The sequence below is a fragment of the Melospiza melodia genome, chromosome 3 (assembly GCF_035770615.1).
Source record: "Melospiza melodia melodia isolate bMelMel2 chromosome 3, bMelMel2.pri, whole genome shotgun sequence".
NCBI lineage: Eukaryota > Metazoa > Chordata > Aves > Passeriformes > Passerellidae > Melospiza > Melospiza melodia.
In genome coordinates, this window is record NC_086196.1 from 105,188,075 (window position 1) to 105,251,620 (window position 63,546).

Sequence of the window (63,546 nt, forward strand, 5' to 3'; positions counted from 1 at the left end):
CCCTGAATGTCTCCTTTCCTGATCTGAAGCAGTGGCAGAATACTGTCATTGACTGGCTTCTGTGACAAAATCTGCACGGTGGCTGACAGCCACGACACCAAATGCTATTTGCCCTTTTGCTGTTGTCAGCAGTGCTAACTCCTAATGAGCAGAGAATGACAAAGTGTGTGTTCCCTTCCGGCACACACATCCCTCTGCCACTGCTGTGGGGTGAGCTGTGGTACCTATTGCTGTGAGCAATCCTGCCTGTGCTTCAGCTGCTTTTCAGCAGCAAAACCTTTAACAGGATGTCTTCTTTCAGACTTAAGGTGTTTGCTGCACTCCTTTCATCTTGAAGGTGGATTGGGAGCAGTAGTGCCTGTGGTTACTTTAAAAAGTCCATTTATAGGTCAGGTCTGGGGTGGCTTTGGTCACAGGCTGTCCTTTGGCAGCAATCTGGTTTTGTAAAGTGGGATGGGGTCACACAAATATTTTCAAATGATTGTTTACTAAATCTTCTGGTCCAAGGTGTGTGTGTGTGTGTGTGTGTGTGTGTCAGAACTTTATTTCTAATAACCATGTCAGTTTATCTGTGCTTTCTGAACAGCTTGGTATGCTTGGCACAGTTTGACATGGCTTAAGTCTGTCTACAGCTGGCCTGTTGCTCAGTTTTTCCTTACACTAGAAAATATGAGGAAATTCTTTTCCTCTCTGTGGCAGTGTGTGTCCTTAATTATCCAGAAATCATCTGAGAAATCTGAACTCAGAGAAACACAGTTTGATATCTGTGTGCTTGAAGCACTTTTGTTTCAAGTGCTTCTGCAGAGACACTTAGCATTTATGGAAAATCCATTATGGTCAATACATATCCTTCTAATTATATGATCAGGAGCCTGTACAAAGTGCAAGTTCTCCATCTGGTTCAGTCAGAGATGCTTTTTCTATAAAAAAAAAAATTAACCTTTTTGCTATTTAATTTTCTGTTGATTTTCTCCCCACTGGACTCCTGTTTCTCTCTGCTGTTCCATTCCATGTCAGCTTGCTTCCCATCTTTTATTCCTCCCACAGTTACAAGAGGCTCTGTCCAGCAGGTCTTGCACTGGGTTCTGCCATGTGCTCATGTGCTGACACCAATGTCTGCTCCAGGACTCCAGGAGCTCTCCCTTTCCTGACCCTTCCTGTGCTCATGCCCTCAGCTGGCCTGCCTTAAAAATTGCATATTGTTTTCCTGGGTTCTTCATTTTTTCCCCTTTTTTTTGTCTTTTTTTTGTCTTTTTTTGTCTTTTTTTTTTTTTTTTTTTTTTTTTTTTTTTTTTTTTTTTTTGTTGACTCAGTGGTGATGGAGCAATGAACAAAGTTAAAGGATGCAGCTCCAGAAGTTGTTTCTTGATTTCCTAATTCTTGCGGGTTTTAAATGATTTTTTCCCCCATGCTTTGGATTTTATGCCTGACAACAGAATTGAAACAAATGAAGTGTTATAAATTTTGCTAAGCCCTCGCAGCATTTTGAGAGTAGCTCAGGAATCATGAGACTGTTTTTAAGAGATTAGAGCTCTTTTTATTTTGTCTGGGTTTTTGAGAAGTCCTTTGGCTATATTTGGGTCACATTTTCAAGCTTTGTTCCGCAACTGTGAAGGCTAAAACTTCATATTTTATAAAAAAATTGGAATTTAAGGGAGCATCACTTCAAACAACCAAATACTACAAGACATAATTTGAGAGATACCAGTTCTTCTGATCTCCCAAAATGTGTTTTTACAGTGACCCCTTCACTACATTGGAGGTCTCTGGGTTTTTATTTAATCAAGCCACTGTTTTTTTATTTGTTTTCATCCATTGCTTTTGAGCACAGCACATATGTGCAACCTGGGACAACTGTAAATTTCGTGATGGACTGGGAATAAATATTTCCATACTTAGCAAGAGCTGCTTCTTGCATTGGCACTTCACCTCCCTTCCCTGGGGCTACAGGATCATTCCCAAATCCTCTCTGTGTGCAGCTGATCCAAATAGCACCTAATCCTCTTGATGCAGTTGGGTTCACTCTGAATCAGCATTTTCAGTGCTCTTAACCCCCACACTGCAGCCACACCTGTAGGGGGGCTGTTAATCTCATTTTGATCCACAGTGGTGGCCACAAACAGGTCACTCGGGGAGTGAATGTCAGCTGCTCCTCTAATTACCGCAGGAAAGTGATCCCATCATCCCGGATGGAAATGTCTCACTCCAGCCTGCAAAGCACTTTCAGTGTACTAATTCTGTTAATGCTCCATTACTGCATCACTGGAGCTGTGTAGTCCATCTCCCAAAGTGAGGCAGTAAATCCCCAACCAATTCCAGGGAAAATGTACAGACTAAAACATCATTGACATTATTGGGCATTGTTTTCTGTTGGGCTTGCTCGGTTTCTTGAAGTTTATCTGGACAGATCTTCCCTGCTAACTCTTAGCTTTAGAGGTTTTCATCCTCCACGTTGAAGGGAGTGGGATGCCAAAAAATACCCTGTGGATGTGGATCTGATCTCTCTGCTCCTTAGATACTGAAATATAAAATAAGAATATAAAGCTACACAATTGCAATACCTTAAAGATTATCAGGGCCTCAGAAAACTTGACAGTGCCACATTTATATATATATCTATAAACCAGGTTTATACATATATGTATACTAACTCCCTCAAACACAGAAGTCAAGAATGCCTTGAAACATCTGGGTAGGTATCCCTGAGCTTGATATCTTGCTTCTCATGGCATGAAAAGCTCCACAGCAGTCTCAGTCCATGAGAAATAACCTGGGCTCTGTACAACAGCAAATGTTATGGGAATAACAGAGACAGGATTCCACGCTGCCCTTCATCCAAAGTCCCCACTAGCTATGTACAAAGGGGCTTATCTTCCTAAGTTTGGAAGGCTTTAATTTTTATGGGTTTTTTTAAGTAAGCGGGGATCCTCAAACTGGCATCTTTAGAGATTCCTTGGATTTCTTCCAATCATCCTCACTGCCATTCCTCCTGAAGCCCACTTGTATGTCTCCTTTGAGATGCACAAATTGCTTTGGAATTCGTTGTCAGGCGAAGTGCTTTTGAAGAGCAGAAGGAAATGTGTTGTGCTGGGAGCTGCTGGCTGGCTTGGTTTTGAAAGGAGCTCTAAATGAGGTGTGCTCACTGTGACAGATCAATAAATGTGCCCAGATGCCTGAGCTGCCTCTAGGCATCCCCTGTTCACTTCTCAGCTGAACTGCAACGACTCTTGAAGACTTCCTTGGAAGTTGTAAATGGAAGGCAAAGTGAGAGCTGCTGAGCTCCTTGTAGCTCCTGGGATAGCAGGGGCTGGCTGATGGTGGCTCCTGCAGGCTCTGCTTGACTGATTCTCCCTGCATGTCCCGTCCCTGGGATCTCTGTTAGCCAAAATTCCCTTGCACTGAGTCTCATGGAGTTCATGCCTCAACAGTAACTCCAAGCTGCTTTTATATTTCTGCTCCTCTTGTTTTAAATGTATGAGCTGCATAACAGTGTTATAAATTGCGATATCGTGACTTAACTGCATTGCACATCCTGCAGAGAGCAGAACCTAATGCTCAGAGCTCACTAATTCTGGCTATAGAAAAAAATGTTCCTTCAGCCCCTTTCAAGTTAAAAAAAAAAGACCTTTATGGTTCTAAATAGAAGTCTAGTATAAAATCTTGCTGTCTGAGAGGAATTTTTTTTTCAATGCTTAGGAACCAGTGAAGTGAGTGGTTATGGATGAGGTTGGAACGTAGCCTTAATGACAGGATGTGCTGACACTGTGCATTATCCTGCTGTGGAGTGGCTTTATTTGTACAGATACAGTGGAAGCCCCTCATGTGAGAAGGCCAGGGAGTGCCAGAGTAACTCCTGTGATTTTGTCTGAAGGTGTGACTGCATCTGGTTGGGCAGTGCCTGATTGTTTATAACACAAGGTGTTCATGTCTCCTGGGACTTGGACTGTGATAAACGCCCGCATGGAAAACTGCATCTCTGTTTCCATAGGGAAGGACCCCCCTGATATAGGGAAACACCAGCCCAGCAGGTGACACACACCTTCAAGGAGCCAAGGCTGACAAGGAGAGCGTGGCACGAAGCTGTGCCCCCTCCTGCTGAACAAGGGCTCGTGCCTTTATTCCCCAGCGCTTCCCAGGGCTCCTTGGCTGTGCTCTGCTCTGCTGGCTCTGCCTTGGGCAGACGTTGAAAGCGAAGGGAGCCAACCCATCTTGTTGTTGATCAGCATCGACTCCGATTTATTGATCAAATCAGTCATCTTTTATAATAGTGTTAATTAACTTCATGCATATTGCAAAATCCGAGATCACAATAGGTTACAGAGAAAACTCTAACCCCTCCTTTTGTTTTACAATACCTATGATTTGTTTATTGAAAACAGGACCAGCGTTCTCACTGTGATATGAAAAGTTCCCAAAACCTTCATATCTGTTCCCAGAGTAGCTATCTGTTCCCAGAGAGCCCAAGGACAGAATGTTTTGCCTGTTATGGGAAGACTGTCTGAGAATCTTATTGTTTATAAAGTGGTGCTTGAGAGAGCCTAATTATTTATAGAATCAAGCCTGGGAAATGCTGCTACCTTTTACTTTTCCCTCAGCTGTATACCTTCATGGCCTCTTTCTTTAAGCCATGCTTGAACCAGACTCTCCACAGGCAGATGGCTGATTTCCATAAGGAGGGGCTGATTTCCACAAGGAGGAGCTGGCTGTTGTGGCCCCTGTGTGACCACCCTGGAACCAGGCACAGGCAGCCGTAGCAGAGCACGTGAGAGCCGCATTCGTCTTCCCACTGATGCCGGGTCCAACCTTTCCTGAGGAAAACTGGTGGTGTCCCTTGGAGCAGATGGTGAACAGGAGCTTGGTGAAACATCTGTGGTGTCATTTTTAAAGAGTCCTGTCAGGCTGTTCGAGGGCTGGAACCAGGAGATGGCTGCTTCTCCTCATTCCAGAGGTGAGCTGCCGCCGAGGGCGGCGTGCCGCTGATATGGGATGGAAAATGTGACTGTGCCTCCATGCAAGAAATTGCCAGCATTCCTTTGTGATGTCCTGAGCTAGGTGAAATGTAGACTATCATCTTCCACAGTGTTGGACCTGGCCAAATTATCCAGCAAAAAATGTTCAAAGCCCAGTGGTCATGAGGGGTCTGTTGGACACACTCAGGGAAGAGGCTGCATGTGTGGATTGCTCGCTGGCCCTGGGACAGCTGCAGATGGAATTCTGACAAACCCACCCTTGTCAGCCCTGCAGCCATTCTCAGGAGCCTTTAAAATCCACTGTGTTGTATTTAACTGGATATTTAGCAAATTCAGCCTGACTGAAGAATCAATGTTTCATCTCCCAGAGGTAGGAGGTGTCTAAAGAGAAAATGGGCACCACTCTGTGATGGGCTGGGGAATTTGGGAATCCCAGCTGATGGGGTTTTCACAACCATTGCTGTGAAAACTGCTGTGTTAACCACTGTGTCACCCATACCTGTCCAAGGATATTTCTGTGCACATCTGAGGTGAGTCCTGGCTCTATCAAGGCTCACAAAAGTAATGGTGGCAAGGGAAGGGGATGGGAGAGATCATGGACACAGCTTGCCCAGAGGAGCTGATGATGCCCTGTCTCTGGAGGTGTTCAAGGCCAGGTTGGATGGAGCTCTGAGCAACCTGGGCTAGTGAAAGGAGTTCCTGCCCATCACAGGGGGGTTGAAACGAGATGTTCTTTAAGGTTCCTTCCAATCCAAAGCAATCTATGAATCTTTGAGCAGCAGGAGTGACTGAGGGGAGTGTTTAGAAGGGTTATGAGGAAAGGCTGAAAGCAATGGAAAGTTTTCATCAGTGCAGAGTGTTTCACGTTGCTGGGATAACTGGGCAACGAGAGAGAAAACAATCTCTGTGCTCAACATTCCTAGGCACTGTGAATTACCAGGGCAAACATGCACTTAGATTTAGGGTGTTTGTGCTTCTGTTGGTGCTTTCTGAGCCTGCACTGATTTCCCAGCTGTGTGATCTGCTTTGTGTGCTGTCTGCACCTGACATACAGATCCTGATGTGTCAAGCCTCTTTCAGGCAGCTCAGATGCTTTGGGTTATCACTTCTACCAATAATCTTACATCCTCCAGTATTTCCTGGTAACCTGACAGTTTCCTGGAGATCTTGGCTTCCAAAACAAGAGTGCCTCTTCATTTTGTGTGTGGTGAACCTGGCCTGCTGAGGGTACAGGAGATGGGCAGTGCCCCATAGATGTAGGAGGTTTCTGTGCACATCCAGGGGGTGCTGCTTTTTTGTGTGCAGAGTTTAAGAGTTGTGCCATAGATGGGTGCCTGAAAGAGACCCCGTTTCAACTTCAGAGAATACTTTGGAACTGAGGGAAGTGGTGACAGACAGGCTTGTCACCAGCAAGTGTCCTGACAGGGACAGTGTTGGCAAGGGCAGGTGTTCCTCCCAGCAAACCATGTGAACCATGTGAGAGGCTGAGGAGGAGCCAACAAAAAGCATGAGGTAATTGCTATTCCTGTCAGCTGGTTTATTTCTCAGTATAACCACCCAGTGTTTACCTGTGATATCCACACAGCACCTCTGTGTGCTCCATTGTGGCAACAAAAAAATGACACAGGGATGTGCCCATTTTTCCCTTCCCCTGGGCATAAAGGGAAATCAAAGCTGGCAAACAGGTCCCTAAGAGGTATTCCTTCCCTTCAGAGAGTCCCTGGGACTGGCCCAGGTCGAATATACACGTGGCTGTACAAATATGAAAGAAAAGAAGTGAAACACGGTGACAGCAACTCAAACCCTGGATTGTCTCTCTGAGGAGTGGGATAAATGTAGGGGGAAAGAATGTAAGAAAATAAAGATAGTGTAGAAAATAATCTCACCCCTAAGGAGTTGCAGCTGTGCTAATTATCAAAGATTAAGAACAGGCCTGACTTTACCAGGCCACAGCTGTAAGCAAGGAGAAGAGGCTATAAAAGAGTGGGGTGATTGGGTGAGAAGGGAACTGGAGTCAGTGGTTGCTTTGTGAAGAGGAAAGAGTCAGTGCTCTGAGGAGCTGCCCACAAGAAACACCAGGAAGGTCTGGAACTTTTGGGATAAGGGGACAGCAGTATGGAACCCCTGCAATGAGATGACAACAGAAAAAGGATGACTGGCTGGTTTGGGTGCAGTAGCAGCTGTCTGCAGCAGTGGGAACGGGATTGCAATGGAGTTAGTTCACTGAGTGAATCACACATCCCCAGAGACCTGCATGGATCCCCTCAATGGATAGTGTGAGTATCCAGGACTGTTTATTCTCTTTGGGATCTCTGAGCATCACTCTCATAGCAAAAGCTCCTTTCTCACACATTGGTGGTGCTTCTGCTGCCTTCCTCAGTGGGAACTGGTTTGTGTCCCCCAAGAAGCAGCAATATGTGCTGAGGACTTTGCCTGTGCCCGAGTTCACACATCCCCAAGCCTGCACGCAAACTGCTGTGTTCCCTTTGCAGTACCTGTCTGCCCCACATGTGCTTCTCTCTTCTTTGTTTGCTGCCTCTTGGCTCCTCCACACTCAGGGGATGTCTGCCCCTTAAAACACTGAGCCCTAAAAACCTGCTGGAACAGTTGAAATACAGCACTGGAACACCATACTCAGCAGACTCCCTGCTTTTTGCCTGTTTTGTTCCTCATCACCAGTTCTGCTGTGTGCCTTCAGGACAGAGCTGTTTGTGCCTCCAGCATTAACTGTGGCTGTGAAACACCATCCTCATGCTGCTCAAATGACAAATTATTGTCCTCAGGATGAGTTGGCCATAGCAGGGTCTGCCAGAGCCCAAACTCACCAGGCACAGGCACTGCTGGGAGTGCTGCTGCTGCTGCTCCAGGTGCTGCAGGTACTGGACTGGAAGCGATCACTTTTGTTATCCAACACAAGGCATCCAGGCTGACTGTTAGGTTTCATCTGATCACAAGGCAGGCTTTTACTAATCCCTTATCAATGTCGTGCTTTTGATTGAAATCTGTCTCTCTCTTTCAGTCTCCTCCCTCCTTTTCCTTGCAGGACATAAAAGACAATGGAAGGGATAGGGCCAAACTGCTCTTCTGCAGACAAGAAGCCAATTGTCTAAAAACAACACTTCATTCAAGACCACGGGAGACTGAGGACAGTGGCAGGAGCATGAATATACAAAAGTGCCTACTGTTAAGGCCACAGCTTTAAGTGTTTAAATTCAAATCACATTTCCATTTGAGGTTTGAATTTATGGCAAGAACGTACACACAAGGGTTTCAGTGTTCTAAATAAATCTCATCTGACTTCTCAGGGTATTCCTCATGGCAACGCATCAGAGCTGAGTGCAAGGGAGACTCGCTCTCCTTGCTCTATGAAGGAAAAATACTGAAGGAGGTTATTTTGGTTTGGCTTGGGTTTGTGTGCTCTGTGTTAGTAAATAACACAGCCTGTCATATCTAGGCTCTGGTTTTCTGATAGTGAGGTTAGTCCTTTGCTTGGAACACTGTTGTTCTTGGACCTTTGCCTTGAGCTGGAGGGCTTATATGTGTGGAGGAAGAGGAGGAACCGAGCTAAAAATAAAGTGGAACAAAACTCTGCTTATTGCCATGGAGTAGATAATGTTTTCCTGGATGTCTCAGCAGCCCTGCCCTTGCAGGCAGTGGGGACTGGCACAGCCTGCTTTCGTCACATGTGAGCTGCGATTATCTGTGTCCCATATCGCCCTGCTCATATTCTGCCCTGTGCTCTATCTAATATTTTGCTCATGCTGATCACAGCAGCAGCAAGAGAAGCAGGCTCCACTTTCCATTACACATCCAGCAAGGGGCATTTGCATTGCAGATGTAAGAGGCAGGTCAAGTTCCTTTGCTCCTCGGCTCCTTGGTGTCCCTCAGCGTGACCCTGTGGTGTCTGCTCCTGCCACCGCCCTGAACTGATGGCAGATGCTGAGAGCTGCAGGGAATGCAGCACAAAAATACCTGTGTGTTCACAGAACCTGGACCAAAACCACTCACTCAGTCTCTCTGTGGAGAAGCACTGAAGGCAGGGAAGGAGGGACTTCTTGCATAGCACTCTCTGGGACAGGACTTGGCACACACAGGAGCTGAGCAGATGTTAGATTGCTTATGGGGAGCTATGAGAATATCCCAAATTACATCAGATCAGCTGCAAACCCCCAGATGTGAGACTACTGCCCTTAGTCAGGATTTAGAAGAAAGCTTCTGCTGGACTGGACATTCCCTCCTTGCCAGTTTTCATGCTTTCAATGCATGACCCTAAACCCTCACCTTTGAAACCCTGTTGGTGCTGGGTGTTTGGCTAAAAGCACAGCATTGACTCAGTGCACAAATGGCGCTGTTCAGTATAGATGCCAGAGAGGCAGGCAAAATATTCAGATGTTCAAATATTTTCCATGAAAATCTCCCAGCTGAGGTTATCTTTGACCAGCATATCAACATCCACCATCACACAGATAAGCAGTGACCAAGGAAAGATCACAGAGGCCACATCCTCTGCCTGCCCAGCCATGCTCCTCTTGCACTGATAAAACATTCCTGCAGCCTTACAAGTTCAAAGAAATAGGAAAAGGGCTTCTATCAGTAATGTGGTTTTAGTCAGGTTGTTGTGAATGGTTTATGCACAGTATCACAAGGTGCTCAGTTTCTGAAATATTGGTACAAGCAGAATATCATTTAGAGTTTGGGCTCAGTGTCTCAGTACTGAGGCAAGGTGTATTTTTAGATGTTTTAGAAACCAAACCATAATGATATTTCTCTGTGTGAGTAGAGCACAGAGCACTGATGATGCCTCTGGTCTCCTTTCCCAGCATGTATTGCCTGTGTTCCCTGGGCCAGTGGCTATCTCCCAAGGATCAAATCAGGGTATCCTCACAGAAAATTCCCAGGTCTGGCATTTGTTTGGTTATATTATTAGCACACCCTGTTTCTTCTTTTAGGGCAGCTAATTGAGAAGCTGCAGCAGGGCTGTCTTTTCCTGAATCCCCAAAACCACAGAGGTCCCTTTTCCTTTGCAGCACTAATTGAGAACATGCAGTCAGATTGCCTCTGGGAGAGGTGAGTTATTAAAAATCAGCCACTTGAGTACTGGTTTTGTGAGCTGGAATGATGGTAGAGGGCAGACAGGCAAATCCCTTGTGCAGAAAGCTCAGGCAGGCCATGACCTCTTGCCAAATGCAGCTGTGTGGTGCTTCAAGTGTCTCATTCTAAAGTCCTGTTCATGCCTAGGAAAGGGGCTTGTGCACCCAAAGAGGTGGATAATTTTCTTCCTGTATGGGCAGTTGCTTTAGTAAAAGATGTAATCTCTTCTTACAAACCTTGTGTCATTTAGTGGGGAACAGAAATTTGAGTGTCATATGGGTTGTGAAGGGCAGGAATTGTCCACCTGCATCCCAGTCCTGTGTCTGTGCCTTACCTCTCTAGGAAATGGATGGTGAAAAAGAAACCCTGAAGCACCCTCTACCATCATGTTTTTCCACAATAAGGCATTCTCTTTGTCTCTTCTTAGTACATTTGGTGCCTCACAGATTACTAACCCTTAAATCGCTTCCCTCCCCTTGGCTGCTGTGCATTTCATCTGGGCTAGTTGCAGAAGGAGCAGGGTGCCCAGGTGGAGCTCCCACATCAGCTCCATCCCTGCAGCCACTCGAAATTCAGGTTTTGTAGTGTCATCATAGAATTATGGAATGTCCTGAGCTGGAATTGACCCACAAGGACCATTGACTCCAACTCTGGCCCTGCCCAGAGCAAACCCCAAGAGCCACGCCATGTGCCTGTGAGCATTTTCCAAATGCTTCTTGAACTCTGCCAGCCTTGGTGCTGTGACACTGCCCTGGGGAGCCTGATCTAGTGCCCAAACACCCTATGGGTGAAGAAACTTTTCCTGATATCCAAACTAAAGCTCCCCTGACACAGCTTCAGGCCATTCCTGCTCACCAGAGAGAAGAGATCAGAGCCTGCTCCACCTCTTCCCCTCATGAGGAAGCTGTGTTGTTTGCACATGGCCTGGGACAACTCTCCCAAGGCTCCTCTGGATGCAGGACAAGGATGAGGCCTGTGCCCCAGCCTTGCTCCCCACTGCAGTGAGGCTGAAGTGACTCACTCTTCCAACCACCACTGCAACAGAGCTGGGTTTTGGTTAGCCCTCACCTCGTCATTTGAGGGTTTTGGAATAAAAAAAAAAAAATAAAGAAAACAGCAGCAAGGCAGCCTGGCAGTGCCATCTGTGAGGAACACTTGCCACCCCTCGCCAGCTGGGATCTGCACTAAGATCTGCAGCCAGCATCTGCTGGGGAAGCTGGGGAGCCCCAGCTTCAGTATTAATGGGAGCAAATTACTATTGGAAGGGAAAAATCCTTTATCAAAGCAACCTCAAAACCAAAACAGGAAGCAGGGTGTCACCTGGAAGCACATCCTGAGCCTGACTGGGCTGGACATGGATCATCCAAGGTGAATGGGTGGAAGCTGGCAACACTGCCTTTTTTGTGCCAGCTGAAGGTCTTGCCTTGACTCCTGAAAATTCAAATACTCAGCTCAAAGTGTCCAAGGTGTGACTCTTGAAAAAAAAAGACAGCAGGGTTTGTTCCTTCCATGAGGTAGCTCAGTGTCTTCATGGCACCTCTGGAGGTACACCATGGGTGAAGTTGGCTCTTTTCTTTAAAGTCTTCACCACCTTGCCATTAAGATTGTTCTAAATCTCAGTGCTAAATTAAGTGTTGTGCTACTCTAATTCTGATTTGGTCTCCTCCAATGGCTGTTTATTAAAAAAAAAAAATAGAAAAAGAAATGTGTTATAATTCTCCTTGCTCACCATTGTGACATGAAATCAAATCCAGCCCTTTCCTCTGGTTTATTACTGAGCACCACTACAGGAGGTGGTTAAGGGTTTTTTAACTGGCTGCTGCACAAGTATCACTTTAATTGCACAAAATGTGTGCTGGATATTGAGAACACTTTCAACCAGTTGTTTGCCTTGCTTGATTTGTGTGGCACCACTAATGTAATACCATCTTTACAAATTAGTTTAATTATGACTTCCCCTGTGTTATGGAAACAGAATGGAGAGCTTTTTCAAAATTTAACAGCCACACATTCTCATGTCCCATAATTTGCAATATTCAAACCAATTATCACATCAGTAAAAGCATGAAAAACAGTTTCACTGTTACAGTCATTATTGAGAATACATGGCTGTAGTTGTTGAAAATGTGCTATCTACATCTACATACATCTTAGTGAGTGCCAAAAGACTTTACTTAAAAGAATCTTGTATTTTTCAAGCAACCACAGTGCTACAAATAACCACAGTGGTGATAAACAAGTGCATTTTCTTGTGTGGTCATGGCTCAAATTGTGCTTTCAAGATGAATGTCTAATACTATCAGATTGATACAGATTTTAAATCTCTGTTGTCATAAGTGTGAATAAGGTTTGCTTTAGCAGCTGGGAAAACATATTTAAAGCTGGGAATAAATTAATATGAATAAGAGGATATGTGGGGAGCTGTTTAATACTGCTGGGAGCAGAAAGACCAGATTTTTTCAGTTAATACAAACAGAATATTTGCATCCACATCTTAAGATGTGCACCCAGGAGTGACTGAAGGCTGCTGTATAGATGTTTTTGTTGGCAGGATTTTGTCAGCAAAGACTGCACTTGTAATGATAAAACTTACCTTCTTCCTAGACAGATAAAATTCCCCAATTAATGTGATTAATACAGTAAAAAGGCTCTACTGCTGCTGTTGGTTCTGCATGGGCTGGTGGCTTATTTTGCCACTGTTGCTTCCTCAGTGGGAGAGCATTTTTCTTGTCCTTGTGGTTCCACACTTGGTTTCAAAGTGACCATGGATGGAAGCCTTCACCTGAGCAGCCTGGAGGTGGCTGTGTGGAGTTCATGTATGGTCACATAACTTGTAGGAAAATATCCCTTCTCTGAGTCTGCAATATTATTTCAAATGCAATAAAGCATTAAGACTTGATTCAGTTATAAAACTTAATGAAACACTGCTACAGAGGTGTTTCAGGAACCCTGCTGGCTTCCCTTGCTCTTCATAAAGTTGCTGAACAACCTTCTGCTGTGTTTTGGTTTAACTCTCATGGGAAAGGTTTACCCTTTTGTTTCTTTGTAGCTCACTAGATGCTGACAGCCAGCACAACTTTGTGCAAGACATGGGAAAAGGGAAAGGAGGGCAGGGAAAACAACAGAGGATGTACCCACCAAGGTAACCTGAAAGCAGCTCTAAGTAGCAAAACCATGGGACTTGCACCAGCCTGATGTTCTGTGGATAAATGAAGTGAAGCTGATTCACACTGATGACTTCATTGCATTTCTGTGGAGCCCAACTGCAAAGTTCCCATTTGCCATCGAGTTCAGCATCCTGGATTTGCACATGTGGCACCCCCTGAAGAGAGAGACTCTCAGGGATGAGGCACAGCAAGGTAGGTCAGCCCTGTTGTGAGCTGCCAGCCTGCTGTTTCCCTCACTGCCAGTGCTGCTGCTCAGGCTGTGGTGGCTCAGGGAGCTGAAAGCAGACCCGACACACACCAATAGTGGCCATGTTATGCCTGGTTCATCACACACAAGTGACTCTGCATCAAAACAGTCACTTAGAGCGACATCCAGGGCTCTTTTTCAGACCCCTCCATCCATGGAAGGAGCAAGCAAAGGAAGAAGGAGACAGATGTGCGGCTGCTGCAAACACAAATCCTCCTAATGAGCTCAGTGGGGCTGAACCAGTTCCATCAGCAGAAGAAATTCCCCTCTTTTTTCCCAGGTCTAAAATGGTGGCCTGCAGCCAGGCCCAGCCATGCCTAGCCTGAGCACTGTCACTCGCTCCCAGGAACGGTCCCTGTATTTTCAGGAAGGGATGGTGATGGCCCAAAGGAGGAGCTGAAGCCACAGAGCTGGAGCACCAGACAGTGTTGTTGGTTCATCACCTTGGTGGCTGCTGGGTTTCTTCTTGGGTGGCTCAGTTTGGCTCAGCAGAGTGTGGGGCACTGAGCTGGTGTCCATCTGTATGGCAAGGATGTGTTTTATCAGTCAGCTGCAATCCCTCACAGCTCATTCACCCTCTCCTTAACAGACACTTTACTTTTTTGTTATAGGGGGTAATAAATAAATAAATGTATATTTTTACATAATCAGCAACAACAAAGCTCTAGGGACTTCCTCAGAATCTGGCTGCAAAAACAAGCAAAAAGACTTCTCCAGCATTTAAAACTCAGGGTTGTGCTTTGAACTTTCGCCATGTTTTTTAAACAAAGTCATCAGCAGTGATTGCATCCAGTTTGAGATCATTGCCATAATTAATTTTAATTACAGTATACTGAATTTAAACCTTGTGAAGGTTTCTTTTGTGTCCTTGTATAGCACCAATATTCACGTAAGAAAGGACATCACTCACATGCAATTTTGCAGTTTGATGTTGACTCACACAGCACCTGCCAGCTTAGCCACGCTTTGAAAATTCAAAATATGCTCCTGAAAGCAGGTTGTAGTGAATGCCAATACAATGATTACATAAACAGAGGAATCTACTGTCATGTGTAAATGCAATTTTGTAAATACCACATCACACATGTCCTCACACGTGCCCATAGGTTTTTATGGCATTCAGGGGATTGATTTTGCTGTGCCCTCATCAATCTATTCCATGTGATGATCTCAGTTTGAGGTGAGGATGCACTGTGGACAGGGATTTGATCCACACTTCCCAAATCTCTGTTAACTCTGGCTGTTTGACTGACAAATTAATCTCCTGCTCCCCCGAACTGGAGCCAGCCCCAGCTGCTGTGCCATTCAATTTTGGGAAGCTGTGAAAAACAATGAGTGCAGCTACAACTGACTTGGGGGTGAGAAACACTTGGTATGGATATAAAAGTGTTCCTGGCAGAGCAGGAGAGGCCGTCTTAATACCTACTTGGCTTTATTGTCACTATACATTCCTTTGGCAACTCCCTGCAGTGTTAAAGCAAGTGATATTATTCCCTTCAGACCTCATATAAAGAGATTCTGACACAGAAATCAGAAAACCAGCAAGTATATAAAGGTGTGATACTATTCATTTGCTTATGAGAACATAATTTCAATTTAGTAGAAAATTAAGGAGAAGTATTTCTTTCCTGTATTTGAAATAAATGTGTGGAGAAAGTAAATTATTTACCATACAGATCTCCATATAAGCAAGTCCCTGTGTATAGGTAAGGCTGGAAAAAATTAATTGAAAAAATGTTGGTTGAAAAATGCTTGTCTTTCTGAAATTTACTGCCACCTTGAATTAGTATTCCTCATGTTAAGTGCTTGTCAAGCACATGGCCAGTAAATAACGCGGGTGGTGTAAACAGAGCTGTGTGATCAGGAAGTTTAAAAAGGTTTGCTAATGCCTTTTGGGGGGTCTTCCTGTTTCCCAGATGAAGAGTTTTCCTGCCCAGAACACTCTCAGATGTCTGTATGAGCCCGTGTTGGCTCAGCCAACAGTTCACCTCTGTTCTGCAGATTCGAGCCACAGGATTTGTTTCCAGTTCCACTTCCCCATTGCCTCCCGTTCTCAAAGGGGAGCAGGCACAATCAGGAGTGCCCAGTGTCACCATTGTCACAGCTAAACCAAATGAGAATAAAGTTGGAAAAGTTCTTGAATGGCCTCCTGGAAGCAAGTGTTTAACTCCTGGTGTTGGGATGAAAAACACAGGTTTTTGTCTGCCCTGGGAAGCGTCCAACACTAGTCTGCATCAGAATTGCTGAACAGACTGGACTTTGAGATTGAGCCAGGAGATTAATTCCTACTTTCCTGTCACAGCCTCCTTCCTCTTGAAGGTGGAAAACAAGCCAAAAACCCCTAGAGCAGCGTGTCTGGCCTTTGCTGTTGGCTGCCAGGGCCCTGAGTGCAGCCATTGCCTGGCTCTTGGGATCCCCAGGCACCCCATTCCCACCCCTGGCTGCTCCTCACGTGCCTGCTGGATGTCCCCATCTGGTCATGGACCCATTGCTAGGTCACCAAGCTGCTCCTTGACATGGCCACCACCCTTCACCTCTTGGGCAATCCATCCATCTATCCTTGCTCCCCTTTGTTAAAGGGCAAAAATTTGTCCTGGACCAAAATACTTTATTGTCAGTACGCTTGGGGAGCTGGGCTTTACGAAGAGAGGTGTTGGAATTTCCTACAGGGAATTGGGAGACCTCTCCTTGACTGCTACCAAATTACAGGGAGGCAAACAAGTAAACCAGGGCCAAAAGGAGGTGGTGCTCTGTGGGATCTCAGCACAGCAGTCCTGATGTCCAGAGTCACCAAGACAACCCTTGGGGGGCTCGGAAGTCCTGGAACGTTGCCAGAAGTGTTTCATGGCTAGACTTTGATCCTGCACGGGACGCAACACCTGTATGAGGATGGGAGGATCACACGGGGATAAGTGGTGAAGGGATAGATTAATTATAGAGTGAAAACACAGGTTTTAGAATCTCGGTACAGGGGGGTTCTAGGAGACAAGAGGGAGGAATTAGTCCTTCTTCTTCTTCTTCTTCTTCTTGTCATCCATCTTCGATGGTGATGGTGGCACTTTGAGATTGGTTCTTACTGAATGTGCACGTGTCAATAAGAGTGAAAGGTATTGGGAGGAAAAGGTAAATATCTTACAGGTAGTTTTTGGTATAAAAATAAGCAGCCGCCCCGAGGGAGGTCAGTGTGCTCATGGCTGGCTTGCTGTGCGGACCTCTGTCGGGCCGGGAGAAAATATTGTAGATAAGAATTAATAAACAACACTGAAGAACTGAAAAACCTGAAGACTCCTTTCGTCCTTTGGAGCGCGGGCTGCCTCAAGGCCATCCAGAGCCTTACCAGGCCATTTCAACAGCTGAGACGGGACAGTGCTCCATGGAAGCAGTGGTGGAGCTTAGGAGCTCAGGAAGTCTTTTCCAGAGGGTGGTGTTTGGATGGTGTTTCAGGAGTTCAAAGGGAAGGTGGCAAAGGGCCAGGAGGAGAGGCCCTTTTATTGCTGAATGACAAAGTGCAGCAGGCTCTGGGAGCTCCTGAACTGAACATAAGGAGAGGTTGGGAGAATATTGGGACACAAGGATCGTATTACACTTGTGCTGCTCCTGCCCTCCCCTTGCCGTCCACCTCGGGCCATGGCTGGGCACAGAATGATGGGCCTGAAGGGTCCTTGTCTGGAGTGGCCACCTTGTCACCTCATCAGTGGCTTTCAGGAGCAAAACACAGCCTCTCAATGATGGTTCACAGAGATCACATCTTGCTGAGGTCCTGCCTCTGCATAATTAATGATTCAGTCTTCAGAACAGGAGGGTTTGGGACAACACTGCTGCCTTCTTGTGTGGATCCTTGGCAACATGTAGTGCTTTTTTGGTGATCAGTTTGAATGGATTGCCCTATTGGTGTCTCAAACATAGAAACAGTGAATAACACCAAATATAACTTTTAATATTATTTGACTGACTTTTTTTCTCAAACATTAAGTAAATTCATCATCTTATTCAAGCAGATGTGATCTTTCAAAGTTAACAGAGCACAGTTGCTTGTTGCTGGCAGATTCAGTTATAGATCTGTGACCAAAGTTCTACGTGAAAGCTTTGCCCTACATTAATTTTAATTGTACTTGTGCAATGTTTCTCTAGGTTAGAAGCTATAAAATATAAACTTGGTTTGTCTAACTTACCTTTCATGAGCTCCTACAATAACCAAATGAACCCTCGAGTAAGGAGTAGCAGTTTCTATGCTTCATTGTGATCCACTGAAGCTGCAGTAAAGAGGAAAAACAACAGCATGGTTCCATGCCACCTCAGACATGCCAGTGGAATAATTAATTTGGTCTTCTTGATGATCTTCTTCCATGTTTCCAAGTCAAAACTGATTTGAGCAAGACATCAGTTCAGAGAGAATTAAATTCAGTTTTTGTTCATTGTGATAATTAAAAAAACTTTGTTTTTCTCTCAATCCCCTGAGTTTGTCTGATGTTTTCCTCCCAGACAAAGGGGTCAGTGCCAGAACGGATGTCAAACAACGTAACATGAAACGTTAACGGTGATTTGCATTTTATTTTGTTTCTCATCAGGTTCCCATCTCCCCACTGACTCTCTCAGGATGAGTGTGTGCTTTCCACGTGGGTTGGAGGCTTTCCTCCACCCCCAGGTTTTGGCCAAGGCACCTGCAATGTCTGGAGGCCTTGGGCTCTCTCAAGAAAGGCAAACAATGCAATTTTGTTAGCACAAGATCCTTTGTGTGGATTAAACAGAAATAGATGTATCCTCAGCTATGGCAGAGGCTATCCCCACGCAGATGCCAGAATGTATGAGCCCACTGGACAGCTGTAATCAGGTCCAGGCAGTAATCCCTGCCAGCTGTTGCACAGATGTGCAGCTCAGAAGCATTTCTATTTCGGGAATGCTAACAGGCACCATATAAGTCCTCCTCTCTTTGCCCACAGCACAGCCCCTCCAGTGGGATGTAGTGCCAAGGTCTGTTGGTTCCTAAATAACTCTCCAAATCATTTGAATCTAAAGATTTCTGGTGATAAAGTGTAATGGTCTGTGGAAGTGAATAGCTATTGCACACCTCGGAGCCTGATTTTGATCTAAGTTACCCTGTCCAAATCAGGCTTCTGTAAATCAGGAGTGGCTTTCAGAAGAGAGATACAACAAAATGTATGAGATGTGAGGCAGGAAACAATGCTCTGAAGAGGCAGAGTTTGCAGGTTTGCTAGCAGGATTGCCAGGAGGCGCAGGTGCTCTGCAGAGTGGGGTCACAGTGGCAGCTGCCTCTCTGCAGATGAGTTACAATGGGTTTCGCAGCAACTGCTCCAGCCCCAGGGGAGAGAGCCCTCCAAAGGCTCTCCAGTAACCATCCTGGCACCACAGCCTTGGGCTGACGGGGAGAAAAGGTGCTGGAGCCTGAGTTCTGGTCTCTTCTGCCTCCTTGGAAGGGCAGGGAAAGCCCCTCATGTTGCATTGGCAGAGGCAGTGCCCATCAAATATGGGAAACAGGAGTGCAGAAGGTGCTTTTGGCTTTGTGCACCCAACTGGAGAGGTTCTCGCAGACTCCAGAAGGAAAGAAATTGTTCTGAGGCAGATTCTGTCATCCTAAACCAAGCAAGATGCCCAGGAAAATCCCAGGAAATTTACTCAAATGATGATTACTGTGCTAGAGCCCAGCCATTTGTCACTACTTTTCTTCACCTTATTGAAATCCCAGATATTCCAACTTGAACATAGTCCATTCTTTTGCTGAACTCCCATGCACATCTATAACAAAGTGCATTTATATTGAATATTTAGTATAATCTTACAGTTCAATTATACATATACAGTTAAATTATGTATACACAAACTACACATACATTCACTCATATAAAGAAAATAATAATATATATATACATATATATATGTGTGTGTGTATATATATATACACACATATATACAATAATCTCAGCTTCAAAAGACAAGAAAATGCAGAGGTAGAATATAACTAGAGTATAACTCTATAACTCATAGTGTTTCTGAAAGCCTTTTATGAGGGTAACCCTGAATAAGTTAAACAGTCCACTTCAGGAACACCAGCTTGGAAATTTTCTGGGGCATATGGAGAAAATTCCTTGCAATGATTACAGAGCTGTAAACTCCTGCTGAGTGGTAACCAATGCTACATGCAAATGTGGAAATTGCTTGTTAAGTGTAATGTTCAGTGATAAGTGTTTTGATTACAGTCACTTTAGGGAAATCTGATACATGGCAGCAGGGAGATTGAAGGAATATTAATTCCACCTTGGATCATCTCAAGCCTTGGGACTGGCAGAAGACAGAGAAAACTTTTCTCTCCTGGATAGCTTTAAGTTATAGATGGTTGTGAATTATTTGGGTTTTTACAGGTGAAAGAAAGAGCAGGACATTATAGCCTGTCAGAGTGCAGAACCACCCCACGGGCATCCCCAGGTACAGAACACACCCTGCCAGATCTCCAAAGCTCATCAGGCAGCTTCACTGGCCAAAACATAATCTTGCACTGGAAAAAGCAAAGGAAATCCTGGTCATAAAACCACAACTTTTCCCCAAGGATGTAGGAGCAATACTTGTCATGAAACTAATTTTTTTTCTGAAGACATTGAAAATAAGATGTGGAGAAATGCCTTCTGGTGAGGGCTCCATAGCTCAGAGACCAAGCTCACTGGGACGTGGTGTTGGGTCTTCCTCCACAGCACCATCTCTGTGCAAAGTGGCCTCTTAAAACTGGCTCTGCTTACAGACTATGGCCTGGAGGACAGCATATGTATGTTCCCACCCTGTTCCCTCTCTCACCTTGGATTTGGGAGCCCCTCATTAGGCATATCTAGGTTATCAGAAGCATTTGCATCTGAGCTCTGATTTTTTTTATTTGCCTCTGACCTCTGATTCAATCCTCTTATTTTTTCCCCTGATGGATTCATATGAGGGCAAACCACTTCATTTTTGAAAAATACAAATGAAAAGTAACAGAATGTGGGGAATTTACACTGCTGATTCCTGACATTTTAATGAACTCTGTGGTCTCATTCTGGCACCGAGCACGTCTGGTCAAAGCAGCCCCCTTAGGGCAATGACAGGCTCATAAATGAATCTCAGACAGCATTTTTGTGGATTTTCCCCATTGCATATTCAACACAGACTTGTGCTTGGTGAATAAAACAAAGGGTTTAAGGACTATCTTTAACTGGACACCAAAATTTTGTTTTGGTGAGCCAACAACAATAATCTGGGGAAGGAGAGGGAGGATGACTATCCTTTGGTTCCTGACTAAAACCAGCCTCAGATGGGGACCAGGACATTTTCTAGACATACATGTGCAGACACATGATTTTGCTCAGAATTGCTTTTTGTCCTTCCAGCATTCAGCCCATCCTCTATTTTATCTGCTTTTTATCAGTTTGTAAATTCCCATTCACAAACGGAAACATCCCTGGGGAGCTTCCATCCTTGCAGCTGGATGCCATGGTGATATGAGCCTGAGAGGTGCTGTGCTGCACGTTCCTGGGCTGAGAGGGACCTGCCAGCCCTGCTTGGGCTGTGGCAGCTGCCAAAGCCACCCAGCTGAAGGGCTGGAGATGCCACTTGAGCATCTCAAGGGCCATTCCCCAGCAGGATGTGTCAGCTTGTGTAGAGGGCTACACCCCCAGTCATTACTGGCACAGCTACCTCAATACCTGGCAGATCCATGATCCACAGGATTAATGCTGGCAAGCCAGCTGTCGGCACTTTGATAGTGAAGTGGGTTAAAACCTTGATAATCTGTGAGTGATGGGTATTGTGAAGGTGCCTAAAAGGACTGGCTCGCAGAGGAAAGGCTTCCCACACTCAGCCAGGACCATTAGTGGCATATGGTTCGCTGGCTGCATGAATATGTCAACCAAACAAAATGCTGCATGATCATTATGCTGCCCTTAATCAAGTGGAAGGCACCTTCCTGAATGCCACAGAGAAATGCACCAGCTGCTGTTGAATAGGCTTCCTTCCCTCCAAATATGACCATAACCAACAGGACATCTGAGTCCAGATTGTTTTCCAACACCTCATCCATCTCCTGCTCTGACTCATGAGATTACATCCAGCATCAGTGCACTGAACAGGACAAAACTTATTCCATATCCAGTAGTTCCAACACAGTTGATCCTTCTGCCCACCACATCCTGCCCAGGCAATGAGAGAATGAAATAGTATTTTTGTCTCCAGAATAAAGAAGCTATTTCAACCACCCTTCTCTCCTGTGCCTTTTATACTCTGAGTGATGGCAATGTCACAGGTCAATATCCTTATCTACTTGGTATGCCTTCATTCCATTTCTCCAAGGCAGCCCCTCAGAAACAGCCAGCAGGAGCCATACCAGCCCTCAGCAAGTGGGGATAAGGGATTCAGTGCTCATCCCCTGAAAAAGAATGCTTAACAAAAGTGTAGTTTTGACTGTCAGAGACTCTGCAGCAACCAGACTCAAGGTCCTTGACCATTATCTCTCTAACATTTCCAGACAGGGAGCCTGTCTGAAATCATTGACTGGAACAGGCTGTGACTTTTCACTTCATGATGGAATATCATCCATGTGAGAGTGAATTTCTTAGCTTGCTTGAAAAATTCATTGGGAATTGGTTTGTACCAGACCAGCCATTGCTATTTGCCTCACACAAGGACCACATTTCCTGAGTTTCTCTTTCATGGAGAAATTATCAAGCAACTTCAGGAATGGGGGGAGATTCAGACAAAGGGTAAATTCCCTGTTGAACCAGGCTGCAAACCCACAATTTTCAATGTACCTGGAGTCTGAAACCATGTTGGCCACAGACAGGAAAGACCAGAACTCCACACTACTCTTCTTAGGAGCTCATATCATATCCCGAAGTCACTGGAACTGGTAGCTTGTGCTGCCTGAATCAACACTTTGATACCAGTGATGGCATAACTCTACACTCAAGCAATCTCTTGACATAAAAGATTTGGTTGTGGATTAAGCCCAGCTGGACATTAAGCCACTCTCACACAGCTGCTCTCTCAACCCCCTCCCCCCTCCCCACCCCACTGGAATGGGAGGGAGAATCAAAGTAAACCTCATAGGTTAGAGAGATTGAGAACAGTTTAATAGAGAGATAGGAACAGTTTAATAATGGAAAATACAGTAAAATCCAGAAATTACAGTGAATAAGAATGATAATTAAAAGGGAAAAGACAAGTGATGTGCTCAACACAATTACTCCCCACCTGCTGACAGATGCCAGACCCTCCCCTTCCTGAACCCAGATCGTCCCCTCTTCCAGGTAACTCCCCCCAGTTTATGTACTGGGAATAATGTTCCCTGGTGTGGAATATCCCTGTGGTCAGTTCAGGTCACCTGTCCCAGCTATGCTCCCTCTCAGGTTTTTTGGGTACCTCCTCACTGACAGAATGTGAGACAAGGAAAAAAGTCCTTGCCTTTGGACAAAGATGACTTAGCAAAACCCAAAACATCAGTGTGCTATCAACACCATTCTTATTCCAAATCCAAAACACAGCACTGCAACAGCTACTGAGAAGAAATTAACTCTGTCCTGGCTGAAACCACTGCACAAAGTACCCAGGAAGGCACAAGGAGCTGGTAGGCTGATCATTGCCTCGCTTTGTCCCATGCCAGGTGCTCCTCGGTTTGTAAGTGCCATGCGCAAAGGGGACATTCACAGAGCATGTCCCAGACCTGTCCTCCCAGCCCTGGAAAGCTTGTGCATTACTCTAGCTGACCATGAGGATGGCATCACCTGTAACATGAGCCCAAAAACATCCAACAGCACAGTGCTGTCCTAATTCAGCCAAAACACATCCTGATGGCAGGATGAAAGCAAATCTCTCTGGGGATTATTTCAGAGATGTGAACCCCAGCCCACCACTGCACAATGAAGAGATGCTGCTCCCCTCCCAGGCCCCTCCTGTATGAACTCATCTGTATTAGAGGAGATTATAATAACCAGCTGCCTCAGTTGGCGTTTTGAAGCTAAGCGCTTGTAAATGCTTGAAGATATTTGTATTAAAGATAGGCTAAGCAAAAGCTGGTATGAGAAGTAAAGCTTATAATGTGCAGAAAGATTGGGGGGTAGCTTTCAGGTTTTTCATTGGGCTTTAAATCATACCTTTTATTTTGAATAATAATGTGAAACCATAAAACTTTGTTACTGAGAGGCACCACAATGAATATTTTGCATTGAAATCAAAATAGTTTCTTTTAAAAGTACTCAGGCTCTCTTCAAGCTACCAAGTCCTCAGTCAGATATTTAATCTCAAATCAGAATTTGAACTACTGCCATTTGTCTTAAAATTTAAAGCATCAGCACAATAATGAACCACAAGTAAATTCATTTCAAGTGCTGCTGAAGACAAGTTGAAAGCCAATTGTTAAACAAGCAACTACTCTCCTAATCACAACAAAAAGAGAGTGCCATAACATAAGGTGAAAATAAGCAGAAAGCAAACAGAACACACCATTGATTGAGTCCTTCATTATCTAGGATAGCTTTTAATGGAGGAACCTGCCTGTGTGTCACTGCTCTTATCTCTCCAAAGGCAGTATGCACACACTGTAAAAATCAGTCTCTTCATTTTCTGCTTGAAAAGATCATTGTGAAAAAAAGGTGTCAGGGACTGTAGGTCATGCTGATTTATTGGCAATTAAATCTGCAGGATTTCTGCACTCTTTTCAAAACAAAGTATCTCTGGGTAATTCAGCCTGGCACATTACATAGAGGGCTGGATACTAAAAGGCATGAATCTTTTTGTTTGTGCACAACAAAAACAATTGACTTGGTCTTATTTAGGAAATTGCTACTATTTTCTGTCAGGTATTTGTATTACCCACAAGGAGAGGGAGGTAAGTTACCTCTCAGCACTGCATGATTCTTTCCAATAATTAAGATGCTGGTTTTATTCCTCATCTTTTGTTGAGGATAGCAAGTCTACAGACAAACTTCTCCTGCTTAAGAGTAAATAGATGACAGTGCTAAATATATGATGTCTTGCTAAGGTAGACCACATTTGCTTTGCTCCATGATTGATTTGTCCATTCTTCAATAAGTTCTTCTGCACAAGCTTTCAAATGAGACTGCCTCTTATCTGGTCTCCTTGTGTGTATTTTCCAGTTGTATTATTTAGAAGATTAAAACAAAAAAAAAAAAAAAAAAAAAAAAAAAAAAAGAAAAAAAAGTTACCCTCAAGTTACACAGCTAAACTGGAAAAAAATTTCACTATTCTGTTTTTGCAAAACCATCTCATGCAGGTTTAGGCTTACATCATTCACTGAGCTAGCATAAGCTATACCACACAAACAGGTGCAATTAGGATTGATATTCCCAAAGTGTTTCCCAGGGCAGAAATATTCTCAGTTTCTTTCTGATAAAGGTAACTTCTTAACTCTACAAACATTTTTGGAGATCTGATATTGAAAAGTCCTAATATTTTGATACATTTAATCCAGTTCTTGGACGTATGACATACTGCAACCAACACTGCATATTTTTCCAATCAGTGGTTGTATGGTTAAGAATCATCTAAATATTAGTTTTTACAGGTAACATTCCCTCTACAGCTTCCTTTATGGTTTACGTGCTTGTCTGAGGTCTGGATTTACACTGGTGAGATGTTTATAGAAAGGTAGGTCTTGGCAGATACTAACAGACCCTCAGTCCTAGGAGGAGCTGCTAAGGGGAAAAGGAAAAAGCTGAGGGCATATTCAGTCCCTAAAATGAGTGACTGTGGACCTGTCTGTACAACAAGAACAAGAACTTCAGCACTGACTCCATTCAGGACACAGAGTTGAGGGAGAGCAAATGAGGCAGGCACCAGGGTGGTGGAAGAAGAAATGCTGTGAGCCACAAACTGCACCATGTCCCTTGTGGCTTTGCCTAGGGCTAGGGAAGAGATCAAATGCTAAACTAGGCTGGTGGTAGGAGACAGCAAAGCAGGAGCCAGATAGAAACCACAAGCAGAGGTTACGGTGTGGGAGCTGAATAGGCAGGCACACCAACCTGGAGTCACAGGAAGTGCCTTTGAAGTTATTTCTTCAAACAGGGCTGTCAATGCAAATCAGAGATGCCACCTGCAACGAGAATTCCTAGAAGAAGCAGGTGTCCAGCCAGTGCTGGGCCAGCATTTCTCTCACAGCATCCCTGAGCAGAAAGAAAAGAAAAGCTCGCCAGAGCTGTGAACAGCAGCCTGGTGTGCTCCCATGGAAGAGACAATGCTGCTCCCAGATGGATTAACCTGTTAACTCTTATGCCAGCTCTTTACAGGGTGATACACCAGGTGCAGGTCACCAGGATCAAAGGGCTTGTGGTTTCATCAGGAGAAGTGCTGAGACACCGTGAAGCCTGGCTGACTGCTCACACGTGTGGCAGAAATCCCAGCACAATATCTGGGGCTCACTGGCTCTTGGAGCACACACCCATGGCATTGCACCTCCAGCACTGCCCCTCTGCTTTGCAGCAGTTCCCTTCTTACCCTCCCCTGCTCTCCACACTCTTGGGAGCAGCCTGGGAGCACGGAACATGCTCTGTGCTTTAGATGACAGCTCGGGAGAGGAGGTGCTTTCGTGGTGCTGGGTGGCACAGGTCAGCAATGCATCCCTTGGAGGGTCCCTGCTGTGCCCTCTCCTCTCAGGAGAAGGAAATTGCAGCTGCCAGGAAGCAGGGGTTGTCCTCTCAATGGGCTTGTCCTCCACAGGACAGGTTTGGATGGCTGTGCTCCATGAAGGCTCAGAGAGCCTTCTCCCAGCATGCCCCTTCCCCATCCATATCTTGCATTGAAATCAGAGGAAATCAGAGGATATTGACCCTGACATGGGAGAGGTGTAAAGCCTGACTTTCTGCCCATAGCAGAAAACAACCCAAACAACAAAAACACTTCATGTCTTTCTAAGCTTTTTCCTGCATTCAACCACCTGTGGTGATGGCAAATCACCCAGAACCATGGCAGTGCCCTGAAGGGGAGAGGACAGCCAGAGGCTGGTAGAACCCAGGCAGGAGGCAGGAAGGAGGGCTGCAGGGATGACAGCTGCCTTGGCAAAGCAGGCACGGCTGTCCTTCAGTGGGCAGGACATTCGAGGACAGCCTGGAGCTGGGCCAGGAGGCACCAGCAGCCTCTGTGAGTCTGTCTTGGCTCAAAGCAGGAGGTGACAAGGGCACGGTGGAGGGCACCTCCTGCCACCTCCTCAGCACCTGCCTCAGCTCCTGCAGTCCATCTTCCCCACACCTCCTTCGGGGGGGCTGCAGGAGGTGATGGGGAACCGTGCAGGGACCCACACAGAGCACCATGACTAATGTCTGTCCCACCTGTTTTAAAGGTCTGTGCTGGAAAATAGCCCCATGTCCTTGTCATATTTATTGGATGAGTTTTGTTTTGCATGATTGCTGTTCCCTTGTAGGTTTCCCTCCATAGCTCTGAGTGGAAAACTAAGATGGCACAAGAGGGAGACCAAGGTGGCCCGTGGGCTCAGACTGCCAGCATCCATCCTGGGACAGGGGACACTGCAGGAAAAAATGAGTTAATGCCTTCAGGCTGAAATGTGGAGCAAGCAGCTTTCAGCTTCTTGGAGGTGATATAATGCACACCAGTGGCCTTGGCTCTGCCCATGCCCTCCATCCCCTGCTTCCCCCTGCTCTCACTAATCATATGCAGAATTCAGCAGGAAAATGGATTGTGGTGAGAGGAAGCAGGGATCAAATGTGGTGCGGACACTGAGCAGAGACAAACACAGTTCCCTTGATCATCTGCCTGCTGCCTGGGCACTAACTGAGGCATCCTGATGCTGACTGAGGTTGCCAGTCAGGAAATCAGTACAGGCAGGGACAAACATCAGGAGAGGTGTGTGTAGGCCTGATGACCCAAAAATTCTCTGCACCCCACTAGGCCAGGCCAGCTACAGTTCCTCTAACCCTGCACAGACAAGCTGCTGCAGCACTGCAAGGGTCCATGCATGGCTGGGAGGCTTAGCTCTGCCTGCTGAGCCTTACAGGGATGAGCAGGACATGAAGCACAGAGTTTAAGCCTCTCTAAGAGGCTGGACTTACTTTTTTCCCCTGTCTCAGATGCACTGCTGCAGCCTCCAGTGAGTCCACGGGCTGCCAAAGAGTGAAGGTGACTGTGGTTGGAGCTGGAGATGCAGAAGGTGCTCCAGAAAACCCCAAATCTTGGTTACTGTCTTCATTGAGAAAAATTGGTAGATTTTGAAAAATCTACCAATGTAAATCTAGTATGGCATAAAGCCAAAAAGACCTAGCATGGGGATGCTGAGGAATAGGGAGGATGAGGAAGATAAAGGTGGCAATGTTTTTCAGGAGGAGTAGAAACACTTTATTGTATTTGAAGTTTTGTGCTCCAAGCTGGTTCAAATAAAATGCCAGTTCAAAGGCCAAGTTTCATTTTTGTTTCTTTGAGGGGGTGTTGACTTCAGGGCACTTACAGCTTTTATCTTTTTAATTCTTGTTTGGTTTTGTGGTGTTTTTTCCCACTAAAGGGGGAGAGACTGTGCATTCCTATTGAACTCAGATTGCATTTTTAAGGGGTTAGTGGAAAGAACCTGTGAGCAGACCCACTTTCAATGCCAGGGTGTAAATGCAACCAAAGGTTGAGAACAGACACCACCTTTGCTGGCCCAAACTCGACCTTCCACCTAATAAATTGAAGCTGGAGGGATCCTGGAGTCAAACGTCTCTCTTTCAGGTTGCCGCCCAGCAGGGCAAAAGTCAGAGCAACACACCCTGATCCCAACGGGCAAACAGTGCTGGGCCCTGCTCCTGCCTCTGCCAAGGCAGCTGAGGGGTGCAGGGCGCACAAGGCACGCTGGTGTGCACCTTCAGAGGGACAGCAATTCAGGCAAAAGAGCCTCTTACGGGCAAAGCATTGCTGGTACCAGCAGTGCTAGGTCTATTTTTAATGATTTGGGAATGGAGGATGCTTTCAGCAATACATAATTAATACAAGTGCACTTCTGTTGTCTGCTGAGAGGGTGGGAAGGCCCTGGCGAACTTCTGAGGCTGTGAAAGGAAAAAGAAAAGGATGAAAGAATCATAATGCAATCAATCAGTGGAAATTAGGTAGGAGCTAAATGAAAGTTGCTGAGAGTAGTTTATTCTGATCAGAAATCTGTGGTTGGGCTCTGTTTCTGAAGATGGCCATGCTTCATGGTGCAGTGGAAGGAGCCTCCCTGTCACTGGATTCGATCTGCCTGCTATAACCCTGAGCCTGATATATCCTTACTCTTAAAAAACCCAAGAGGTTGCTGGCTGAAACTGTTTCAAATAAAAAAAAGAAACAACCCAACCAGTAGTTCCTCCCAAGGTGGAGTGGAGGAATTTCCTTGAAACGCATTCCCATCCTTCCTTAGAAATAAAATTATCACGAGGTAAGCTTCAGAAGGTGAGAAAACCTTGGGAAAGTGATTAAACTTTTTTTTTTTTTTTTTTTTTTTTTTTTTTTTTTTTTTTTGCTGTGGAAGATCAGCTCCGAAACAAGACAAGGAACTTCCCGGGGTCCTTCCTCCTTCCTCTTTATGATGTTGTAAGTAAAACTGCAAGTGCGTGCAGAGCTGTCCAAGCCCGGGGAGCGAACAGCAGAGCTCTTGCCCTGGAAAGCCGAAAGCACAAGCGGCCGGCAACGCGCTGCAAGGCAGGGCAAACACGGCGGCTTCATTTTTGTCAAGAGGATAAAAAAAAAAAAAAAAAAGTATACATATATGTATACATAAAGAAGGGAAGTGAAACTAAAAGGAGGGTTTCTGCACTTCTATTTTAAAATTTTTAAAATTTAGAAAGCGTGGTATTTCTGGGGGGGGAAAGGGAACTTTTCCGAGGCGGGGCGCGCAGCCCCTCAGCCGCTCGCAGCCCTCACGGCCCCGGCGGTGCCAGAGGCGGTGCCGGCGGCGGGGGAGGGCGGGAGCGAGGGAAGGCGGCCGGGAAGGAGGAGGCGGTGGCGGCGGCAGGGGGGCCGTGCTTGCTCGCGGTTGCCATGGGGAGCGGGAGGGCGGCGCCGCCGCCGCTGCGCAGGGAGCAGCTGCTCCCTGACACATCCCCCCGCTGCCATATTGTGTCCGCCGCCGGCCGCGCGGCTTCATGACCGCGGTGAGTGCCGCCCGCGCCCGCCGCCCCCGCGGCCCCACGCCTGCCCGGGCTGCCCCCGCGCCTCCCTCGGGTTTAGCTCTCGCCTTTCCCCTGGGTTTGGGGGGTGAGGTTTTTTTGTTCCCGACGCTCCGCGAGGGTTTCGTGGGGGAAGGGGGAAAGCGCGGGGAGTGTGGCGGCGGGTCCCGCTGGTGCCGGGGAAGCGGGGCGGGGGAGGGCGGTGTGGCCGGTGTGTCCCCTCATTCCCCGCGTGGGGACAACGCGCGGAGGCGGCGCTTCCCCTCTCAGCCGCTCCCGGTGCCGGTGCGTGGGAACAGGGGGGTCCCCGTGCACCCGCGGCTCCTCCTCCTCCCGGCGCGGCCCCGCGGAGCTTCCGCCCTCCCTCCCGCGGGGTGTACGCGGGTGATCCCCCCTCCTTCACCGCTGCCCGGCGGGGCCAGCCCGCGCTCCTTGCGCGCTTCCAGCTGCGGGCATGGAAAGCGCGGCCGGCACCTGGGAGCGCGGCCCCGCCGTGCCCCTCGCCGCCGGGTCACCCCCGTCGGAGCCAGGCGCTTCCCTCGGTGAAATAAAGGCGCGTTCGGCCTCGTTCCCCCGAGCGGCGGGAAGCCCCCGGAGATGTGCGGAGCGTCCGTGGCTTGCGGAGCTGGGGGCAGTGCGGGAGAGGCGCTCCGGGGTTCCCGCGTTTTGGGGTAAAATCCAGGAAGCTGCTGGCGGAGTGCTCGGGGTCAGGCTGGGGTCTGCACGTGGCCCTTCGGAGTTTTCCCGTCTTTTTCGGGGTTTTTTGGTGAAGTTGGGCCATGAGTTGGTGGCGGCAGCAGCGGAGCAGCATCCCACTGCCTTCCTGCCTTGCCCTGCTTGGACACACCGGCGTGCTTGTGCTCAGGTTCTGTGCGAGCGGAAACTGGCTTTTGTTGGTGAGGGTTTGGATTATGACAGGGCCCAAACAAATAGTAAAAGGAACAAAGAAATAAAATAAACCTTGAAGAGGACCCGATAAACTCATTTTCCCGCCGAGGTGCCTGCCTGTGGATGGATGCTGTGTTCTGAATGTGGAGTTAAACGTGCTGAATTATGGTAGACTTAAATGCTGAGAAAGCATTTTGATTAGCTTTGTGCCTAATCTATGAAATCAAGATAACTTTATATATAATTTACCACCTATGTATGTGTATATATGCACACAGACACTCTCCAAATCTTGTTATTGGTGGGCTTACATTCAGACAAATTTAGTAATAGGTGGGTTGTAATATATTGACATATGAATCATTTAACTTCAGTTGTGTTTCTTGGATTGGGGTCTTTTTTCCCCTCCTTAAAGTCTGGTGTGATGCTACATCTATGCAAGAAAAATTCAGCTGGCATTATCTTACGTCAGGAAACTTGAAGTAGTTTGAAGGTTGCTTGTTTTTTTTTTTTGGTGTTTTTTTTTTTTTTTCCCCTTGGCAGGTGCCTACTCACATTTCCCAAGCTCTGCAGAAGGTAGCTGGAGCTCTGTAGTAGCAATTAGTGCAGCCCAGGGCTCGAGCTGGTGAACTTAGCCGGGTGCCAGGGTGTGTTATCTCTGAGCTCAGCCACGCTGCTGCAGCAGATCAGCTTCTGCTGGGGGCTCACTTGTGTCCACCTGTGCCACTTAACTTTTGTAGAAGCAGAGAGGGGGTGGTGATTCTCACTTTGTGTGTTTGAGTTGCCTGAAATACATATAGGACTTTTCTGTGCTTTTGTTTGTTATCAGATGTGCCCATGAACTGATCAGTGCTGCTGTGCAGTGTCTACACTTGCAGACTCTGGTGGAGATGCTGTGCTGGCTGCCCTGCAGGTCCTGAAGGGAGTTGGAGGCACTGGCCCTGTATCAATCCAGGCTTGTGGCCCTGAGCACTCTCAGGGACCTTGCTGGGATAAAACTTGGTTGATGTCTTTGTTGGGAGTGTCTGGACCAGAGGATGAAGTTGTGACCTGCTTTGGGTGCTGCTGCTGGGGCTGCTGTGCTGAAGGACCTCCTCAGGGATATTTCAGCCCAGAAGTAAGGTATTTTTTGTCTAAAAGGGGCCCCAGTTAAGGAGTGTGCTGCCTCAACAGCTCCAGCCCCCACAGAATTTCTGCTTGAGGAGCCTTTCAGTGTCCTCCAGAGAGCTCGGGATTGAGGGCACCAGCATTGCCAGCAACTCTCTGTGTCAGGATGTGCCAGTCCAGTAAGTAATGGAGCGGCTAGAGGTGTGTGTAATGGTCCTGCTGAAGGAGAAGTACTGCCTGGCAAGTGAGTGGAGTGCCTTGGAAACAAGACAGAGGCTTAGGGACATGTCAGGCTGATTTTTGCCATCTTTATTAGTCACAGGCTCTGTTCCACTCAGTGCAATAGGCTTGAAAACCTGATGCGTTGAGCAAAAGCAAACTCTTCTGGTGAATGAGGTAGTTTGGCATCTGAAGATGCTCTGCATGGGTATGGTTCAAACTGGTGAGAAAGCAGCGCAAGTTTTCATGTTGGTTTCACTGGGGTTGTAATTCCACCTTCCTGCTCTGTCAGTTCCACCCTGCCTACACATTGTTGGGGTTAAAAGGAGCTGGTATTTACAAGAGGAAGTACCCCAGGCTCTCAGAAGGCTTTTTCCATGTGCAGGTTTGTGATACCTTATCAGAAAGAGCTGCACAGAGGGATTATAGCCAGCGAGGTGGCAGAAAGGATGGGCTTTGGGAGGAGTGATAGTGTGCCCTCAGCCACTGCTGCCATGCACCTCTTGATGCTGTTCCCTGCTCTGGGATAGTCTTACTGCACTGCTGTGGTGCAAAGCAACCTTGGATGGAAATGGATGGAAAGCAGCCTCTAGTCTCCATTAGTAAATGGCTGTCAGCGGTCCCGATGAATGCTCACAACCTTTTAGCAACTTCTGGGTTATTCCCTTTGGCTCCCTGAGCATTTGCCATTCTTCCCCTCCTGGTAAACGAGTGGATTTTGTGTAAGGATGTCACTGCACTGATGGTAACTTTTCCTGAGGGAAGTGGATGGAGGCATTGAGTGCCTCATCCCAGTGTGCGTGTGCTGCCACTCCAACACTGAAATGGTGTTGGGCAACTTCCTGCAGCTCGGGGTGACTCATGGTGGAGCCCAGCTCTGCTCTCAACAAGTGCTTGCTTGCAAACCCTGTCCACATGGGGAGGCTCCCTGTGCCTGCATCTGGGCTCTTTCCAGATCCAGTGGCTGCCAGAGAGGACACAAGAGACCCCTGGGATGCTGCTTCACTTTTTTCCTGGCTTGATCTTTGTGTGTGATAGGTGTGTGTTTGTTCCCTGGCACGTTGCACTTGCTGATTTGGTGATGGTGCTGGGTGATGGTGAGCTCTCCATTTCATCCTCACCACGCTGGCCTAAGGCACCAATTCCATGAGCTCTCCATCTCACATCCTCACCATGCTGGGTGAAGGCATCAGTTCCATGAGCTCTGCATCTCATCCTCACCATGCTGGGTGAAGGCACCAGTTCCATGAGCTCTCCATCTCACATCCTCACCATGCTGGGTGAAGGCACCAGTTCCATGAGCTCTGCATCTCACATCTTCACTGTGCTGGGTAAAGGCACCAGTTCCATGAGCTCTCCATCTCATCCTCACCATGCTGGCCTAAGGCACCAATTCCATGAGCTCTCCATCTCATCCTCACTATGCTGGGTAAAGGCAACAGTTCCATGAGCTCTCCATCTCACATCCTCACTGTGCTGGGTGAAGGCACCAGTTCCATGAGCTCTGCATCTCACATCTTTACTGTGCTGGGTAAAGGCACCAGTTCCATGAGCTCTCCATCTCACATCCTCACCATGCTGGGTGAAGGCACCAGTTCCATGAGCTCTCCATCTCACTGTGCTGGGTAAAGGCACACAGTGATGTTCCATGGTGCTTCCAAAATACAATTTAGGTCAGACAGCTCGCAGTGCTTGGGTAATAAATTACATGGAATGGAAGAAGTACTGCCTGATGCCAGCCAGCATCTTTATGACCCCTGGTGCTCTGCCTGCTCCCTGTAAAACATTGTGGCTGTGGGAGCACGAGGCTTGGATCGCTCCAGGCTGGGAGGGTGCTCAGTGCTGGCCTGTGTGGTCAGCAGCTGGGAAACATGGCAGCTGTGTTTGGTTGGGGCAGGAATACCCGTTTTATTGAGTGGCTGCTCAGGGGCACCAGGACCATTTTAAGATAAGCCTGTAGTTTGTGCAGATAGGAATACTTAGACTGAAAGTCAATGATGTGAATTTTGACTTTTTTGTTCTTTTTGCTGAGTGCGTTCAAAATGTTTTCTTGAAATGTTCGGACTAGACTTAGTGCTCCCTTCTTTTTCCTCAAGGGTTGGAGAATGTTAGGGACTCCATTAAATTGGCTTCTGCAGGCATCATCACCCACCCCTACTCTTCTGCACGCTCAGTCTTGCTGTCTTCTCTCAGGTTATTTCCAGTACATTCCTACCTTGCAGTTTGTCACTACTTTTAGTTTCCCAGTTTAAGTGTGGTCCCGTGCTTTCTTTTCAGCAGTGTCACTGGGTTTTGTTGTGCTTAGATTTGGGGCAAGTACATGGTTGCCTAAAAGCTGAGTACTGGGTATGAAGAGAGCTCAGCACCTGGAGAAGTTTCATGAAGTAGAGCTGAAGGACTGGGAACTGGGAAGTTTCCTGCCAAGCAGCATCCACTCATCCCTCGTCCTCTGGTGAGTGAGGATCATCCCCAGACCAGTTATCAGCCAGTCTGGTTTGGTTTAGGGATGTTGAGTAGTCAAAAATAGGAGAGTTTTTTGTTTGCTTTCTTCTTTGTTTAAATAGGAAGCCAAATTCCACACTGGTGGAATAAAATTAAAAGCAGGTTGGCCAGGGAGGTCAGCACAGTGAAGAGCATTGCTTTGCCTTCCCTGGGCTCTGGAGAAAATCTTGCACTTTGTGAGCAGGAGCTGGGAAGCAGCAGGTGGGGACAGCTTTGCAGTCGCCAAGTTGTCCTGGTAGTGTGGTTTTGTGATACAGCTCCAGTGGGGCTTTCCAGTTAAATCTTGCAGAAGGGTCACTTGGGGTGAAGCTTCAGGTTGTTGTTTTTCACTGGAAATCAGGAGTTTGGGTTCTTTAAAGGCAGAAAAGCTGTGTGGAAAAGATAGCTTCATGCTTTCTAGCATTGGTACATTGGTACTGACACCAGCTGAAATGTAGCTGTGTTCACTTCTGTTTCAAGAGGATGGTAGGGAAACACAAAGAAAGGTTACCCTGGAAAGGGAATTAATCAGAATTATTCTGCAAGTCATTTGCTCAAATGGCTCACTTGTGAACATATCAGTGGTTTACATTTTTTTGCATTTTAGTCCACTTAGCAAGCACAGTATTGAATGTGAGGAGAATGACCCATAAGCATCTCTTGAAAAGCTATTGGCTGTAAAGCATTTTTCTTGAAAGCACTTGTTTCCCTCCCCTCCCCTTTTTGTGTCTTACCAAAGGTTTTTCTTAATAGTTAAATTTCAGTGCTTGTTTGGGTTTCTTATTTTTTAATACTATTTTCATGTCCCAGTTTCTCTGTTAGACTGTTGTTCTGTGCATGTTTTAAATCTGAGGCACGGGGAGCCAGGTCCAACAGTGACTGCAGCCTTTGGAAAAGCTTCACATTTGCAAAGTGGAATAAATGTCCCAGAGACTCTGGGTCATGTACAGGGTCTGGATCGGGATCAGGGCATATCTGAGCTCACATACCATTTTCTTTCAGATATTTGTTTCAAACAAACCACTTATGTGTGTGCATATGTGTGTATTTAATTTAAAAAATGCAAACTTTTAAGAAAAAAAAGTTAGATGAAATCTTCCTCTTGCTTCCTGCCCTTTCCAGGGCTATGATAAGGGTTTGTTTAATCCCTTCCCTAGTGCAGGATTTCTTAACTTTCCTTAATATTGAAACTTTGAATTGGTTTTTGTTACTTTTTTTCCCCACCCTGCCTTTAATTATATCACAGGGTGTGGGAGAACACTGACATGAGAGTCTTGGAAGTATTTCTGCAAATTCCTGGAAAACCTCTCTTCCTCTTTGAGCCCACCAATGCCAAGGTTCAAATGAAGCCCCTGAGCTTCTGGCTTGTCCCGTTCTTTGGTTGATGGGTTTTATTTTCAGTCTGGATTTGAGAAGGTGATAAGTGCCTTTTTTAATGTTTTTTTTTTTTTTTAAACCCATTATTTTTAATTTTCCTCAGCTTTGCAGGCCAGGAGGAGCAGGAAGTGCCCTGCCTGCTGCAGGTGCTGCCCCTGGGAGCATCTCTGCATGTCCTTTGTCACCCAGGGGTTCATCTCTTCCACGGACACTGGGTCCCAGCTTGCTGAAATCTGTGCCTGAGAGGTGGTTTTATCCTCAGAAGACTGTAATGCCTTTAGTTGTCTTGGATACAGACATCATACAGTGTTATAATCAAATATCGGCCTTCCTCGGGGCTGGGGGAGGGTCTCAGCTGACCTCCAGCAGGGCTGGGGGGTGTGCAGGGCGTGGGCAGCTCCAGACAAGGGAGGTGATGGGGGAAAGGCTGAATTAGTAGGGGGCAAAGTGGTTTGGTGTCATCCTTTTAATGCTCCTGGTCAGGCAGATGGGTGCTTTTTATTGATGGGTTTGCATTAGTGTGAGGGGGGTTTTTTGTTTGTTTGTTTATTTGTTTGGGTCATTTTGTTTGTTTGTTTTTGTTGGGTTTTTTGTTGCTCTTCCCTCCAACGTGCAAAGACTTGTAGCTGGTGCTGTGCTATGTGCCCAATGACTTGGAAGTTTATCCTCAGCTTGGGTAGGTGAGCAGTGCCAGTCATTTATGTGTCTAATTCTTGGGCTCTTTTGACAACATATATTGATGTATTTGAGGCAGGACAAGCCCTGATGTGTGTTGTAGATGCAAGGGAATATGAAAAATCAATAGAGGAGTTTGCTGTTGGTGTAGTTTGCATGCAAAAGCAGGTACCAATTGTCTTAAATCCTCTCACAGAGCCTGTTTGTGTCAGGACAGAAGTTGTGTGTAAAGCACACCTGCCTGGCTCTGTGACTGAGGGTGCACACCCTGAGCTTGGTGTGCAAAGAGTGGGTGCAGAGCTGCTGTCATTAATGGGATATGGCTGAAAATATTTTTTCCTGGATAAAATTATGTTCCACTCCTCAGACTTGGGCAATGCATGGTAAGATTTTATTTTTATTTTTAAACCTGGAGGGAAATCACTGCCCTGTTGGCAGGTTCCAGGTCTTCCCACTATTAGCAGAGGTGACCTAGTTGCTTGGCTGGTCCTGCAGAAACAAAAAGGTGCATTTAGTTGTGGAGAAGGTTGTTCTAACCTGGGGCACTGATGCTGTGCAGGTGCCAAAAGGGCACCTTTCATCTGATGCCACTGTAAAGAAGGATCAAGCAGCAAGAGCAGCTCTGTTTTCATGCTAGCTTGGTGTGGACAAGGCTGGGGCACCTTCTGACAAAAAGGCTGAATTCTTTCTTGCCAGTTCAGTGAGTCCAAGCATGGTGACCATTGAAATGATACCTGCACACTTACACCTGCAACGCTGCTGAGTTTGGAGGAGGTCACCTTTGCTGGGATGGTGGCATCTGCCACAGCTTTGGCCTGGATTCTGCTGGAGCTGAGACTTCTCCCAAGAAGGGAGAAGTGCTTCCCTGCTTTCCTGAGGATCTGCTCAAGTGGACTTCCAGTTTTGTTAAATGGTTGGCCTTTATTAAAGCAGCTTTGTCTTCATTAAATGCTCACACATCAAAGCATTTGCTCCTGTGGCAGAACATAGCAGTGCTGAAGGTCTTCCATCAAAATTCAGTCATAGCTGGGGGTCTTTGGGGGAGCACACAAACCTGGTTTTACCCAGGTGTGCTCTGCTAGGCTGAGGACCTTTCAGTGCTCATCACCTTCCCCAAACTCAGCTCTCTAGTGAGTTTGGGAGAGGGCTGCAAAAAATATTACCAAAAATGGAGCTCCCTCTGATCTGTTTGTGCTTCTCTGGGCTGCTGCCTTGGTACACTTGGCCGTAATCAGCCCCTTCAGACCTGGGCTCTGCTGCTTGGGTTGTGAGTGCTGTGGAGGAGCAGGTCTTCACTGGGCTCTGGGTGCTGCACTGGCATGGATTAGCAGGGAGGTCTGCTCCTGGCTTTTATGTGATGCCAAAAATCACACTGCTGGAAGAAGCTTGTGTCTCTCACCTCTTTTCTGATGCACCCTAACTTTTATTTGAGCAGCCTCAGTTGACTTGGCAGCCTTTTAATCTTCTTACCCTGGAATCATAGTCCTCTGTCTGTAATTACCAATGCAAGGTGATGTGCACCTCCATTGTGAGGAGCATTTGAGGAGTAAATGCTTTGTTTGGCCTTTCTTTTGAAGGTACCAACATGAATGGAACTCCTAAGGAACTCAAGGAGATGCATCCTTGAGTTCCTTAGGATTGGGATGCATGAGGTTCTGCTTCCAGCTGGAAGTGGTAATACCAGTGAAGAGCAATGTGCTGTGTCACTCTGTACTCTTGGGTAGGGTAAAGCACATGGGCAGAGCACAAACTCTTCCATGTTTTTCAGAGGTGTGCTTAAATCATATTGATTTTGCATTTGCCTGGCCGGAGGTTGCCTTCTTGGCTCTGCTTACAGGGCTGGGGCTGTCCCCTTGGGAATTATCAAAACATCTGCACTGGAGAGCTGCTGCTGTGCTCTTTCCTTCTCACACTTTGCTCTCTTTGCTTTCCTTGCTCTCACTGTGGTTTTTCTGCTGGGTCATCCCTGAGCACAAAGCCCTGCCAGCTTACAGCAGAGATGGCTTTGGTGGATTCCGTGACCCTTATGTAAAACATGAAACCCCAAATATTGGAAGTGGTAATCTTGAAAATGGCATCTTGGAAGCTGTGTTCTCACAGTTGTGGCTGTTTGTAGGCAGTCAGAACACACATGGAGGAAAAAATTGTGGATTTTGGGTGTCATTAAGGGTCTTTGTGAATGAAGAAGGGTTCTGGAGAGCTCACAATCTGACCACTTATGTGCCTTCACATATGCTCCAGTGGCATGGGTGTTGCTCCTGTGATTATATTTTTTTCTTATTTATTAGTTGATAATAGTCTAATAATAATAGTCTAATAATGTCTAGAAAAAATAAATTAATTTCTGATGTGTTCATGTAGGAGGTGTGTGAGGTGGTGAACTAGGAAAAGAACATAATGAGATGTGGATTCTTGTAATACATCTAAGAAACGTGACACTAACCTATATTATTTACTTTTAATAATATTTATAACTTTTTATATTTAATAATTTTATTTTTATTATTTAAGTATATCCTGCAAATAATTTTTATTTTCATGTAGGGCATTAGGTATGCTAATGATTCTCTTCTGTAATACAGTAGCATGCAAACAAATAGTGCATTGAACCACAAAGTCTGCCTGATTATAAGTGCCAGCTTCATCACTTGTTTTATTTTTTCCCTTATATTTTTGACCAGACTAAGTGTGCCCAGGCCATTTTTGTGTTGAAAACAGACTTCATTGCCCCCTTTCCCCTAAGAAAAGAATTCAGTGACCTCAGTGTATGTGTGTGTCAGCATGTGTGTGCTCCTGATCTGCCATGCTGACGGGAGATTTGTAAAGGGAGATTTTGTGCAACATGAACTGGGAGCTAAAATTACCAAAACACAGCTGGGAGGTGTGAGCTCCTGTGTAGCTGCCTAAAGAGGTGCTCAACCAGGGGGCAAAGTTAATCATTAGAAAGAGAGCAGAGCAGCTCACGTTGCAGCAGAGTTGGGGTTTGTCTCTCTGTATGAATTTTATCACTAGCTCTTTGTTTGGGTTTTTTTTCCTTAATTTAAGAAAGGATTGAAGCAGTGACATGAGCATATGTATATATGGCTGTGTTTAAAGGCAGCCATCTCTGACTGCCAATATGAATCTGCTCTGGTGCCTTGGGGGAGAAGTAAATCGTAGGGAGAGCAAAGCTATTTTTGACCAGCTATTTGAGCAGCTCACTTTGCTTTAATTTTTTTTCTTTTTATAATACTGACTGAGCTGGTAGCTGATCATACCCATCCCTGCACTTAATAGAAATAAGAAACAGAAGGTAAAAATTTTATTAACATTTTCCAGCACTGCTACTGGTAAGCATAAGTTCAGGTGCTGTTGTCAACACAGCTTTGCAATAGCTGGTGCAAGAGTGCATGAGCAGATGAAGAGAGGAACAAAAATTGCTGGTGGAAACGCGGTGTGTTTCCTGGGGGAGGCCAAAATTCTGCACCTCATGACTGCCTGGCACCAGGCAGGGGCTGGCAGGGCTGGCGAGCATAACAGGGATTGTCCTGTTGCCTTTCTGTCACTCCTCCATTGCTCCCTTTCTCCAAAACAAGGGGCTGGGCCCTGTTCTGCCAGGGACATGGTGAGGCTGCCAGGCTGGAGCTGCCTGGGGCTGGGGCTGGCACAGCCAGGCAGTGGGCCCTTGGTAGGAGGAGATGCAAGAGCGAGGAGACAAGTGTTTACTGCAAGCTGGGGTAAGAAAACATGCAGTAACTGTGTAGAGCTGTCTGGTGAGATGTGATATGGGAACTGTCCTCATCTTGAGCTCTGGCACTGGGAGCTGGAGCATGAAACCAGAATGATAGTGCTGACAGGGACAGGGGACTGGAAGGGGGATTGGGTGTTTCTCTGGTTGTTTTGTTGGATCTGTTTACAGTTGATACAAACCTCAGCTTTGCTCTTTGCTATTTACAGCTATGAGCTGCATCCGTGGTTGGAGTGTCTTATGTCTGTGTGGTACATGTGTGTGTACAAGTACACTCCCTACATCTGTACAGTGCTCACATCAGCAGGAAGAAAGCAGCTGTTCCCATAGCACAGTTTGCTAGAAGACCCCTTTTGAAACTCTACAAGCAAGGTGGTGTCTGTTGGTGTGATGCCTCTAAAGCATGGGTGGCCTGTTGGACCTTGCATTGAGTGGCAGTGTTTTACAGATAATAATGTTATGATTAGGGTTTTAGTGCTTTGTTCTTTTGGGATTTTTTTATCTAAGTGGTGAGCCATTGCTCCTGCAGGTCTGAGCTGCCCCCCCCCCAGTGTTTTGTCCCTTTCTGTTGAGAACTGGTCCCAGCACTCTCTGCTCTGCAGGGAAGCCCAGGTTAGGGCAGCAAACCCTTGCAGGAGGGGAAAAAGATCCTGTGGGCCCAGGCAGCTCTGTGGGACACAGGTGATGAACAGATAGGCTGGCCAGGTCTTCCCCTGGTAGAAACAGGCAGCAGCACTTGGGAATGACTGTGACTTGATTTCATTGGCACCGAGACCACAAATAGATTTTATGCTGATTTAAGTTTTGCAATTCCTTTTTCACTCTTTGGACACCAAAGGCAAACACTTCTAAACAGGGTCAGTTTACAATATAATGAGTAACTTTAAGAGTTAGTGTGAGATCTGAATGGATTAGATCCTACATGTTAAGGTTTTTTTTGAGGTTTCAGGTGTTGCCATGAAAATGGCTATTATTTCTGTGTCTGAATTGGTGTTTCTAGGTAGATACAGTAGTTTCCAAGTGCTACCCATAAGTTCTGTTATAAACCAAGGGGAATTTATGCTCATGAGTTTACTGGGAGGCTCCTGTTGGACCCTGGCCCTCACCAGTGGCTTCAGCGTTCGTGCATGGGTGTCACAGACATCTTTTCATGAAAAATCCTTTCCTTAGGATTTTTCCTCCTGAGAAGCTGAGAGGCCTCAGGAACAAAATGTAAACATTGATTATCTGCTGCTGTGGAATGCAACAGGTGCATCTGTGACTGGCCTCATGTTGGTTTGTTTGTAATTAATGGCCAATCGCAGCCCAGCTGGCTCGGGCTCTCTTTCCGAGACAGAAGCTTTGTTATCATTCTTTCAGATTCTATTCTTAGCTTGCCTGCTGATGAAACCTTTTCTTCTATTCTTTTAGTATAGTTTTAATGTAATATATATCATAAAATAATAAATCAAACCTTCTGAAACATAGAGTCAGATGCTCGTCTCTTCCCTCATCCAAGAACCCCTGTGAACACCGTCACACATGGGGATGATGCAGCCCCGTGCTTGGGTTTGGTGAGCTCCTGCTGAGTATGGCTGTGGTAGTTTGCAGTGATTTCTGACCATCTCCTTTGTTGCAGACCAGTCAAGCTAAATGGGTCCAGTCACTGGGATGACTCCGGATAAGAAAGCTGAAACGCCGGGAGCAGAGAAAGCCGCGGGACTACGGCAGTGCCATGGGGTGGGCAGCCTGCCCGACGCGGGCCGCGCCGGCAAGCCAAAGGCCACCGTGGTGGACAGAGATTCAGCAGATGATGAGCTCACAAATTTGAACTGGCTGCACGAAAGTACTAACCTGCTAACAAACTTCAGCCTCGGCAGCGAGGGCCTGCCCATTGTTAGCCCCTTGTACGACATCGAGGGGGACAGCGTGCCATCCTTCTCGCCGTCCTGCTACCAGAACCCTGAGAAAAAATCCTCCACTTCCAAACCCCCTTACTCTTTCAGCCTTCTCATTTACATGGCGATTGAGCAGTCCCCCAACAAGAGCTTGCCAGTCAAGGAAATCTACAGCTGGATCCTGGAGCGCTTCCCCTACTTCGCCACGGCCCCCACCGGCTGGAAGAACTCGGTCCGACACAACCTCTCCTTGAACAAGTGTTTCCGAAAGGTGGAGAAAAGCCATGGCAAGGTGAGGCCTGGCAGGAGGGAGGGGGAGCAGGTTGGATATTCAGGGAGAAATGGAGAAGGTTCTGTTGTTCTTGAGCACAGTTTTGTTTGGGTTGTTTTCACCCCACCGTGTCCTCTTAATGCTTTATTTGCAGATGGAGGTGGTTTGGAAATGCTGCTTCTGTGAAATCACAGGATGACAAAAGTCACTGGGTTTTGTTATTTATTGTTCACCTAGGTACACTCAGCTGTGGTGCATCCTTTTAAAATGTGGCACACATACAATTGCAAAGGACTCTTGTTTCCATTTACTTCAAATTTTATTAGCCTGCGATAACCAGCCTGAAATTTCAGATAACTCTCTGAGGATTTCTTCTTGATGAAGAAATCTTCAAGTATTGCTTTCTCTATTTTTTCTCTGTTTTCCAGTGCTGAAATTCTGGGGTATGTTCCTCCTTCCCTGCTTTTCCAGCATGGCCATGGCTACAGTTGCACTGGCAAGCAGAGGAGATTATGGGATGTCAACCAGCTTCCCTGCTTGGCTAGCAGGGATGTTGCCCCTCTGGGTGCAGATGTGGTCCCCTGCAAGGTGCCCTTGCTTGTGGGCACACTGGATGTGCGTGGTTGGGTGTTCCTCAGTCCAACAGCTTTCTCAGATATTAAATTGACTCTTCCATTTGTGATCTCCTGTTACACTTAGCACAGCTCTAGCTTTCCAATAACCATATTAATCCCTGCATTTAATGGACTGTAATGCTTTAGCATCTGTCATAAGATGTGTGTCTCTGTGTGGTGCACACAGTCTTCTTAAAGTCAAGGATACTCTATTCTGTACAAGATCTTTCTTCTGATTTATATGATTTTACTAGTGGCTTTCTTCCTCCCTCCCTCATTCCCCATCTTGTTCCTCAAAGAGCTGGCTGTGACTTAAATAAACTAACAAACCACATACTGAAAGTCAACAAACAAGTCCCGTGCTTGGAGGTCAGACTCGGTGGTAGCAGGCTTGTTATCAGAAATGCCTGCAATGCTTGGAGTGCCTGACAGCTTCTCACTGCAGAGAGGGGTCCTGGAGCTGAGTGGGCACTGGGGAGGACTGCCTTGTACACCACTGCTTCTCAATATTCCTGCTTCTGCATTAAATTGTTAGGGTTGTCACAAGCAGCAGCTTTGCCCTGAAAAAAAAAATTGACTTTTTATTGCAATGTGGCAAGTCCATTAATTACCCCAGTGCTGAATCCTGCTGAGTGTTAGGGTGAGCTCTTAACGTGGCCCAAGGTGCTGTGATGGGGTAACTGAGATGCTCAAGTGTCTCTGTGTGGAGGACTGGATCTGAGCGGGGACCACACACTGCTTTAGGTGCCAGAAGTGCTGTTAAAGGCCTGGGTGGCTCTGTCCAAGGAGGGGGGCATGAGTTTCAGAAAAATTATAGCAGGAAAGGGAAATCTAAACTGGTTTGAGTTCCTTCTGTCTGTGGATCTGCCCTTAAATGCTCTGATGTTTTCCAGCCTCATGGGTTAGGAGTTACCAGTCAGATTTGTTGTCTTGGCATTTGGGTGGCAGGAGCTTGACACTGCCTGGTCCCCTGCTTACCCTGGCATCTCCATGGGTACTGCTGGGCTCAGAGGATGGCTTGCTGCTCACTGTGACATCTCTAGTAGGAAGAGCAAAATGCAGAATCTCCCACTGCTCCCAGGAAGGTGATGCTGATGTGCTCTGTCAGTGGTTTCCCAGGGCTCAGAAATTGCACAGCTCTGTAATTCTAAAGAACAGAAACTGTGCTTACCAAAAAATACCACCCCAGAAAAGCCCCTCATGAAACTTTGCTGGAGCTTCCTCATTTCCAGCAAACAGCAGTTCAGTCTTTACCCTCTGCCTCCTTAGAAAAGGACCAGATGAGGGTACTGCTCCAAATTCTTTCTGCAAAATAACTCTGTGGCACACAGCAGCATGCCTGGACCCCATGGGAGTTGATCTGGCAGGTGATGGAAATGCTACAGACCCCTTTGGATGAGCTCCTCAGGTGTCACTTCTTGGAGCAAGCAGCAGCTGCTCACAAGCTCATTTTGCTGATCCTGTTGCATGTACCCATGTTCTATCCATGCCTCTGGGTGCTTCCCTGAAAGGGCAAGATAATTTAGTATTTTTTTCCTTTTTGTTCTTTGTTGATGGCATTTTGTACTTTAAAGGGAACAGGCAATCAGCTTCCTTCTATGCCAAGTGCCTGTGGAAGCAGAAAGGTCCATGGCATGTGGTATCAGAGGAGCCTGGTTTATTTGCTTACATCAGGGTATGAAGGGTTTTACAGCCTTTCAAATGAACCTGAGCTCTTGTGTTGGAAGAGTCCAAGATGTCTGACAGTAGGGGATGGATGCTGTGTCCCTGCATCCCAGGGCAGGCTCTACTCTGACACTTCCCTGGCTATTGCTGCAGCTGTCAGCTGTGAAATCACCTCTTTGAGGTCAGGCAGCAAAAGGAGGAAGAGTCCATCCTCATCTTTGCCATAATGCACTTCCAATCCAAAACAAAATGCCAGCATGTTAAAGGAAAGCTGATTTTTCCCCACTTCCCCCCCATAGCTGCCACTGCAGCGCAGTTTCAGGATTCTTTCACTGGACTCATTTTGGCTGGTGCTGAGCTGGAAGAGTTGCTGCAGGAGCATGCTTGCTGTGCTCTCATGGCTCTGGGATTGTCCACAAGGCCTGCTGGAGCAGATCTGAGCAGAACACCCAAGGCACAAAGAGGTGACCCCTCAGCACCAGCTCCCTTATTCTGCAGAGCTCTTCGCACCAGACTGTGCCCCATCATGTTGCAGATACAGCTCTGGGTGGCCATAGCTGTGGTTGTGATTGTTCTGTGTGTATATTTGCATCGGCCAGCTGGATACCTGCAGGCTGCAGGGCTTCAGGAGTCTAGGACAGCATCCAACAGAGACTGGGGGAACACTGTCCTTGCTTGGACCACTGGAAAAAATGACATGTTGTGGTTTTCTTTTGATGAGTGGTGCTGAAGGGAAAGTGCCTTGAGATGCCTCATGAGCCAGCATTGCAGTCAACAGGAGGAACTTGTGCCATGGGATCAGGATGGATGGACATCATCACCCTGCCAAAATACCATTGCCTGCTCTGTGTGCACATAGCACACTGCTGCTGTACCCAAGTGGTGTGTCAGGGTTTATCCCATGAGCTGAAACACCTTTTCTTTTAGAGCTGCAGCAGAGAAGATGTGTGCAATCAGCCAGGCAGATGAGATTCCCAGTGGCTCTCTGGTAATGGTGGTGATGAACATCAAGGGTTGATGCCGGAGCAGTCCCAGGGACACGTGCTTGCCTTGCAGTGTTGCTGCTGTGGCCCTGGTGCCCCTGAAGGTGTGGAGGTGTGACTGTGAGTCAGTGATGCTCAGCAGACACAGCTGAAGCTCCTTGCATCTTAAGCACTGTGGTGCTGCCTTGGGCTTGGGGAGAGGCGCCTACGCCTGTGACGTTGCTTTTCCTGAGGGAGCAGCATCTGATCTACAGCACAGGAGGACCTCAGGTGAAAAGGGGTTTGGGGCTGAAAGCCATGGAGAGTCTCCCTGCTCTTTGTTTAGATTTTTTTTATGATTATGGCACTGGGAGTTATTAATTAATTGATGCTGAGGAGAAAAGGTGTGAGGAGGCAGGATTAGTATCAAACATTAATTTGGCAGACCCCTGCTTGCATGGATGTGGCTGTCACTGTTTTCTCTAGAGGCTGGGCTTTGCAGGGCTTGAACATCTTCAACAAACATCCTTTTCTTGGTAAATATCTGGTTTGGGTGTTTGTGGCAGATTATTTTTTTTTTTTTTTTGTCAAGAGATGATGATAAACAACATGTAGCTTTTCAGGTATTTGGGCGAGGAGCAGGGCAGGTGCCATCCATAAGCCCTGGGAGATAGGAGAGAGATGCCTTTTCTGTGGTTAACCTTTTGGTGGGTGTATTTTATGCCTCCTTGCACACAGTATTTTTCTGTCATTCACCTTGCTCACGTGGATGCAGCTGGTGACCACTGTCCATCCCTGATGGAGCCAGGACTGCTCCCAGGTGTGAAGCTCATGGAGAGCTCTCTGCAGCACAGGGAAACATGTGCCTGCTGCAGGGAGCCTGAGCCACCAGCACCATCTGAGCTCTGCTTTGGTTTCTCCTCACACTGGTGGGGTGGTGGTAAAGGATAAGGCTGGATCATGGGAGGCATTTTGTCTCCAGCCCACATTTCTGTAATCCAGCCCTGAAATGCTGGGGGCTGGAAACTTACTGTCTTTACAAAATAGCTCCAATACTTTAAAATGCAGGAATTCTTTTCTTTCCTTTATTTTTGCCTAGATAAAATCCTGCATGTCAAATCAGAAACATTAGAAAGATGCAGAAGAGGTGACAGACCAGAAACTAATCTCAGAACTCTGTGATTGCCCCTGTTTTGAGTTGCAGAGTAAGAAGAGCCTGATGGCCTCTTTTCACTGACTCTAGGGGGATTTTTCTCTAGATCTTAAGTACAAGTTACACCTACATTTCATTCCAACACTTGCCTCACTGTTGAAGTGAAATACTAACCTCCAAAGGCAGTTTAGCATTTTAGAGTGTCCTGAATTGCTAGGACAAATGGCACAGTCTGTTCTGGCTTGTGTTAAAGCTGGATGTTGATTCTGTGGCATTTCCAGCTCCAGCTGTGGCAGGCTGTCCCCTGGCATGTGACACTTGATTTTAGACCTGGGCTGGACTTTTCTGCCCCTGTCTTTGTTAAGCAGAGGGTGCAAGCCAAGCACAGGAGCAGCTCCATCATCTCGTCAGCTCAGCGTCTACTTTTAGCATCTCCCAAGGTGGGTGGAAGTGTGGTTTCACATTACACATGACCCAAGGAAGGAGTCACCCTGTTTACTGCCTGTTGCATTGGATCTGTCAGTATCTGGATGGCTTCAGGGTGTGCCCAGGTTCAGCTTGCTGTTGCAACACCCACCCAAAATCCTCGTGTTATGTTGTCAGGGCAGCAAACTGGAGGAGTACCTTGCTGGGAAGATCAAAGAGGGAAACTAACCCCCAGCAGCTGAGCTGAATGAGGCATGAAGCAAAAGTGCTCACCTGAAGTAGCAGATAAGGTAGCAGATAGTCAGTGTAGAGAAGTGGTTTGCTGCTCGGGGGACTTTCTGCTGCTCCCTGGGGGCAACAGCCTCCAAACTGGGAAAGGAAGGGGGGGAAAAAAAGCCAGCTGGACATGGTTGGGGTACTGGGGAAAGGGGTCTGGGAGAAATAAAGTATCAGGGTGTAAGTCTGTCACTGAGATGATGGATAGAGCCAGCTGGGAGGATGCCTACTGTTAGTGTCTGGGTGGTTAAATCATCCTGCCAGCCACCATGGCTGTTTATTAATTAAAAGTAAGCTCATTGATAAGTATCTTACAGGCTGTGCTCAGTTTTAGCATGAAAAGGTAAGTATAAGGAAGATTCAGGTTAAAAAAAATAACTTGGAGAGATGCAGCAGCTCAGAGATCTTTGTTAAAGGCAGTGGCTTTAGCTGCAATTGCAGCTGCGTCTTTCTTAGCTGAGGCTCTCCTGGCTTGATTTTTCTCTCTTGATAGCAAAGTATTTCCTCCTCTCAGAAAACCCCTATAACTTAAATAGAACCACAGATTTAAATGTTTTGTAAGTCCTTTTTAGTCTGGAGTAAATCATGGAGCATCTATCCATAAATTGGAATTATTGCCCCCCATCCCCCATGATTCTGGCAGGAGGAGGCCAGCTGGCCACTGTGGGCTCACAGGAGCTTCTCCATGAAGTTTGGGTTTCTGCTCTGATATTCAGCCCCCAAAAATCCTTTAGGAGGATCTTACTGTTCAGGTGTACTGTTCAGGTGTTGCCTCATCCTTCAGCCATGTACAGTTCCATTTCTGTAGCATCTGTTTTCCCCAAAAATCTAGTGCTGCTACGTGCAGAGCTTTTAGCTGATCTGTCAGGTCAGTGATTATAGAATTTCTATTATAGAATAGAACTATTGAATTAAGTTGCAAGAAGTAGCAGGCTCAAAAAAAAAAAAAATAGGTCCTTTATTTAGTAAATTTGTGAAGAAAGCTTTGAGACAAGCAAGAGGTGCTTTATCTTCCTTAAGTTTCAATATACCACATTTAATATCAAGAATGACTAGCACAAGGGTGCTTACATTGTGCATCAAAAATACATTCATTGGGTGTTCAGATTCTGAGAAAGTGGGAATAATCCATTTTGTGGCTGGACATTGAGCAAGATCCTTTTCCAGGGTTGTGTAAAGTTTAATGAGTATGTGTCTATATCTAAACCAAGGGGAAGGTGCTTTGGTCTCTTACCTAGAAACATGTTAAAGAAAAGTTTGCTGATGCCTGGACAGGTCCCTAAACTCACAGCTGTGTTTATTGAGTGTTAAAATAAGATTTACAGCATTTAGGTGACAAGTGGGATTGGGAATGGGGCTTTTAGAGAAGGGGTTTTGGAGATGCTATCATGACCTGCAGGATGGGTGCTTCCATAGTGTATAATGAGGGTCTCTGGGCCATTTTCTCAATTTTGGGACCATCCAGGATGGACCTGCCTGTGGATTTTGTGTGTCAGCTGTGCAGTGGTGTGTGCCTACATACAATCATTGCACTGTGCTGCAGCTTGGGGGTATTAAATCAGAAAGGACTGTATCAGCCTGGTCCTGGATTTTCTAATTTGCTGTGTTTCTTCATTGCAGGTGAATGGAAAAGGGTCCTTGTGGTGCGTTGACCCAAAATACAAACCTAATCTTGTCCAAGCACTGAAAAAACAGCCTTTTTCCTCAGCACTTGCATTTTATACTCCACCAGCATCACCACCCAGGTAGGTGGAGTCCCCATCCCAGCAGGACACGCTGCTCCATCCAGGTGGCACAGGGTGTTGAAGTGCTGTTACCTGCTGCCACCTGAGAGCAGAGTTTGTGTGGGCTTAGGTGAGGTGGGGAGATGCAGTGAGCTCAGGATTCCCAGACAGCACATCTGGGGTGTGTTCAAGGCTCTTATTAACTGTGGGAGAGTTTAAAAGAAGAAGGTCGGGGGTGTGCTGGCTGCTTTCTGGAGAATCTCTGCATTTGAAATTTCTGCAAATGAAATTTCAATTTCTGCAAAGAGAGCAGGCAGTCCTGGGAACTGGAGCAAAATCCTCTTTCAAGCACAGTCCATCAGGACTCCTGTTGTGAGGGAGGTGGGTGTCTTTTCCTGTAAGTCACTTGTCTGGATATAAAATGTATCTATTCTGTGCTTTTGTGGAAAACAATCAACTGTTCCACAGTCTGAAGAGCTGAGATGCTGCCCTGAGAGGGTTGTTTTTTTCTGAGGCTGTTTAAAAGCATTTTGCAGCAGGGATGGAAAAGAGCCTTTGCCATACGTGTAGTTTGGGGTGGGCCATGCAAGACTTGTGAAACCAGGACTTCCTTACCAACACAGTTTAAGATTGGGCACTAGATTTTGGGGAGTTTGGAGTCAAACTCATGTAGAGTTTGACTCAGAGTTCCTGAGCAGAGGAAGAGGAGCAGCAGCTGTGGAGGCAGGAGGACGGAACGCAGCGCAGCACGTTGGGTGAGCTGGGTTCTGAGGAAGGCATGTGGCTGGTTTGTCAAGTCCAGGAAAGAATTTGGGTGAGATAAGAGGTCATTAAGGTGTTTGTACATTGCCCTATGCCTTAACCTTACTGCAAGGAGTTTCCTGAACAAGCAGGAGGAGCTGGGATTCCTGGAGCAGGGTGTGAGACTGATAGCACTGAGCAGACATTTCTCAGGGTCCAAAAGGACACTGGCCCTGGGAGATGGCACCCCTGTGCAAGCCTGAGGGGCTCAGGATTTTTGTGTGGTATGGGCTTGTCCAGTGGGGTTTGCAACCCACAAGATAGAACCAGTTGTCTCTGGGCCATCCTGGGCTGGAACAAGCCTAGCAGAAGTGTCCTGTTTTCCAGCTTTCTCTTGGAATTGAGAGCACTGCTAAAATAACCCTGAAACATTGAAGTATTAAGAAATAGATTAGAAACAATGAGATGACTGGTGGTACTGCTTGGGGTTTATGGGAATAAAGATTATTGAAATGTCTGTAATTGGGCTCTGGAGGAGAATGCTTTCACAGGCTGTAATGTCTCTGTGTAAGGGTATGGACCTCTGGTTTTGGGTACAACTCAAGTGGAATTTTGGTCCCTGAAAGCTTTAATGCTCTGTCTGTGTTAGCACAGCCAGACTTTAAAATGTAGAGAATAATACAGATGAGAAGTTGTCTGTCCTGCCAGAGGTGCAGAGGACTGAGACGCTCAGCCTAGGGCAGGGTGTTCAGAGCCTTGACCAGTTAAGCTTTTAAAATCTCCAGGGTCTCCAAGATCAGTGCAGCTCAAGTTGTGTTAAGTGTGGTCTACTTAGCTTGGATAAATGCAACATACCAAAATTAGGTGTGAGGAAGGAGACATTTCATCTGCATGCTTAAGTACTTGGAAGAGCCGGACTTTAATTTGAAGCTGTTGTTTTTGGTAACTTTTTTTTTCCCCCATACTGAAGGACTAGTCACACTTGCCAACAATTACAAGGAAATCCTGGATCTAATGAAGCCACATGGCAAAATTCCCACTGACTTCAACACGAGAAGAGTTTTGCAGTGCTTGTATTTATGAGTACAAGAAAATAAGAAACAACATATTAAGATAGCAAACTGTTCCCTAATGAAAGCTGGTTTATTTTCCTTCAATAATAAAAAACATTTATGTGACTTTCCATCACACCCAGAAAAACAGATTTATTTTTTCCCGTTCTGTGCTTAGATTTGATTTAAATTTTGGCCTAATTTTGGGGAAGGGCCCCCAAGGATCTGATTTGTTGTAGAGAGGGAGGAAGCCCAGAGGTTCAGCTGGAGAGAGGCTGAAATACTGTCCAAATTTATCTTCAGAGTGATCCTAAAATTCAGCTGTGGCAGTCTCTGAATTTTCCAGTGGGAAGACTGGAATTCATGATTATTTTACAGTGTGTTTGTGGGGAGTCTGCCTATCATTCAGCATGATTTTAAAATAAAATTTAGGCTGTTGCTTTGAGCAGAAGCTTTCCAAAACTGTAATCTGTGTCTAGTGACACTGAAATTTGTATTATCATAGATGATTGGCATGCCTGATGCATTTTATTTCTGCACAGCTTGTTCAACAAGTCCTTGTGAAGCCCCTGGCTGCATTCTGGTTCTAGTGCCACACGAGTGACAGCCCTGGGGACAGCCACAGTCCTCCTCTTGCTCATACCTTATGCGTGGCTCGTCTTAATCAATACCAGGCATTAATTTACTTTGGGGGAGCTCTGTGTGGACATGATTTTTGAAGGGTCTGAGCTTAGACAAAAGGATGGTGATGTTTAGCATCTCTCTGTACAATGGGTCTGAGGGCTGCAAAGCCAGCCATTTGGGGTCAGACCATTGCTTTCCTTTATTTTTAAATTTTTTTCCCCCCACCCATTTTTGGATCTGTTCCCTTTGCACTCTGTGTCTGTTACAAGAAGAGATACCAGACAGTGAACCCTGTTTTTGCACATTTTTCCCATTCAGCTGAAGTTTCTCTTGCACGTTGGGCTTGAAAATTCTGTCATCACCCTTCAGATTGTTCTAGCAGCACTATAAAAGATGCACATTGCTACACTTCATGCAATTTTAATAGTGTGTACTATTTTTGTTGTAGTTACTTGTAACTGCTCACTTACATATTTATAATAAACTGAATAATTAGGGCTGGGTGTGTAGCAGAAAAAAACATGTGAAAGCTTTAACTTGCCCTTTATTTTGTAAGGGATTTAAGGGTACCTTGGGGCAAAGCTAGTCTGATTATGAAAAACTACCCCGGATAGCATCAACTTTAAAACCAGCAGTTGTCTTGATTTGGTTTTTAATTTAGTATTACTTTTTGTTTTTGTTAATTGCCCATCACTGCTTGGAAAAGCAAATGATCACAACTGGTCCTTACCTGTCCTTTTTAGTACATAAAACTTACATACGTACAAAACATTAGCTCATACAGGAATGAGCTAACGTTTTGTACATATGTAGGTTTTATGCACTTAAAAATACATATCTTTGTTTAAATCCAGCCTTTAGGCAGGTATAGAAAATCTGTAGCAGTCAGTGACTGTTGCCCAACAGTGTTTTTGCTTAGTGTGTGTATTTGGAGGTGTTTTCCACGTGCTGGGGATGGCTTAAATAGTGCTACACAAACTGTGAACCAGGGCTGAGCCATCTACTGAGGGCAGCAGAAATCACTTGCTTTCCTGTGGTGAATAGGGTTGGTTTTGTTGTTAGCCTTCTGTGATCATAATATTGTGTCTGCTGTACTTTGCACAAATCATTTGCCTGATCAGGGCTTGCCTTTGAGCTGCTGAATTTCTTTTCCAGTCGGTCGTCGTCCCCTCACTACCTGACTTCAGTCCTTCAGCAGAACCACGGCCGAGCTCTCAAAGGTAAACTTGGAATTTCCTTTCACTCTCCTCCCCTGGTTTTGGTCACAAGCATGGACTGCAGCCCAGCTGATGTTGTCTCTGTCCCTGCTCTGAAGGGTTTGCCAGATGACAAAAGAACCCAGATGTAGTGTTATATTAGCTACTCGTGTGTTAATTTTAAATCCATGAGGTGAAGTTCAAGGTGTAATTGGGGCCGTCTTGTTCTGACAGCAAAATATTCAGCACATGCATCACTCCCAAGTATGACCTACTTAATGAGTAGTTCAGCAGAAAACTAATCTGAAAGCTGCACATTTCTTTATCAGTTTTATTGGCCAAGAACTGAGAACCAAAGGTAGCAAATGTTAGTGTATAAAACTTGTTGGTACCAGGAGGGAGCTAGAAAGTGTGCTGGGGCTTGCAGCATTTCTTTTGAAGAAACCAGTTGAGCACAGCTCTTGCACCTCGCTAATAAAGTTTAATTAGGCTTGTCCTAGACAAAAATAATAATAATAATTTCGGGTTTTAAAGTGCTGAAAATTGAACAGTACTCATTTTTTAAAGGGTTGAGTCAAACAGTGTTGCAGAGGGGTGTTGTTACAGCCCTTTCAGCAGGATAGTGAAAGGCACTGCCCAGGTGGGACCTGAGCAGACATCCAGGTTCTTGATGTGCTGGCTCAGTAGGCTTAGAGGTGAGAAGGTTGCTTTTAGTTTTTGGCCACAAACCAGGAACTTGGTTAGGCAGCAAAGCCAAAGCTTTTTGGAGACCAAGCACCTGGCCTACAGGTGATGATGGCCATGCACCCCAGAGGTGGCACTTGGGTGCCAAGGAAACATCCCTTGGCTGGCTGGCTGCTGCAGGGTGCTGGATCTGGGGTTCCCAGGGCTTGTTGGAGAGCACAGGAAACCCCTCTTCTCCTAAGGATTTTGCTGATGTGTCCTGTGACAGGTTTGGAGGTTGCCAGTCTGATGTTGCCCCATCCATTTAGCCACAACAGAGGTGCCAAAATAATGATATGTATCTGGTATCATTTGGTTTCTGCTTGTGGGGGAGCCTGTTCAGCATTTCTCTGGCATTAGAGGCAAGCTGTTCGTGTTCCTGGGGTCCCACAGGGCAGCTCTTGTGCAGATGAACAGAATTCCTTGTAATAAGGTGCTTCCTCAGCCATTCTGCTGGAGAAGTGTAAATTTGGGAAATACTGCACTGTTGAGAAGAGCAGTCACAAATGAAGCCAAAGCACATTGTCAGTGACACAGACAATGCTAAGAAGCCACTGCAGAAGTGCCTCTCCTCATTCTTTGGGAGTGTTAAGGTGCAGAAATACTCTTTGTAGGTAGTAACCCTGCATTGCATTAATGGCTTGATTGCTTGCCATTTTAATGAGGTGGTGCTTATATACCAACATCAGATGATAAAATAAAATATCTGGCATAGCAGGTGAGGAATGGGAATATTTTACTTCCTGATTACACTAGTGAAGGAAAGTAATTCTTCATGCTTTATTTTTCTATTTCTTTTTGTCAGTTGAGTGCATATAACCTATGAATTCAGGGGCTCTGTTTCAGCCAGAGAAAGCCAAAGCAGAAGGAAAAAAAAAATCATATGAATATAATGGGGTAGAGCCTAAAGTATACTGGATTTAAAATGAAAGGCGTGGAAAATAAGGGGGGGAATTTGTATGTTTTATAAGCTGTATTGGGAACAGCAGCTCAGTCCCCTTGTCATCTTGGTACAACATTCCCAAGGTGTCATGTTCTTCAAATTTCTCCTTGACCAGGGGTGAAGTTAGGGAGGATTATCAAGATAAGGAAGCCACACTGCCAAACTCTGCAATCCCCCCTGCCAGTACTACCCTCCCCTTAAATTCAGTAATGCAGTTAATGCTGTAATGTGGGGAAGAAAGGAAATGCAATCAGAAATGGCACTGCTGATGTTGTGCTTTGACAGTTCCCCCCACAGCTGCAGCTCAGCAGAGCTGAGAGCCTGTTCTGCTGCTGCTGCTGCTCCCCTCCAGCCCTGTTCTCCTCTCACTGCTCATGCATATGTACATAGCTACCTACACCCAGATGAGATCTTCTGCTCTCAGACACCCAGCTCTTGTGAGAGCTCACTGTCTCTGTGCTCCTGTTTGCCTGGCTAGTCCCCCATAGCTGTTTCTGTTCTGTGTAAGGAGTATCCATCCTCCATTGCAGAAGTGAGCCAAAAAAAGGATTGGATTTCCTCTTCTTTAAAGGGCACGAGTGTGTCCTGAAATGAGTGGGAAAGGCATGCTTGTTTCTTTTCCCTTTCACCTTGTTCTGGTTAGAAATGTCACTCTCTGCCCTGTTTCCCTCAAGGTGCCTTTCAGAAATGTAAGCAATCCACTCTGCAAAGGATGACATTTGCAGCAGTGCTTCTCACTGCAGCTGACAGTGCCACAATTCACCTCAGCCTTTCCTGTGTGCCTATTTATTATTTAGATCTCCCTGCTCTCTAGATTGAGCAGTTCAGTGCCCTTTTCCCCCTTGTAGTCTCAATTTTTTCTGTTTGACTTATTAGTGTGGAAAATTCTGCTGGAGGAGGGAGGTGTGCTGAATTAGTGCTGCATTAATGGGCCCTGCGCATGCACACAGCCAGGCTGTGGAGCTGCTGAGGTGCTTTGCTGTGCCATGGGTCTAATCTTTCTCTCCCAACTGGTACAAACAAAAGGCACTTGTTAAGTATAGCAACAGCATTGTCACATGAAAGTCTAATTGTGTCACTGATTCTTGGCTTCGGTGAGTGCAACGTGAGAGCTCGGCCTTTGAATGTCATAGTTAAGGTATGAGGCTGATCTGGAACAGGATTGAGCTGTACAAGGGTCATGCTTTGTCTGAGTTTGTACATACCCCCCACCCTTGCTCTTTGGTGTAGGCCAGTACAGGCAAATATATATATATTTGTGTTTTTTGTATATTTTAGAGGCTTCATCTTGTTCAGGCTTACCTGAGTTCTAACATTTTGCTGCTTCTGCTTCACAGAATCTGATATTGATGCTGCTACTGCAATGATGCTGTTAAATACTTCCATTCAGCAAGGGATGCTGGACTGTAAGCATAAGCCATTTTACTCTTGTTTTTCTTCTCTACTCACTAACTAAATACTTTCTCTGTAAAATTTCAGGAAACAAGTATGGTCTAGTTTCCAAACAGTAAGAGTAGTCAAGAAGCAATTCTGGTTTAATTATTCTTTCAGCTAGCATTGCAGGAGTTTTATTAGAAGCAACCTTTTTTTTTCTTTTCCCCAATAATTTAGATTTTTTTCTGCAAAGTTCTATCCCTGCCCTCCCTGTTCTAGATATTAAGAAGAGTTTCTTGGCTATTTTGATGCCTTGTGAAGGCTGACCTAGAACAGAGACTAGATGGAGTTAAAGATAAAGTAGGGATTTATTAGAAGGCTTCAGTAGATACACCTGAGGATAGAGGTGTATAGATAGATATGGATAGAGGTGTATAGATAGATATAGATAGAACAGAGACTAGATGGAGTTCAAGAATAAAGTAGGTATTTATTAGAAAAGCCTCAGTAGATACACCTTAAGAGTCCAGCCAGGGCTACACCCAAGATGAACCCAAAATGGTCACAAAATGCCTGACTGGTCACAGGGTCTCACACTTTTATAAGTTCTGGTGCATTAGCATATTGGAGTTAATTGTCCAGTTATAGCTTTAGGTTATGAAGTCCCATCCTTCTTGTTTTTCTCTCTTCAATCCACCATTGTTTATGCTCTTGGGCCTGAAATTTGGATCATTTGTCCTTGGTTCCCAGCTAGAGAAGGAATTATTTTGTCTAAATACTTTGTGAAGAGAGCTTACTATCCCCTAATATGAGACTCAGAACACCAAAAGCAGCACAGAATCTGAAAAATATAAAAGCCAAAACCTGAGGCTTCATTTCCCCCTCTGCTCCTTTAGCTCTTAGCTGAGATTAGGTGGTGACAGCTGTCCTCTGTGGGTGACAGTAAATGGGCACGTTGTGCCTTCAAGTGCTGGAATTCAGTTTCCCTTGCAGCCAGCCAGGCACAGGTGATCTCGCTGGGCCATTTGCCCACTGACACATCTCATTGCTCACAGGTGAGAAACCTCAGCCTCTGAAGACCCCCAAGAAGAGGAGCTACGGCAGCGCCTTCGACGCCCCCAGCTCCATCAGCCTGCCCGAGGGCGATTCCGCGGCCGCCAACATCGACCCGAGCGAGGACCACAACTACAGCGCCAGCTCCGTGGGCTCCCAGCGCTGCGCCTCGCGCTCCAGCGTGTCCTCCCTGTCCTCCCTGGACGAGGTGTACGAGTTCATCTCCAAGGCCAGCCACGAGGGCAGCGACGGCAGCGAGGGCTTCCACAGCGAGGCGGACACGGACGGCGACTACGAGGACGATCCCCTGGGGGACAGTGGCTATGCGGCCCAGCCGTGTGGAGATGGCTCCGAGGAGAGCCAGCCCAGCCAGAAAGTACTCGAGGAGCTGTGCCAGGAGATCGACGAGGAGCTGAAGGAGGCGGCGGGGTCTCTGCTCCACCTGGCCGGCATCCAGACGTGCTTGAGTTCCTTAATAAGTACTGCAAAGACCCACTGTCACAAGCAGAGGAAAAAATAGTGTGTTTGTCAGTGTTGAATATATACATATATTTTTTTTAATTGTGGCAATATTCTTCTACTTTTGCCCTTCACAAGGGAGATCAAAGCCATAAGAGGACTCACTGCTTTTTTTTTTTTTTAATTTTTGGCGCAAACTATAATTTAGCCATTTATTTTTAAATCACCATCTAAAAAGAAAATATTTAATCTTCTCAAATTAGAAGATATGCATGACTTGTGGAAACCCAAAAGCATACTTCTTAATGATCAATTCTTATTTTTTTTCTTTTCAATAGTTGACTTTATTTTTTTTCAGAGATGTGTTTGTTCAGATGCACACTGTGGATCATATTTACATCTCTGCTGGCCCCATCTGCAGAGGTGAATTTTGTTCTGTCTAAGGGCTCTGACTTCCATGTAAAGGATTCAAATTCATTTTGCAATAAGAGAATCTCTTTATAGTTCCTAGACATCCTTCAGCCAAAATTTTTTTTTTTTTGTGGTATGTTGAAATTCATCCCTATTTTTCTTTTAAAATCAGTGGTGATTACTTACATCTTCCTGTAGATTATGCCTTTTTTTTTTAATTTTCTGTTCAAAAATGGGTAAGCAGTTCTGTTGGAGTGGGTTTTAACAGTACTGTACATACAAGGATGCCTTAAGTATGTTGCAGAATTGTATACAGCTATCCAAGGTCATCTTTCCTGTTGCTGAAAGGTAGCATGATGTGCCATAAACGTTCTCACCAAGGTGAAGCTACTGCTTCCACCAGGTGTTGGGCAAGCTGGGTGAAAATTAGGAGCAGAGCCACTTAGGAAGCCAATGTCCACTGTTGAAAACAGTGCTGGATTCAGCCAAAAGTTAACCTTTCCCTAAGGGAGTATTTTCCTGGCTATTTGAATGCCTTTCTTAGACTAGTGTGGGTTTTTTGCCCCTTTTTTCTTTCTTTTTTTTTCCTTATTTGTCAGTCTCTTCACAAATCCTGAGCTGTCTACTTGCAATGCAAACACAGCCATGCTGCTGAAGGTCTGTTGCTCTGAGGGCCCATTCCAGTGCCTCTTGAAGACAACGGTGGTGCTCCTGCTGACTCAATGGCTGTTGGATCAAGCCTGAAATATTTGAGGTTCTTGGTGTTTTGGAATTTAAAGCACAAACACTAGGAGAGAAAAAAAAGGTTTTTGCGGGTTTTTTTTTTGGTTTGGCTTTGTTTTTTTTTTTTATTTTTCCAATTCAGTTTTAAGAATGATTTGTTTTATTTCTTGAAAGGGAAGGAAAATACTCTGCTTCATTCCTGTTAGCCTACACCTGTAACAGGGCAATGTGTGTGCAGACATGTGTGTGTTCTGGCTATCACAAGTGCTGCATTAGCCAATTAGATCTGGTATGGGATGTAATACTGATGGGTAGTAGGGGTAAAACTCGCCATTTAAAGGAAGATTAAGTACCAACAGCAGTGGTTCTTAGGATTTCAGGAGCTGAAGATGTGAACGCTTGGTGGAACTGCTTCTTCTTGCTCATGGGTTGCTTTTGAACTCTCATGGAAAACTGTGAAGGGCAGAGCTGGTGTCAGTGTGAAAAGGAGGGTTCAGGTACACAGAAATGCTGTGGGCAGCCTGAGGTTTGCTCAATGCCATGATTTCAGTGTCACACTCTTGCAGAGGGGTGCAGCTGCCTGGCTCCTGCTGAAGTGGTTGCAGCTTTCTGTGGCTTCCAGTGAAGGTATTCTGGAAGCTGTGTTCACAGTCAGCTTCATGGTTTGATTTGGTTCTGAATTATTTTTTGCCTCAGATAAACTTGGAGGGTGTTAGTACTTATTGGGAGTGTGGCTGTGCTGCTGTTAACCCTGAAGTTGGTGACGATGACTTCAGCATATCTGAGGGATTGGGATGCTAGATTTAATCACCATATGCAGTGACCAGTGAGAACCAGTTCCTGACCAGCAGTTAGCAGCAGAAGCTGCATCCCATCCATCCTTACAGCTGGGAGAACTGGAATGGTGGAAGGGGGGAAGCAGCCTTTCCTGGGACACAGAGCCGTGCAGCGGGGCCGTGCTCTTCCTGCCCTTCCTGCTTTGCTGTCTTCCCTCTCTGCTTCCAAAGAGGAAGGCAGATGAGCTGTGCCCCTGCCCTGTCCCACTCCTTGTCCCAGGCTCTGCCCACGTGTTTGGCAGCTCAGCTGTGGAACACCTCTCTTGGCAGTGGGAGAAGAGCTGCCCTTCCTTTCTCTTACATATCTGTTGGGTTCGGGTTTGTTTGCCACCTCAGTTAAAGACCCTGGTGTATATAGTATAAATGGAGTATAATTAAAAGTTATTTTGATTGTTGGGCTTTGGGGTTTTTTTTAGTGACATATGTAAAATGTTGATGCCAATGGTTGACTTGGATACATTTTGGCAAGAAAAGTATTAATGAACCACATTCAGTTCTCTAAATGCAGTGAAGAAGTGTATGAGACCTGTGTTCATGGGAGGTTGCTCTGTTCAGGGTAAATCTGATGTGATTACTGTACAAACCTGTACTGGCTTTTCAGATTCCAATCCTAAATTACTGATCTGCAGAAGTCACATCAAACGTTTTTAAATCCAACTGCAAAATGGAAGTTGTATGGTTTGCAACTTTTCAACAACCTGAAAAGTACAAGCTTTAATTAAAGCAAAGTATACTCATACACGTTAATAATGGTGTGGTCAAAATATTTATTGAAAAGAAAAGGTAAAATATTTTAAATGTTGCACCTGCTATTTTATCTTAAAGCACATTCTTCACACCTAACTGCCAGTGCCATTATCAAGTCAGTTTTATAAATGTACATTTCTTCAAACTAAAAAGTGCATAATTAAAAGTATTATGTTACTGCCATATAGTGATATAAAACATTTTATAATTGCCAATTCATTGTAACTATTATTTATTTAAAAGTGAATTGTAAGAATGCTTTCTGATCAAATGAACCAGAGTTGTTTTAAAACCATTCCCGTTAGCTTGTTTCTAATGTAGCATAAGCAGTGTCCTTGGGTTTGTTTAGAATAATTTTGCCAGTAGGTGACCAATTCTAACCCTTTTTCCTCTGGTTTAGTCCTTTACCCGTTTTAAAGACGATTTACAAAAGTTTAGTTTTTGTATGCTAATCTCTGTTAATTAAAATGTTTATAAATTTTATTTTTACCAAAGAGATGCAATTCATTATGACAAAATATTGCAGAATAAACTTTGTTTTATAACATTTGTGACTTTTCTGCCCACATTTTTCATTCAGATGATCAAAGGGGCTTTTCTAAAATAAACAGCATTGCAAACAGAAAGGCTGTGTTCTCTCTTTGTCTGCAGACCCTGCCTGTGGTCTCAGATGGTGCTGGACATTCCACCTTCCCATTTAAACCTCTTCTAGGAGACTGGACTAGTGTGAAAATCCCAGTGTGTGATTCATTGTGGGCTGGGTAAGATGTTTGCATGTGTCTGGAAGTCATCTGTGAAATACCTATCAGTCCACAGCAGGATTTGCTTACAGCCACATTCATCCATAGCTGGCCCCTCATGTTTGAAGAGCATCTCATTAAGGTTTCACCCTTTAACCTGGAACCTAAGGAATGTTTTGACATCTTGGAAGTTGCTGAAAGCACTACTGACTGACTTCTGCCCTCCTGTGCAGAGCACTTGTTTAAGCAGAGCTAGCTTGAATCTTTTGCTGATGAAACATCTGTGATTATTTGCTGTTCTGTGCCTGTATTGCTGTGGCCAAGCTGCTTGGATGAGACTCAAAGATCAACAGCCTAGTACAGGACAGGTAGTTACAAAAATGGGTCCCTGGATAAAGCAGCATAGGTCTTGCTTGTTTATTTTTTTTTCAGTGTTTACTTTCTCTAGATAATGATTTATGATGTCTGTTGGTTCTTTATACAGAAAGCACACAGGTGGCAAACACCCCTCTTACTAGCAGCAATAATATTTCCCATCCCATTTTATACCTCAGCTTGCTGCTCCTGGGCCAGCTTTTCTCCCAAATGCACACACATGGTGTGTGCCCTTGCAGTGCCCAAGAGGGAGGTTTCCACCAGAGCAGGAAAACGAGATGTGACATGATGTTTATCTCTGTTAAAAGCAGACATTGTCCATCTCTTGTATTTTTATTTGTTTAACCCACTGGTATCTCTGAGTTAAGCTTGCTCTCTAGGATCTGATGACAATACAACCTTCTCAGTACTTCAGGTGATAACAGAGACTTGTTTTATTGCTGTATCTAACAAAATTTAAATCACACATTACACAATATGTGTGCACTATTAATATATTTGATTTAGTGCTCATTTTAATAGACTAATGAGAGAACAACTGCACTAATTAGTTTGGACAAAATCACAGCCATGTATCATATGTTAATGATACCTTTCTAATTGTTATTTCACTATATTATTCTGAGAACCTTGAGCTTGTTGTTAAATTTCCCAGGAGTGCTTTCCTCTGTTATGACTTTGCTGGAAATTATCCTCTGTATGGAGCCACAACTCTCAAAATAAAGCATTAACTGCAGCAATTATGCACTTACACCAGCTGTATTTTAAGGACAGTTGTTGAAGAATTACCTAATAGATTAGATATATTTGGAAAAAATGGTTGTCTAAATTTAACACAGATGACTATGGTTATTCTTTCACATGTGTTGAGGTTACAGTTAGCTGTAAATATTCTTACTTTGAGTAGTCTGAGTGAATATAGCTTAGAGGTAATTACATAGTAGTCCAGCAGTGCTGTTACTGTGAACTTTCCCAGCATATTTTGCCATAAAAATCTTCCCTGTTTTTACCCATGAGGGTGGTTATCACATCTGGAAAGGTGGAGCAATATCACCTCTGCTTGAATTTTCAGTCTTCAGAACCGAAGTCTTTGGTTGGTGTTTTTTCTCCCCTTTCCTTCAGAAGCTGCCTGCTTTTACTGCTATAAACTCCTCAGAGCTGACATAGAATCACCACCTACCCTCTGCCAGGGTTCATTTGAACAGCTCTTCGTTAAACAGCAGCCTGTTTATTTTCCTATTGCATCACTACAAAAGCAATCATTTCCCTCCTTAGACTCTTGACTTGTTAAACAAACCAGAATTATTTGTTTTCCCTTTGGAAGACATGATCTTCATTCCTCTTAACCACTTTTCTGTACCTCAGTTCCAGGCTGAAGCCAGCCTGCTGCCACGTGCACGAGGAGGAGAGTGAAAACCACTCTTCTGGAGTGCTTTTTTCTGAAACCTGCCCTCAATATGTCCCTGCTCTTGCAGCACTCTTGCCTGCATGGCCTTCACCTGCTCACATGCAGTTGAGTAATCCTATTGTCAGCTAGTATGTCCCTATCTTTGTTCTCCTCCATCACTGCCAAATGGTGAGGCCCCAGCCAGCAGGAAATTTGGTAGTTCATGCCTGCAAGTTGATTTAATGAGATCTGTCATGATTGTTGTGATTCCTCCTGGTGACATTCCTGCTCACCAGGAGCAGCTTTTTGGCACAGCCTGCCCAAAATAAAGAAAGAAGGACCTGTCTGTGCTCTTTCAATGTTCAGAGAAGGACATCCAGTGTCCTAAATCTGGATATGTCTACCTGAGTGTTGTTTTTATGCTGGTTTCCATAATCTCCATTTCCATGAAATCTTGACTCTCCAGGCCCTAATGGCCAGGGTACTAGGTTGGACTGAATACCCACTTTCTGTGTCCATTCCAGAGGTACTGATAGCAGTTCAGAATCTGGGTATTTTCATACTTAGAAATGCAAGATGGGTCCTATCAGACTAACCTCAGATACTCTGATGTGCTTATGTGCTTTAGAGTTGCCAGGCAGATGTTCAGAAATATCTCTGTAGGTGCCTGTACCAACCTTAACACAGAACTGCTTTGAAAAACAGATTTTGTGACTCAATGGCTTTTTTTAAAATTTAATTAACTTGGTATCTTGGTTCCTTGCTAAAATCCAGTAGGTTCCCAGTTGTTACAAGTGCTAAAATTAGCTCAGCAAACTGAATTTTTGGTTATTTTCAGTAAGGGTACATTTTATTCTCTCTCACTGGCTTTGGAGGTTTCCATGCTCTGAACACAGTCAAGCCTCCACATACAGCAGGCATTTTGCTTTTTTTTTTTTTTTTTGGCTCTGAGTAACTTAAAAGATGAAAACTCCACCTGTTGAGTTTGGCTGTGATGTGCTGGCCGACACGTCCCGCTGCTCTGCGCACGCTCTTCCCTGGGGTCAGGTGAGGTGTGGGCAGAGCTGAGCCATTCCAAAAGTGAAGATGTTTCCTTAAATCTCTGGGTATTAACCAGAGTGCAATCG

At 45.6% G+C, this 63,546-nt stretch overlaps 1 protein-coding gene across 2 annotated transcripts; it reads left to right on the forward strand.

Moving 5' to 3' along the window:
• The first annotated feature begins 29,505 nt into the window (after positions 1-29,505).
• FOXN2 (forkhead box N2) lies at positions 29,506-60,464 on the forward strand. Of its 2 annotated transcripts, none has more exons than XM_063152464.1 (6): positions 29,506-29,578; positions 41,686-42,236; positions 48,932-49,056; positions 52,608-52,672; positions 55,652-55,720; positions 56,744-60,464. In XM_063152464.1, exons 2-6 carry the CDS (start codon positions 41,700-41,702, stop codon positions 57,259-57,261), a joined length of 1,314 nt encoding a protein of 437 aa, XP_063008534.1. In that variant the 5' UTR covers positions 29,506-29,578; positions 41,686-41,699; the 3' UTR covers positions 57,262-60,464. The 2 variants fall into 2 exon arrangements, with proteins under 2 accessions (XP_063008534.1, XP_063008535.1); XM_063152465.1 differs by lacking the exon at positions 29,506-29,578 and adding an exon at positions 34,177-34,259.
• Positions 60,465-63,546: the final 3,082 nt, after the last annotated feature.

Coding starts and splice junctions, on each gene's coding strand:
- FOXN2 (XM_063152464.1), top strand. CDS start 41,700: ATGGGTCCAGTCACTGGGATGACTCCGGATAAGAAAGCTGAAACGCCG. Junction 52,673..55,651: donor CCACGGCCGAGCTCTCAAAG/GTAAACTTGGAA, acceptor TCTGCTTCACAG/AATCTGATATTGATGCTGCT. Junction 55,721..56,743: donor TCAGCAAGGGATGCTGGACT/GTAAGCATAAGC, acceptor CATTGCTCACAG/GTGAGAAACCTCAGCCTCTG.